The sequence below is a fragment of the Benincasa hispida genome, chromosome 11 (genome assembly GCF_009727055.1).
Source record: "Benincasa hispida cultivar B227 chromosome 11, ASM972705v1, whole genome shotgun sequence".
Taxonomy (NCBI): Eukaryota; Viridiplantae; Streptophyta; class Magnoliopsida; order Cucurbitales; family Cucurbitaceae; genus Benincasa; species Benincasa hispida.
The window spans coordinates 79,924,053-79,996,141 of NC_052359.1; the positions used below are offsets into that span (position 1 = coordinate 79,924,053).

At 32.9% G+C, this 72,089-nt stretch overlaps 4 protein-coding genes and 2 non-coding genes across 10 annotated transcripts; 2 read left to right on the top strand and 4 right to left on the bottom strand.

The window, feature by feature from the left end:
* The first annotated feature begins 6,863 nt into the window (after positions 1–6,863).
* TRNAA-UGC lies at positions 6,864–6,936 on the top strand. The gene has a single exon. It is a non-coding gene; the product is annotated as a tRNA-Ala (tRNA).
* A 67-nt stretch (positions 6,937–7,003) lies between these two features.
* TRNAA-UGC lies at positions 7,004–7,077 on the top strand. Its single transcript has one exon. It is a non-coding gene; the product is annotated as a tRNA-Ala (tRNA).
* A 543-nt stretch (positions 7,078–7,620) lies between these two features.
* LOC120091541 (disease resistance protein RPV1-like) lies at positions 7,621–13,645 on the bottom strand. Of its 3 annotated transcripts, none has more exons than XM_039049621.1 (5): positions 13,012–13,642; positions 11,326–12,427; positions 10,962–11,240; positions 9,374–10,288; positions 7,621–8,429 (listed from the first exon to the last, which is right to left on the bottom strand). In XM_039049621.1, exons 1-5 carry the CDS (start codon positions 13,500–13,502, stop codon positions 7,821–7,823), a joined length of 3,396 nt encoding a protein of 1,131 aa, XP_038905549.1. In that variant the 5' UTR covers positions 13,503–13,642; the 3' UTR covers positions 7,621–7,820. The 3 variants fall into 3 exon arrangements, with proteins under 3 accessions (XP_038905549.1, XP_038905550.1, XP_038905551.1); XM_039049622.1 differs by having other exon boundaries at positions 7,906–8,155; positions 13,012–13,644; XM_039049623.1 differs by having other exon boundaries at positions 8,092–8,227; positions 13,012–13,645.
* A 1,937-nt stretch (positions 13,646–15,582) lies between these two features.
* On the bottom strand, positions 15,583–18,456 carry LOC120091542 (vesicle transport v-SNARE 13-like). 2 transcript variants are annotated; one of them, XM_039049625.1, is made up of 6 exons: positions 18,289–18,453; positions 18,047–18,173; positions 17,856–17,914; positions 17,581–17,769; positions 16,346–16,516; positions 15,583–16,004 (listed from the first exon to the last, which is right to left on the bottom strand). In XM_039049625.1, exons 2-6 carry the CDS (start codon positions 18,138–18,140, stop codon positions 15,855–15,857), a joined length of 663 nt encoding a protein of 220 aa, XP_038905553.1. In that variant the 5' UTR covers positions 18,141–18,173; positions 18,289–18,453; the 3' UTR covers positions 15,583–15,854. The 2 variants fall into 2 exon arrangements, with proteins under 2 accessions (XP_038905553.1, XP_038905554.1); XM_039049626.1 differs by lacking the exon at positions 15,583–16,004 and adding an exon at positions 16,055–16,235 and having other exon boundaries at positions 18,289–18,456.
* A 1,571-nt stretch (positions 18,457–20,027) lies between these two features.
* On the bottom strand, positions 20,028–29,815 carry LOC120090311 (rhodanese-like domain-containing protein 8, chloroplastic). 2 transcript variants are annotated; one of them, XM_039047886.1, is made up of 9 exons: positions 29,376–29,815; positions 29,183–29,236; positions 28,660–28,700; positions 28,223–28,367; positions 27,131–27,272; positions 22,352–22,443; positions 21,823–21,926; positions 20,474–20,743; positions 20,028–20,367 (listed from the first exon to the last, which is right to left on the bottom strand). In XM_039047886.1, exons 1-9 carry the CDS (start codon positions 29,706–29,708, stop codon positions 20,220–20,222), a joined length of 1,329 nt encoding a protein of 442 aa, XP_038903814.1. In that variant the 5' UTR covers positions 29,709–29,815; the 3' UTR covers positions 20,028–20,219. The 2 variants fall into 2 exon arrangements, with proteins under 2 accessions (XP_038903814.1, XP_038903815.1); XM_039047887.1 differs by lacking the exon at positions 28,660–28,700 and having other exon boundaries at positions 28,223–28,372; positions 29,376–29,814.
* A 32,809-nt stretch (positions 29,816–62,624) lies between these two features.
* Positions 62,625–66,170, bottom strand: LOC120090102 (dihydroorotase, mitochondrial-like). The gene is made up of 8 exons (XM_039047609.1): positions 65,730–66,170; positions 65,087–65,232; positions 64,540–64,721; positions 64,269–64,405; positions 64,004–64,169; positions 63,758–63,874; positions 63,109–63,269; positions 62,625–63,001 (listed from the first exon to the last, which is right to left on the bottom strand). Exons 2-8 carry the CDS (start codon positions 65,167–65,169, stop codon positions 62,807–62,809), a joined length of 1,041 nt encoding a protein of 346 aa, XP_038903537.1. The 5' UTR covers positions 65,170–65,232; positions 65,730–66,170; the 3' UTR covers positions 62,625–62,806.
* Between the last annotated feature and the right edge of the window lie 5,919 nt (positions 66,171–72,089).

A 72,089-nucleotide genomic window follows, 5' to 3' on the forward strand; every position in this document is an offset into this window, starting at 1 on the left:
ATTAATAAAATATATAAAAAAAAAATAATATTATCGGGTGGTATTTATCTTGACGCTCCAATGCATCCCTTATTTCTGCTTTTCTTTTCTCAAAATAGTTCACGCATTTAAAGAATGATTACTGAGCAAGAGCATTTATAGGCAACATTCGAGCTCCTTTGAGGACTCCATTTATGCACTCTTATATATTTGTCGTCATCCACCCATATCTGAATCCTCCATCATGTATTTGAGTCCATTTCTCTAAACTAATGTTGTCAAAAAAAACTTAGATAGCTCCGATTAATTCCTTTGATATCTTCAATTGCTTTGTTGAACTTTGAATTTGAAACTGACATCCAGAATGAAAACATAATTTTAATGAATTAAATTTATACTTTTATTGAAGTTGCTAATGAAATGTCGTAAGTAAGAAACGATGGTGACATTTCAGTCCCGTCCAACCATTGTGGTGTTTTCACTGCTACATGATTATACAGCATGTTGATGTGAAAATTAAATAACACCCTCGTGTGTTTACAATTTCTCTCAGGTGTTTCATACTTAGTGATCTCGAATCAAGCCATCAACCGAGCGGTACTGTCATGTAACAAGTGGAAAGCATACGGCATTCCCATGCGAGCATTTTATTGCCGTTTGCTCACATTTTAACATGAACTACGAAGATTTTATTGAGGACTACTACATATTGTCAACGTATTTGAATGTTACTCTCCTCAATTTCAACCGTACCGCATGAAGATTACTGGATCACGCACCTTAATATGCCCGTCTTACATCCTGATCCATCGTTGTTGAGAAGACTTGGTAGACCGAAAAGTTCACGTTATCATAATGAGAGGATTGGACAGAACCAGCACTCGACAATGATGTGTGATTTGTTAACCAGTTAGGACATAATCGAAGGAAGTGTCCTTCGTACTAAGACGGGCTCCAGATAGTTTAGGGATTGAATATAAATAATTTTTTTATATTATATATTCATTTTATTGTATATTCAATTTTTTTTATTATAATTTATTGTATATTCAATTTTTTTTATAATAATCGACTGTATATTCAATTTTTTTTTTTTTTTGTAATCAATAAAGTTTTACATTATAATAATCTAATATATTCAATTTATTGTCTAATGATTATTCAATTATAGTAAATAATCTAATATATTCAATTTGTTGTCTAATGATTATTTAATAGTATAATAATCTAATATATTCAATTTGTTGTCTAATGATTATTCAATTATAGTATAATAATCTAATATATTCAATTTATTGTCTAATGATATTCAATTATAGTATAAGTAATTAAATATATCCAATTATAGTCTAATGATTATTCAATTATAGTATAATAATCTAATATATTCAATTTTTTGTCTAATGATTATTTAATAGTATAATAATCTAATATATTCAATTTTTTTGTCTAATGATTATTCAATTATAGTATAATAATCTAATATATTCAATTTATTGTCTAATGATTATTCAATTATAGTATAAATAATCTAATATATTCAATTATAGTCTAATGATTATTCAATTATAGTATAATAATCTAATATATTCAATTATTGTCTAATGATTATTCAATTATAAGTATAATAATCTAATATATTCAATTATAGTCTAATGATTATTCAATTATAGTATAATTATTAGCTTTTTTCCTCTTTTTTTTTTATAATATTCTATGGAAATTCAAATAAAGTGAAGACTCTCGCTCTCTTCTAAGATCTCGCTCTCTCCTAATTCTCGCTCTCTCAGTACGCTCTCTCCTAAGATCTCGCTCTCGCTCTCTCCTAAGATTTCGCTCTCTCACTCCCGCTCTCTCACAATATCTCGTCTCTCTATTATTGTTGTTATTTTTCCATTAATGATTACTAACTTTCATTTCTTCTGGAACAATCACAAACACTTTTTTTATTATGGATCTACTACCAGAAACTCAATGTGTAATCTTAGCATTCAATGTGTATTCTTGAATAATCTCATTTTTCAATTATTCAGCCATTTCATTTTACCAAGTTCAAGTCAGATTAGTCAATATAAACTAAATCTCGCTCTCTCCAACATTCTCACTTTGAATCTCGCTTTCTCCTAAAATCTCGCTTTGAATCTCGTTCTCTCTTAAAATCTCGTTCAACATCTCACTCTCTCCTACTATCTCGCTTTGAATCTCGCTTTCTCCTTAATCTGCTTCAGCCCACTTATCTTCTTAATCGCTTTGAAGTTTCGACATGTGTGTAACCTTCGACAACCTAATATACAAAATTTTATTCGTAGACAAAGCTAATTCGGAATTGTCTTTCATTCCAAGGCATAACTTGTATCTATGCACTTCATATTTGCCTGGAGTTCGCTCCTAGAAATATACTCATCCCCACCCCCTCATGTCAATCCACAAGCCTCCGTCTAATTCGAAATGATAACAAAATGCATAGGTTGTTAGAAGCAGCTCGAGTACACAGATAAATATAGTATACCATCTCATTACTTTATTTCCTCTATGAGGGAAAAAGAAAAGTAATAAACCTGCAATCTCGATGGTGGATGTGTGTCGAAACTTCAACCTTCGACAACCTAAGCGAGATTCACGAAATTTTCCTTATCGAGGGTTGAAGTTTCGGCCTATGTATTGTTTTCAAGTTTTTCTTTGTTCGTCAAGTTCTCAACGTTCGACCTTCACATTAATCGAGTTCTCAACATTCGACCTCTAGCCTCGAACTCCCAAAACAACAATATTTCTCTAATAAGTTTCAAAACAACAATATTTCTCTAATAAATTTTGAAAACAACAATATTAATATTAAAGATCCCAAATATATGTGTTGTAATGTAACAAAGATAATTCTTGGATCATACAAAATTTGAATAATTTATTTGATATCGATAAGTAATCACTAACCATTCAAAAAAATAAAAAACACTAACCATTCAAAAAAAATAAAAAGCACTAACCATTCAAAAAAAAAAATAAAAAGAAAAGAAAAGAAAAGAAAATAAGTAGTCACTAAATTAAGCTATATCAACTAAAAATATATCAAATTAAATTTGTATTAGATTAATGTAAATCAATTTTATTTGAATTTTTTATCTAAAAATATTTAGTTTTCCAAAAATATAAACAAATAATTATTAATTGAAATTAAATATACATTTTTTAATTTTATAAAAAAAGACGTTAAATGTAATAAAATGATAAAGCAATGTGATACTTTTGTTAGAAGAAAAATATTTTTAAAAAATGTAAATAACAGAGAGAAAAATTGTAAAACAATTAATACAAGTTATGCCTAACTTATTAGCCTAATCCATTTAATCATTATGTTTAAGTAATAAATAAAAAATTTAATTATAAATCATTGGCATGTTACCTCCGTGGTTCATTGGTTAAAGTGCTGACTTAACCAACTCATCGCTTCGCATTATCTGGATCTAAAAAATCAACCAATCAAGATATGTACATAATGTTTTGATCTAAGATTTCAATTCTTCTATTTGTTTAATTTTAAGTTAAATCAAAATAGGTCTTGCATGCAGTGAGTTTGTTCTGCCATTTGAAATAAAAATTGAAAGTTTTTTTAATTCTAAATATGAAATTAAAATATAAAATAGGTTTTAACTTTTTAATTGCAATTGCAATTTAGTCTCTCTAGTTACAAAAGAATTAGAATTTTTTTATTCAATATTTAAAGATTCTCCTGCGTGTTATATAAATATATATTAGTTTTAGAGTAAAAGTTATCAGATAATTTCTTTGTTACTCGTCAGACTATATGTATCATATCATTAACATATAAGTTTGAAATTTTTCTTAGATCATTTAGTTCTTATATTTTTAAATCTATGTAATAGTTTTAAATATTTTTATTGTGAATATTTTTGTAGAGTTAGTTCTAAGTCAATGTGGAGAGATATTTTTGTTGTGCAGTTAATTTTTTGTTCTTAATGTTTATATTCACATTATGCTCTATATATTTTCGTTTGTATCCATGTTATTTTTATATTCATAGTATTCGTATAGCTTTTTTAAATTAATTTCAGAGTTCAAACTAGAAGATTATTTATTATCACTTGTTTGGATATACGAACTCGGCAAATAAGTTTTAAATTTTTCTTAGACTTTAAGTTTTGATACTTATTAATCTATATAATAGGATGAAATATTCTTATTATTATTACTTTTGTAGAGTTGATTCAAAATTAATATAAAGAGATATTACTATAAAAGAAAAACAACAATAGAGACGGGTGCTCTCTCTATATGAATTTTTTTATATTCATTTATAGATATTTTCTTTGTTAGACTTATATATATAGTATCCTCTATATAAAATTCATGGCTCTACCATGGTTCGCACGATAGCAATAACAATAACTAGAATGAGATTTTATTAAACCATCTATCTTCTTCATTTTTTAGATTTTAAAATCTCATTCTACTTTGATTCAAGCATGAGCAATAAACAACTTAAACTAATTTATTTTTTAAAATTGACTTGTAATTGAATCTTTAAAATCGAAAGAAAAAAAAAAAGTAGCATCTTGAATTTTTAAGTGCTAGGTTAAAGTCTGAATCTCATTTTGGTTTTGGTTTACGTGATAGGAGTGATAGAATTAAAGAATATTATTATAATAGTTAGATTTTGTTTTTCAACAAGAATACAATCTCAAAGAAAAATCTCTTTTAAAAGCATTTATATCAACATTATATATATATAAATGAGTCTCATTCTGACTTTGATTTATGTGATAGCAAGTGCTAGAATCATTTTTCTTTTTAAAACTAATGTATAGATTTTGAAATAAATCAAAGAATATTATTTAATTAAATGTTATTGTAATAGTAGATTTTGTTTTTCGACAAGAACATAACCTCAAGAATATATATATATATATCAAGAACTTTTGGGAGGTAGGTTATTAAAAAATGACTTTTAACAAATTTACAAAAAAATCTTCAAAATATATAGTATGAAAAAGTATATATTTGTAATTTATACGATCACTTTTAAATATAGTGAAACCTAAACAAGTTTTTCAAAAGCATTTTAAATAAAGGTAAGATATAAAAAAATATTTTTATTTGTTAAAATGAACATAATTCAATTTGACTTCAAGAATGTACAATAACCTCGAGGTCAGAGGTTTATCTTCTTACCCCCACCCCCACCCCCCATATATAAAAGATATTTTTATTCCCAACAAATAAATAGTAGTAATTATACTTTCATTTGGAAAAATAGCAAAATGCGGAGTAGTTTTGAATTATAGCAAAACGTATCGAGATCACGTGAGTCAAACTCTTGGAAATCCTAAAATGCTCTTATCGTCTCTTTTAATTGCAGTGTAATTAGTTCGATATTTGTATTAATGAGATTGTAATTAATTCAACTATATATTCCAGCAGACTGTAGTTTTGAATTAAATCAACGCTAACTAACTTGATTATTTCAAACAAATAATCATCCTTAAATCTCGCGATTTTAGCCTTTTTTATGAATTTATATATCAAATTTAATACTTATTTTGAATTTTCAAATCTTCTACAACATCTAATTTTAAAATCTTCCTTTGAAATTTAAATTATCATATTATATTAATTATCCCAACTGAAATTTATTTATTATACTTTCTATTAAATTTAATCAAGATTCACAGTTTTAAAATACTTTTGAAAATTATATTTATTACACATTTGTTTCAAACATAAAATATTAGAATACAACATGTGGCCCTAGACATTTTCTTCTTATGACTGTTAAATGTTTAAGAATTTTGTTCAATGGTAAGTGAGATAAAAATAACTACTATCATGACTTCCGATTTATTGAAGTTTTTGTTGCTTCGAACACATCTTTTAAACATCTTATTGATCTAATCCAATCTAAGGTTTTTTCAATTTCTAAATATATTATTTCTCGGTTAACAGTGTATCAAGATGGTTGCAGAAATCCTTTAGAATCGTGGAAGACAATTAATGACAAGTCTACTTTGCAAGATGAAAGACTCGGCTTAATTGGCCACGACCAATAGTTCAAGTCTCTCTTCTTTCCAAAGTGATTGCGAGATATTGTGAAAAGGTATGCAAAGCATATAGATGGTGTTGGTATTAACCTATTTTCCTTGGGTTCTTATACCCACCTTGACCGATTCGATCAAGAAAGGATGTACCATCATCAAATATTGTTTGTTTCTCTTCTATTCACCAAATCTTCACACTTGACATCAACACCACATCATAATTGGTTAGTAATTTCAATATACAATTTTTAATTTGGATTTTTTCACACTCTAATCTAAATCGGTTTCTGAATGCAATTATTTAGATAAAGTTTTTATTAGTCCAACCCTCACTTTCTAAACTGTTTGGTCGAGTGATTTTCAAACTTTCAAAAGATCTTTAATGAATACAAAATCCTATTTTTCGAAAATTATGGTTTCGATGATATATTCTGAGACAATGATTCTATTCACGACCACGCCATTGCTGGTTGAGGAGCCAGTTTCAAAGAGGAAAATGTCGACAATTTGGTTATTAATTAAAATGTAATTATGAATATTTCTGAATAAGTCAATTGCAATCTCATTTGTATGGCTAGGGGTAGTTTAGAATTTTATAAATTCATTTATTTTTTATTTTCAATTCATTTTTCTATTTTTATGAATGAAATGATGATTTGCTATTTTTACAAATGAAAAAGTTAAAATCCGTTATTCTTCTCGCTAACCTAAGTTTTTTAGCAAAGCTGGAATCTAATCATACCCAAAATATCAAATCGTTTTGGATTGGTGTAATCTAGAAATATTTTAAAATTACTTTAATTTTAGTTTCAGAAGTTTCGTAAGCCCAATGACGGGGATGTAGCTCAAATGGTAGAGCGCTCGCTTTGCATGCGAGAGGTACGGGGTTCGATCCCCCGCATCTCCAATTAAATTATTTTGAACTTTTATATATTTTTATTTATTATAAATTGAAAGCCTGTATATAACATTAAGGGGATGTAGCTCAAATGGTTAGAGCGCTCGCTTTGCATGCGAGAGGCACGGGGTTCGATGCCCCGCATCTCCAATATCTTTTAAAATTATTTTGAATTTATTATAATTAAAAGTCCTCCCGAATCTGTTGCTCTCGTATGCAAGGGATGTAGGGTTCGATCACCTGCATTGCTTCTTTGGTAAACCCAAAGTTCAAGTGGCTAAAAAAATAATTTGTAAAATATAGTTTTTAAAATAGCTTATTTGTTTCAGAAGGAAAAAAAAAAAAAAAAAAAAAAAAAAAAAAAAAAAAAAAAAAAAAAAAAAAAAAAAAACCTATTTTACATCATTTTCATTTTGAATTTGAGACACAAGGTTAAATAATAGCCCACAAAACTAATAAACAAGAAATTTAAAAGCTAGAGATTTATTTGAAGCTTTATAAAAAATAAACAAAATGAAATTTAAAAATAAGTTGAATAGTTATGTAGATTCTTTTTTAATTTTCAAATTAGTGTGATTATTAATTTTTTTCCGAAAATTGACGAGTTGTTTACGAAGGAAAATCTTAAAAAGTAAATGTAAAAAGTGGGTTTGGAGAGGCCTAGAAGATAGAATTACTAGTGAGCTAATGGTATTGATACTATGTCAATTATATATATATATATATATAAAGAACATAAAGTTGAGGGGGAATCGGTCCTATACTAAATTCATCGGTGGATAGCAATAAAAGCAAATGTTAATTATCATGAAAAAAAAGTTAACCTAAAGTAATTCCCATATGATTGACATAATAATATGATTCCCATATGAAAGCCTTACTTCTACTTGTCATCAATTTTCATCTGAGTTATCCTCATACTTCAACCTCTTGGGCATTTGGTATAAATTCCTCGATCCTTCATCGTCATTGTCAAAGTCTCTCTTACTCCCAACTCCACCTTCATTTTCAATTACATTTTTGCCTTGGTTATCCACGACGACAATATCGTCATTAGAGGTCGACCCAAACTCTAACATTGTTCGTCGATCGATATACTCGTTGAACACGAGCGAGATGCCAATCTTCTTCACGGTGATTTCAGCTCCAAAATCAACGATGATCTCGACTTCATCGCCAGCTTCCATCTTGAAGGCTTTGTTTGATAAATGGCCTTGCCACAAATGATCTTGAGTTGACATTATTACATCATTGGTAAGAGGCTTGTTGGTTGTAACGACACATTTTGTGTAATTTATGACTGATAAACTTGGAAGATCAGTTGAGATTGTGTTGTCAAAACAAGAAGAGTAAACAGTGCACACAATGAAGCCTTCTAAATTGCAATCACTAAATTGAGGCAATTCTAAAAATATTGAGTGACCTTCATCCTTGTATACAAACCAATCTGGGATTTCCTTGCCTGGAAGACAAACTCCTCCAAATCCACTAACCGTCCATCTCTTTCAATTCAAAAATCAAAAAGGAAGTATTTATTTTATTAGTCCAATTTTTGTGTTTGTTTCCTATAGCTTTCAAATACTTTGTTCTAGTCCTACTTTACAAGCTTCGACGAGTGAAAATCAATATTAATTTTGAAAGAAAATGACATTATAAAAATTTAAAAATAAAATCTTTTGTCTTCATACCATGTTAAATTATCAATGAATAATCCAACATCTCTTATAAATTGAAGGATAGTTATGGCAAATTTAATTACTATTATTTCGTCATTTACTTCATTCATTAATGTCTGCACACATATTTAGAACATTTATTACATGCTACAAATAGTTAATAGTAGAATTTGTTGTTGGTTATCCAATAACATTTGCATTGTTGTTAAAAGAAAATAACTAGTCTTATTTGATCATCATTTTATTTGTTGTTATTTGTTTTTTAAAATTAAATTTATTTTCTCTTCATTTTTTACAATAATTTGCATATTTTTCTTAAGTAAAAGAGTTGAATTTTTAACAAGATTTCAAAAACAAAAACTACTTTTCCTTTTTAGTTTCAAAACTTGGCTTGGTTTTTGAAAACATTGGTAGAATTAGATAACAAAGCAAGAAATCTAGAGGTGTAATTGGTGTTTATAAGCTTAATTTTCAAGAACCAAATAATTACCAAATGAGACCTAAAGAAGTTAGGTCCTATAAAAGGTGTAAGGACTAAAATAGAGGATAAACAAGCTTTACCTCCTTTTAATTTTCAAAACTTAACTTGAATTATAACTATAACTTTTCAGAAGTAGATTAAAATAATAAAAAAAAAAAAACATAATTCATAGGTGGGCGTAACATTTAGAATCTTGATTTTTAAAAACTCAAAACCAAATGATTAATCAAAACGACGCATAAATAATATGAAGTTTAAGTGTTAGGCAAGATAAAGGTAGAGAGAGAACCTGTAGAATGGTTTCCTTGAAGGAGTTGGCCATGTTGCTACAACCTTCCATGTGAATAACTCTAATAGAATCCAGCAATTTGTCCAACCCAGGAACATCCACAAGTTTTGGGCAATTACTCATAGACAAAGATGTCATTTGCTTCACATTTGACAAATCTGATGTCTTTTCCAATGAAGTACAATTTGATGCATACAGTGAATTCAAATGTGGTGGTAAATTTGGTATACGTTGAAGCTGTGTGCAATGATCCAACAAAAGAGTCTCAAGTTTCAAAAGCCCACTAATGCTTGAAGGCAAACTATGGAATAAATTCTCGCTCAAATCCAATTCTCTCAAAGAAACCAAACTCCCAATATCTTTTGGAATTGTGTTATTTGACAAGTTGCAATTTTTAAGGCATAAAGTTCTTAAGGAGTTTAAGCCTTGTAATGAAGAAGGGAGAACAATTGAGTTTTGACATTTGGTTGGTGAAATCCAAGACCAAAACATTGAAGGGAATGATTTGGATGGAGGCCCTTTGCACCCACATAAAGATAAATATTTGAGATTTTTTAAGTTTGTAATTGTACTTGGAATTTTTTGGATTGGTGTGTTATCAGCAATTAGAGTTATTAATGATTTCATTTCTCCTAAATCCTCAGGCAAAGTACTAAGGTTTGAACAACCTGAAAGAATGAGAGTTTGAAGAGATTTTAAGTGGGAGAAACTCTTTGGAAGTGAGTTGAGGCATTTGCAATCTTTTAAGTTTAGGGAAATGAGAGCTTTCAATTCTCCAATGGTAGGGTGCAATTCAACCAAACTCTTGCAGTCTTTGAGTTTGAGTTTCTCTAAATTGGGGAGTTTGGAGAAATTTGGAGTGTGGGTCAAGTAATGAGAATGGCTTAGATTAAGAAATTTCAAGTTCTTGAGAAACTGTTCACAAAAGAGAGCAAAGAGAGAGAAAATATGTTAGAGGGAGAAATAATGTCATGTATCAAGTTCTTAACATTTAACATGATAAGTATATTAGTGGGAGGAATACTATTTTGATCCGTGTACGTACTTTAGATTTGTTCCATTTTAGTCTCAGCACTTTTAATGAATCTTGAATGGGACTTTGTCTATAAACTCTCCAAATTTATTTGCATGATGTATTTTCTAGTTGTTTTACCAAATTTGATAGAAAATGAACTTTGAAGCAATTGTTTAATCATTGGTTGACTTAAAAAGCTTAAGTTGATAGGTTATGGTAAATTTAATTATATCAACGCTTTAACACTATCCCTCACTTGTAAGCTTGAAAATTTGTTAAAGACCCAAAATAAGTGAAAATCAATATTAAGTGGGAAGAAAACAACGTTGCAAGGGTTTGAATACAGGGCCTTGTACTATGTTACCATGTTAAATCGCCATTTGATCGAAAAACTTAAGTTGATAGGTTATAGTAAATTTAATTATATAAACACTGTAAGAGTACTAATAAAAATTGGTTTTTAAGATTTATTGAAAGTGCATAGACTAAAATAGAAGGAATCCTATAATGTAGAGACCAAAATAAGTATCTGAATTCCCAAAAAAAAAAAAAAATTAAAAGAAAAATGTGTACCTTATTAGAACCCTTCCAAAAGAATCTGATTTGGCTGTATCTCAAGTCCATAGCAACCAATTTGTCCATATGAAAGTCTTTAGGTATGAACTTCAAAGGAAATCCATGCCAACAAAGCCATCTTATCTCTTGAGAAATATGCTTGAAATCTCCAGTTATGTTAACAAAATTAAGTTGAAGTAACCTCAAATTCTGCATTTCATTAAAAGCTTTCGTGCTCAACTCTTGCTTGCTAAATCTTGGCAACTTCAAACTTAGGCCTTCGGTTGCATCAGTTCCCTAATATAATGAAAAAAAGAATACTAAACATAAAAAAGCAACCACAAAAAGAAAATTCAATCAAAATTAGGACTTTCTTTTTCACCTTTTGTCTTGTAAGTACTGAAAGCACTTCCTCATGAATAAAAAGTCTAGTATGTCTTTCAGGGTATTTTGGGAAATTTTCATGAACAATTTCTCTCCCCATATCTCTTAGCAAATCATGCATCATTAATCTGTTTTTGTCACCAATTGTTAAAAGACATCTCTGAAGAAGAACACTAATTCCAATTTTTGGAAAGAATCCACACCCATCTAATATTTGTTCAACATAGTTCTTGTCCATTCCAATAAAGAAACAGGACACATCAAGAAATATATCTTTATAAGTGTGATCATTAAGCCCATCAAAGCTTATTCTAAGCTTTCTTTGAATTTGATCATCTGGAATTTTCTTCAATTTCTTCAATGTATCTTCCCATTCTTCTCTACTTCTACCAAAAAGGAAGGAACCCAATACTTCAAGGGCTAATGGTAATCCTCCACAATAATCGACAACGCATTTCGAGAGTTGATGAAAGGTTTCCAATGGATAACTGTTGCGAAAAGCATGCCAACTAAAGAGTTCGAGTGCTTCAACATCATCCATTTCATCAATGGAACAAACTCCGTCTACTTCAAGCTGATTTAACAAATGTCGATCTCGAGTTGTTATGACAATTCTACTACCTGAAGCAAACCATTCACGACTTCTTGCTATTGCATTTAACTGGCTTATTTCGTCTACGTCGTCTAATATCAAAAGAAGTTTTTTGTGACGAAGTCTTTCTTGCAACACGGCGATTCCTCGGTCGACATTTTCGAGAGTAATGTTGGTGGATTTTGTGATTGAAGAGAGGAGTTGTTGTTGTAAGTGAATTAGAGCATTGGGTTCTTTGGAGGTTTGTTTGATATTAGAAAGGAAACATTTGGCTTCAAAGTTGTGATAAAGTTGATTGTAAAGTGCCTTTGCAATAGTGGTTTTGCCCAATCCTCCCATCCCCAAAATTCCTACAAACCTAACATCATTTGAACCAATATGAAGATGTGATAAAAGAATTTGAATTCTAGATTCAATTCCCACTGGATACACAGCTACGAATAAGTATTTGCTGTTCACCTCCTTCGATATCTTTTCAACGATCAACCTTATGAATTTTGCCTCATGTCTGCCATACAAGATTCAGAGTTGCTCATCAAAACCATCAACCAATTTAAACACTTGCTCACAGTGAGATGAGATCAAACATATATGTAACAAAGAAATTTACGACTATTTAAATTACAAATTTTATCTCTATAATTGGAAAAAGTTATAATTTAGTTCTTATAGTTTATAATTAGAATGTAGTCTCTATGATTTGGTAAAAGTTTTATAAATAATAATCCTTACGATAGCTACGGATTATTTACGAAGATTTTATCAAATCATATGGAGGGATGTTCAAAAAATCCAATGAGTCAAAGAACCCTAACAATTGGGTTGGGTCTAAAAAGTGGTTCAACCTAATCCTAACCCACGAACGCCCTTAATTATATGGACTATTTATGAGATTTTATCAAACCAGAGAGATTAAAGACAAAATTCTAACTTTCTTCCAACTATTAGGACCAATTTATAATTTAACCCAATGTTTATCAATTTAATTTCAAAAACAAAAAACCAAATAGATCAACGAACCTAAAAACATTGAAACATAAGCGAGTAAATTGAAAGTTTTAAAATAAAAGAAGGAAGGAAGGAAATAGATACCCATCTGCAATGTTTCTCAGATCCCAACCAGATAAATTAGCAGCTTCAGTGAGAGCCATTCTCCATCTAAGAACTCTATCAATATCCCTAAAATAGCGCTCTTCATGTTTAACAAAAGCCTCTTCAAATCCATCTTTTTGCTTCCTCACAATAGAAGGATCCACGTTATAAAATATAGGCAAAACCAATTGCCTCAAAGTTCTTCTACACTCCATAATCTTTGCTAGCTCCTCCAAACACCATCCCGACTCCGCGTACTTTTCCGAGAACACAATAACAGCTACCTTCGACCCTTCGATCGCTCGCTCGAGCTCCGAACTTATATCTTCCCCTCGTTCGAGCTCTGGATCGTCTCGAAAGACGTTGATGCCAGCATCTTTCAATGCATAGTACAGATGATCTGTAAAGTTTTTGCGAGTATCTTCCCCTCTAAAACTTAAGAAAACGTCGTACATCCAATTGCCGTGTTGAGCTCGAAGCTCGTCGGCCATGGCCGCCGGATGCAACCAAAGTCAACTGAAAGAAGGTTTGAGTTGCCTTGAAGTTGAGATGGGGAACCCACAGCTCTAACAATTGGAATGACTGTCCTCTTCCATCTTCATTTTTATTATTTTATTTTCAAGTTGTTGAATTTTTTTTTAATCTAATATTCTAAAGTTTAAAAAATAATGTATAAAGATAGTCAACTCATTTTAATTAGATTCCATTTACTTTTACGATTTTTTTTGAGAAATGAAATCAAATACAGTGATACTCCTTTGATATAGTTTACAAAGCATATTTTGAAATCAAAATAAAAAATTCATTCATGTTGTTCACCATAATTGTCGGAGATCGAAATATAAATCATATGTATCATAGTTAATATAATATTTGCTCCTATATTATTAACTAATTAAAATGAATTTGAAAAAATATATGATTATAATCAATAATAATAATTAATAGACTAACTGCAGTGGGTTCTATCCTTAAGTGTACTTATATTGTTCATGACTTAGCTACCCACATTCGACGTTTTGGAAACTTAGCCGTGTGGCTCAAAGACCATCATGTACAGGCAGAATTCTGCCCTTCCTTTTGATTTGCTCTATCTTTAATGTTCTTTTGTTGTACTCAGAACAGAAAAAAAAAACCAATAATAATGAATTTGAAAGGAATTAATATATATATATATATATATGTGTGTGTGTGTGTGAGGGGTAAATGCAAGTCTGTGGGTGTTAAATGAAGAGAGAGATATGTTGGATCGTATTCACATGGGAATAGGTTGGGATGAGATAAGACATTATTTACCGGTGGAAATTAAATGGTGTATGAGGAGATGAAAGGAAGTATATTTAAAATGGAACCAATATTTGGAATGGGTACCCACATGTGACAAAGAAGAAAGATACTTATTTGGCATTTTAAGTGGTCTACTTAATATAGTTATTTACTTTAAGATAATTACTGCAGAAAGAGGTATGAATCTTCAAATATTTTGTCGATCAACCAAATCAAAAGCACTAACCATTCAATCAAGATTTTTAAGGAGGTAGATTACTCCAAGGGAGTTCGATTCAATGATCAAACTCCAACTTGAAACTGCAAGGTGAGTGTCTTTTTAATAGCTTCAACTTCTAAAACTTTGATATTATGATATGAGAAGATACCTTCGCTTACTCAAAGCACTCATAATTGTTAATTCATAGGGTCGTGGTAAAATATTACAAGAGTTGAAATCCTACCTTTAAAAGTAGGAGGATGTAATGCTCTCCAAATATTATAAGAGACTCATTTTGTTTGGAATTATCACAATTAAAAATTTAATCTTTAAATATTGATATACTAACTCTAATTAAATTCTCTATTGTAGTGTAGGAAAAGAGTGTGAGTGCTACATAACTTCAGAGAGCGGTAATTGAAATCTCAAAGATAATTCTGTGTGATTGTGATAATTTTTCATTCAAAGTGATTGATATATTTGAAATTAGCTACATTAATTAGTCATATCAACAACTACAATACTGATATATTATCAGTGACACAGTATATCGGGCATTGATAACTGATGATAAATTATTTTATTTAAATATGTAATTACAAATATATTAACTAATTTTCTGAGTTGAAAATATAGCTAAACAGAAAATCTCTTTAAAAAAAATGAAATTTTAGCGTAAGATAATGTGAAAAAGTCAAATATACCCACAAATAGAAAATGTTGTCATATCATTGATATACTTGGAAACTATACCTAAACAAACGTATATCACTAATGCATTTCATATATCAATATCAAATGCATCACTTATATATATCATATTAGATATATCAATGTTTTTCCCCCAACGGAGACCCACATCGTCTCCCAAACGGGGAGGGAAAAGGGTGGGAAAGGAAAAAAATCCGCCATAAGCTAAACAAGAATAGGAACAGAGAATGTATATATGTAATTTTAGAAGTAACAAAACAAAAACGAAAGTTCATTTTTCTTTTGGAAAATCTGTCCTATCTCATACTCTGAATTTTCAGATAAGAACTCAGAACCCAAAGACCCACCATCCATGAGAGTAATAAGAATCCATGTTTAGAGGAACTTTTTATCTTAGGTGTTAGGACAATTAATATCCATGTTTTGAAAAATCAAAACCCACCTCCCACCTAACAAACAAGGATAAAAACTATCCATAACAAAACCCATCTCAGAGTGTAAAAAAAGGGAACATTCTTTATACATTCCACAGAATAGTAACAGTCAGAGAAACAAGAAGTTGAAAATGATCAACTACCTTCCCCCTCCCCCCACAAAAAAAGAAAAGAAAAACAAAGAGTCAACTTTGTACCAGGAATGTCTTTACCTATTTAAGTTTGAAGTATAATATCAGAATGATAGCAAAAACGAGGGCAGTAACTATGCAGGAAATTGTCCACTTATTTTTGTTCATCCTCCTTGTCATATTGGTTAAAATTCTTTTGCTTCTCCCTATGTTATCATCCACACCATGAAGCTGCAAACAGAGGAAGATAAGAATAAAAGCAACAATTTTACATGATTATGTTGAACTCATTTTGGTGCTGATGAAAAGGCGAATGAAGGTTTTTTTTTTTTTTTCTTTCCGTAATTTCAATAAGAAAAACAAACTACAGATTTGCAACTGGGGTATAGGATACCCACTTGATATTGCTGTCACAATGTGGCATATCTTTCAGTGGAAAAAGAGTTCAAGGCTAATGAAATGCTGAAAGCATTCGATGTATTTTAGGATGAGAAAGAGTAACTACAAAAGGAAAGACAAAGAGACTAACTAAAGTATTTATCGACAGTTTTCAACATAATCAGAAGGATTACCGTGTCATGGGCATGCAAAAGCGACTGTCTCTGAGAATGCAAGTCTTCTAGGATTGAGACACCAAGGTCTTCAGTTTCGAGCATAGTTCTTTGACTATCCTTAATCCTGTTACTCATATTGCCTAATCTCTCTGTAGTGGTCATTAGTCTAGTTCTTTGATCAGCTGAGACCTAAAAAATATGTTTCATCCTCAGTATTAGAAGATTGCTCCATTAACTCCAAAAATTTCAGAGAGGAAGGGAAGATAAAGCAAATAGATTTGAAAACTTAAACATCAGCGCAGAAATCCACATTTTAGCAAACTCTCCCCAAAACATTAGTTATCAAATCAGTACATGCTAACATGGAATTTTTATTTTTCCTAAACTGGCTATATTTGAGAATGCTTTGAACCATGGCATAGATACTTTTGGATGGTTAGAATAACTTCCTATTAATCTACCATTCACTACAATTTAGAAGCATTTTTCAAAAGCAAAAGAATTAAGAAGTGTTTTTAAAGAAACAATTGATAGGCGATTTATCAAATGCAATTGATTTAAACACTTTATACTCAACCAGTCAACCTCTCAAAACACATTTTCTTTCTTTAATTACACTCCACATGCTTTCTCCCACTAACTGTTCTCTCTAACTTTTTCTACACACACCTTGTCCTCATTAATCTCTCTTACACGGTTTCTCTCAATAATTTCTAATTACTCAGACTTTCACACATACCTACAAGCAACAGTCAACCAATATATAGCTTGACCATGTTCTCAATTCTTGGTGGATTGCCAGAACTAGAACTAACAAGTAATGGTTAGTACTGTTATTGGTTTTTTTTAATATCCGTAAGTTTTTTGGTCGGCTTACGCGCACCTCGACTAATCTCCCAGGACAATCTGCCTAACCTTACAAAATGCTTAGGACACTTGTAAAATATTAAATCTTGGGTAGGTGACCATCATGGATTGAACCCATGATCTTTTAGCCCTTTATCAAAGTCATGCCCTTTATTTACCACTAGGCCAACCTATACTATTAAAGGTTTCTTGAACTCCGCTGCTTTAACAACAAATGGCTTAAACTTTTTTATACACAAACAAGTAAACAACTTCCAATATTTTAAGAATCATCCATAGAAGAAAAAAAAGAAGAGTAAATATGCATTCTCCAGGATGTAGGGTTAATCACGTCTCTGCATATGACAACAATTTGCAAGAGGTCAAGCAACTAAATATATCCATACATTGAGGGTATCAGCCAATCCAGATTCCAGCAACTCATCGCGTGCAGCTGCATTTAAGTTGCCAAAATTAATTCGTTGTACTTCACTTTTCAGATTGTTCAAATCTGATTTATATTCCCTTAGCTTAGCAAGAAGAACAGCCTTTACACTGGGCTGCAAACTCCTGGCGTCGAGATTCATTTTCCGAATCTAAAGAATTGCAATAAGCTTTAGGTCAATCCAATAATTTAGTGTAGAAGTCCAATTTAATTAGTGCCAAAAGTTTGTACAAGTACCAGAGATTCGGCTTCATCTATACCACTTTTTATCTCAGAAAGCTTTTGCTTCTTCTGCTCTGCAGAATTACGAAGGAAAGAAAAAAAAAATCAAACTCCAAAAGTCGGTCCAAGAAAATCGCAGAATTCAACATACTTGAGAGACCAAAACGAACATGGATACTCAGAAAAGAAGAAATGGATGGTGATACCTCCGTCTAGGGCACTGGCGGAGCTGCACTTTCTGGAAAGATTGGCAGAAAGCTCGCAATATTGACGCTCGTAACCTTCGAATACCTCGCTCATGGTGTCCGGAGTTTTAAAAAGCCCTCAGTACAACTGTTGAGGCCAGTAATTCTCTTAGAATTCAACCGGTAGACGATAAAGAGAATCTAAATTTGATAAAGCTGAAAAAGCCTTTTCTTTTGCTCTGGACATAGTCAAGAGAACAAACCTGATATCGATGGAGGTCGGAAAGGTCGGAAAAAGTGACAGAGATCGCCGGAGAAGCAGGTCGGTGGCGGAATCGGAAAGAGGAAAAGAGGAAGCAAGCGTGTGTTGAACTTGACTTTGGGAAAAGAGATAATTAAATCAACTTTAATAATACTTTGTTGGAATTTTGAAGAAAAGATCTAATTTGCATAGGAATAAAGGTTTCCCCGTAGAAGCGAAAACCTATATTTCATAAATATTTGACATATAAACCAATATATGAAATACATCATAATATATAAATTTTCATCAATTTCATTTATATCTTAATACATAAAGTCTAAATAAAAAAATACTCTCATTTATATCAAATAAACAAATACATATAACAAAGTATCTATATATATATATATATATCACAGTATATATAAACAAATAGGAAAAAAAAATAAAACTAAAAGTTGAATTGGGTCCTCCGTTTGTCTATTCTTAATTCGTCGTCACCGTTCATTTACTCCATATCCGCCATCGTCATCCATTTGTTTCGAATCCATCATTGTCGTTCGTCTATTTTTAGTCCACCATCAATGTTCTTGTCTCATCCCGTCGACGGATCGTCTCACGCCATCCGTCTCTCACTTGTAACTCACACCGCCGGAAGGAGAAAAAAGAGGAGAAAAGAGAGGGAGGAAGAAGAAATGGCTTTGAAGAGAAAGTAGTATATATATATATAGATATATAACATAAGTGAGGGCTAAATTGTAAATAGCCACGGATATTAATGAAAATAAGGAGATCAATAGTTTTTTTTTTTTTTTTTTTTTTTGTGTGTGTGTAAAAAATGAAATGTTCAAGAATATGGGCCTATTTTTAATAGAAATCCCAAAATAATTGTCATGTGTTTACTCATAAAAATAATAAAATAAGATATATAAAAGCTTGTATCATGAAAGGACCGATACAACTTAAAGTTGATAGTACAAATTCAAGTTAGTTAAAAAAATTTCATGTTAATGAGGTTAGATTTTTAACTCATTTCAAAAGCTAGTGATTTTCAAATAAATTTTATGATTTATTTTTTTTATAGAAAATAAAATAATTTTGAATTCAATAAATCGAGCCTAAGTCAACTAGCTAGCATAATACATATAACCAATATGTTAGGAATTTGAATCTCCCACCTTGCATATGTTGAATTAAAAAATGATTTTGAATTTATGTGATCCAAATTAGGCATAAACAATCCCAAGCCTTGATCAAGTTCCCTTCCCCCAATTCTCAATTTTCTTTTCAAGGAACAACTATGTCACAAAATTCTAGGCTTTCTAATTTTTATTCATTGAAGATCTCACGTTGAAAAAAATCTAAGAATCTCATTACTCTTTCTAAGATAGGTAAGCTAGTCATATCAATAGGTTTCAATAAACATTTCTAAAGATAATGACAAATTTGAGAAACTACAATAACAAAATTTGTTTGTGTTTTTTTTCTTTGAGAAACAAACTTCTTAATCACTCCAAACCCAAACTCCATAAACCTAATCCTCTAAACACAAGTTTTAAGGATATTTATCTAGACATATTTTTCAGTGATTCGATAAGATTCCTTTCCTAAGAGAATTTTGATTTAGATGAATATTTAAATATTCCGTCTAATAAAATTCTAAACTTTTTAGTTTCTATCTATTGAGGATCTCACATTAGAAATATCTAAGACCTTTATAATCTTCATAAGATAGATGAGCTAATTATTGCCAATTGGTTTTGAGATGAAATCCTATGATATCTAGTATTATACCAAAAATCATCCCTTTCACGAAGACATGACCGATTAAACTCGATAAAAACATCCTGGATTCTTCGGAATCCCATTCTTTTTATTTAAAACAAAAGGTTACAAAGCTGGAGAAGATTACAATTGTAGCACAGTGAAGTGCAATTTTTGATGCAGAAATTAGGTTGGTTGTTCTTGTCGAAAGTCGCGGTAGATGTGCCATTTCTGATATCTTTGAGGCCCTGGTAAAACAGGTCTAAGTCGAGGTGCACTTGTGCATTCTGAACAACAACATCCTCTCAACTCGTTCACACACTCTCTACAGCATCTGAAACCAAATCCCATAAACTCATTCCCATATCAAAGCCATTTTGCTTTGGATTTATACCAAAGAGACAAGCACCGATGATCCAAGAGAAGGAATGAAAACTTACAGAAATAGTAGATTGCAGTCAAGATTCGCACAATTACGATGCCTTAATTGAGAAACCTGGGAAGTACAGATATAGCATCTGGCAAAAGCATTATTTGCAGAAAATTGAGGGGTTCTGCATGATTCAGCTTCAGGGTTGTAGGCAGATGGAGGGAGTGAGAGCCGCGAGTCAAACACGAACAAATTTCCAACCCATTGCTCGCTACCTTCATCTTTAAGATAATTAGAGACTCCACCTTTTAAGGTGTAGAGGTTTTGAAACCCTCTTTCCCTGCCACAATGTTAAGAAAGAAATAATCATATCTTTGTGCCACAGGCCACAACACCACCACATCAACACTGTGCCTATGATGTCTATCATATTCATAGTGAATAGGTTGATGGTACAGATTACTCACAGTTTTTTCTTTTTTTGGAAAGAAAAGATAATTTTTTATTGATTAAATGAAAAGAGACTTTACTCAAAATACAAGGATACAAAGCGAAGAGCCCGAAAATTGGAACAATTGAGAGGACCAAGCACTAGAACAAAGAATAGGCAGAAAAATAAAAGTCCCCAATTAAGCAAATATTTTGCAGAGAAAAAATCCACATAAATCTTAGAACGAGAACCTAAATAAGAATTGAATCATCTTGAAGCTTCAAAACGATTGAGCCAATGGAGGGATTATCGTGGAAATCCCATTGAATCCTCTCGAACCAAAAAACTCAATCGTTAGATGAAAGCTTTCTTCCCAGGCATAACACTGAAGTTACATCAATAATATATTACTGGCTGAAGTTACATGAATATATGAAGGCTTCTCACTTTTTGGCAAGACGACAACTACACAGAAATATGTCAAGTACTAGTTTGAAAAGAGTGGGACTGGGAATGTTCTCAAGGAATATTAACAGTTGCATGATTCTAATTACTGAAGTGACTATAGATCTAGTTAGGGAGTTGGAGATCAGGCATAATTTTGTGAGTGAGTAATCTTGGGGCAGAGATAACCCTTTCAAAAGGCTACTATCCATGCAAGTTCTCTTCATATCACAATAGAATTTCGAGTCATTTCCTTATAAACCGGAATCCTATCACAATATCAATCAACGTGTGTAAACATTATGAGGATTTGGCCATGGCCAATGAAAGCTGTATTTTTGTAGAATAAGAAAGTAAAACAGAAATGAATCATATAACCTACATGTTCCACTTGAACACCGATTAAAATAGGAGAATGATCCTAACTTCAACAACAATTAAAGTTGTTTGTCAATTATCAAGCAAAAACTAATGAATGCAAGTGTGCACTGTATCAACTATCCATGTTTGATCTGAAGAAGGTAGAGATATGCAAATTGAGTTACCTTAGAATTGTCGAATATACATCACAACGGATACCGCCCGTGCAATACATCAATACCTCTGTCTTTTCTTTGTCAACATTTGCCAATGGATCAGAAGCAGCATCCTAAATAAACATAGATAGGGCAAGGCAGTAAAATTAACAAACAGAAATCACCACGGTTCCTAATTAAAGCTCCTCAAGTTATCTTTCTTTCTTTCTTTATTTATCCCAATCACAGAGAACACAGAGAACAAATACAAAAGAAGACAGTTATCCCCTCAAAAAGTAGGGGGGAAAAGGCTGTCTTTTACTAAAAGGATGTCAAAAGATGTACTCAACATCAATAGATTGAAATAATGACATCAACTGAAATCCAAATACAACAAAATTTATTCTGAAAATTGTTATAAATGAAATCAGTGACGAGGAAGAAAAGATAGATATGAGCTTAAGGAATTATGCTAGGATTTAATTTTGCAGGAGCTGTTGCTTTTGGTGACTGACTGACTTAACGTCAACTCTTACAACATGTTGCCCAGTTGACTTACCTCAGTTTGGGATAAACCAAAGGATGTGTACCTAAAGCTGTCCATGGTAGGCCGCTGAGCACCTTGGAAATGACCGATATCCCACTCATATCCTGAATATATGCAATTAAAAAGCAATCAAAAGTTATAACAAAGTGAAGTGAAATCAACACTGCAACCAAAATGACGTGCACCTAAAGCTGTCCCACAACCCTCATGGTCTGCCTCCTAGGAAACCAGTTGTGGGTAAGGTCCAAAAACATCTTACTTCCATGTCTCTAAAGGGGGCAAGCATACTCTTATTCAGTCTGAGTAAGCGACATTTTGACCTTCTTTCATTCTTACAAGCAAATATTTTTTTTATATAACAATTGCTTTTCTATACGAGGATCCAAAAGAAAAAAAACCCACAAAAACCCCACTAAAGAGAAGATTTCCAGCTGGGTAAAATAAAGCCTAGAGAATAATTACAAAAGACCTTCAAAACCGAAGCCCAAAGAGAAACATGAAACCTCACCAAAGACCTTACCTCGTATAGTCCCTCTCCACACCCCTAAACACACGATTATTCATTTCCCTCAAAGATCTCAAAATAAAGCGCACACACCCCACAAATCACAGAAAACTACCTTTCTCTTTGAAAGGCGAACAAAGGAGGAACTCCTCGATCCTCAACCACACATCCTTTTGGCAAGCAAGCGAAAAATTAAACTCCTGCAAGAAATTGTTCCAAACGGATCTCAAAAACCCGCACTCTCAAAGAAGATGATCCAGGTTTTCCTCCCCCTTCCGACAAAGGATGCAACAAAAAGGACCCATTAACGAATGCATCTTTCTCAAAATCCTATTCATCGTATTCACACGACCAAGCAAAACTTGCCAGGAGAAGAACTTAACTTTCTTAGGAATCTGAATCCTCCATAAATCATCAAAGACCGTCTTAACAAGACTCATTTTGTGGCTGGTTGGATCTAAATATATTGAAATATAATTGTGAAGAAATACAAGATAACCCAAGTATTAAGGAACTTGGAACCTCCTCTTGTGTGACACACTCAAGCCCTAGACCACTCCGCAGAATTCTCTAACTTCCTCACTTGCCCTCCTATTTATAACTGTTAAAAGAGAGAGAGAGAAAGAGAAGACACAAGGTTTACGTGGTAAAGAGTCTCCGTTTTATTAATTTTTTACCTAATGTGAGAGGTACAAGATGATTCTTATTTATAGGCTCCAACAAGCCTAAATACAGAAAAGGAAAGAAAAATTGGGTAAAGTAAATAACTATAATACCCCTAGGACTATAATACCCTTAGGACTATAAATAACTACAATACCTCTAGGACTATAAACAATCAACTAAGTCCCTTATTTCTAACACTCCCTCTCAAGTTGGGGCATAGATATCAATCAGACCCAACTTGCTAATGCAAGAGTCATAATTTTGCCTGAGTAACCCTTTAGTGAGAACATCTACAACTTGTTGATTTGATAGAATATGTGGAATACAGATACTGTCATTGTCCAGTTTCTCTTTTATAAAGTGTCTGTCAATCTCCACATGTTTCATTCGATCATGTTGTACTGGATTATTAGCGATGCTTATAGCAGCTTTATTATCACAATAGAGATTCATAGGTTCACACCATCTTAATGAAGATCAGATAGTACTTTCTTCAACCAGATTTCTTCACAAATTCCTAAACTCATAGCTCTATATTCAACCTATGCACTACTTCTAGTAACTACAATTTGCTTCTTACTTCTTCAAGTAACCAGGTTACACCACATAAAGGTACAGTATCCTCAGGTAGACTTTCTGTCAGTCATTGATCTGCCCAGTCAGAGTCAATATAGGCCTCAATACATTTCCTGTCAGTTTTTATGAACATTAGACCTTTACCAAAAGTGCTTTTCAAATATCTCAGAATTCGATTCACAACTTCCATATGCTTTTCATAAAGTGCCTGCATAAATTAACTGACAAGACCGACAACATAGGAAATGTCTGGTCTGGTATGTGATAAGTAAATTAACTTACCCACTAGACGCTGATACCTTTCTTTATCAATTGGAACTTTATTAACAAAATCTCCCAGTTTAGCATTGAATTCTATAGGAGTGTCAGCAAGTCTACATCCAGTCATACCTGTTTCTTTTAACAAGTCAAGTATACTTCCATTGTGAGACAGAGATTCCTTCTCTTGATATGGCCACTTCTATTCCAAGGAAATACTTTAAATTCCCAAGGTCTTTGATTTCAAACTCGTATGCCATCTTCTTTTTCAGTTTGGTGATCTCATCAATATCATCTCCTGACAAGACAATATCATTCACATACACGATTAGGACAGCAATTTTCCTAGACACTAACCTTTTTGTGAACAATGTATGGTCAGAGTGTCATTGAGTGAACCCTTAGGACTTAACAAAGGTAGTAAACCTTTCAAACCAAGCTCTCGAGGACTACAAGGACTTCCTAAGTTTACACACCTAATGATCAAACTGAGCTTCAAAACTTGGAGGAAGGCTCATATACACCTCTTCTTCTAAATCACCATTTAGAAAGGCATCTTTCACATCAAGTTGGTGGAGAGGACAATCTTTATTTACTACAACAGAGAGAAGAATCCAAATCGTGTTTAACTTCGCTACAGGAGAGAGTTTTTGAATAGTCTACCCCAAGTAAACCCTTTTGCTACAAGTCTGACCTTGTACCTATCTAAAGTACCATCAGATTTATACTTTAGAGTGAACACCCACTTGCACCCAACTATTTTATGTCCTTTTGGGAGAGTAACAAATCCCACGTATTATTCTTTTCAAGAGCTCTCATTTCTTCCATAACGGCAATCTTCCACTCTGGAATCTCCATAGCCACATGTATGTTTTTTTGTATTGTTGCTATGTCAAGACTGGCAGTGAAAGCCCTGAACTTAGAAGACAAATTACTGTAAGATAGAATGCTATACATAGGATACTTAGTGCAAGACCTGGTGCCCTTTCTCAAGGTAATTGCCATGTCAAGAGAGCATCATAATCCCCAAGTTTGTCTGACTTCTCATCTGCTTTCCCACCTGTAGTAGGATTCTGATTACACGTTTCAGGTCGAGGTAGAATTTCACTCTCTTGTGTTTCTGTTGTATAGTCGCATCACTGTCTGCCACCCTGTTATTTTCTAGAACTAACACATCAGTCCTGTCATTCTCAGTTACATCCATAATATCATCCTCAACACACAAATCGTTATTATCAGGAACACACTCAGTAGTACCTTGAGCTTGTTTTGGTTCAGATTCATGAACCGAAGCCGACAGAACAATCGGGGACTCAATTTCCTTTTGAAGATTCTTCCTGTAGTATGTTAGCGAAGGGACCTGTTTAGTAGGTAGAACAATGTCATGGGAACTCAAAATGAGCTCATGAAGATTAATAGGGACTGAGGATGTTGACCAGTTAGTCTCTTCACTAGTACTCTCCTCCTAAAGATGACTAACATGGAAGAAGGGTTTATCCTCAAGGAATGTGACATCTATGGAGATAAAGTTTTTTCGGAAAGATGGATGGAAGCATTTATAACCTCGCTGGTGAAGAGGATATCCAAGGAAGATACATTTCTGAGCATGAGGGGTAAACTTAGTTTGATTAGGGCCATGACTATGGACAAAGACAGAACACCCAAAAACTTAGAGAGGAACATCAAGAATGAGTCATGTGGTCGGGTACGACTCCTTGAGGCATTCAAGAGGGATTTAGAGTTGGAGAACATGAGAAGGGATTCAATTAATAAAATGAGCTGCAGTAAGAACTGCATCTCCCCACAAATAAGATGGAAGAGAGGTAGATAGCATGAGAGATTGGGCAACCTCGAGGAGTTGACGATTTTTCCTTTTAGCCACTCCATTCTATTGAGGTGTACAGGCACACAAACTTTGGTGAACAATGCCTTTGGAAGACAGAAATTCACGAAGAGTATTATTGAGAAATTGAAGACCATTATCACTTCGAAGAATAGCAATTTTAGTATTGAATTGAGTCTCGATAGTGGTGTAAAATTGTTGAAATATCGACAAAACCTCTAACTTGTCAGTGAGAAGAAAGACTCACGTAAGACGGGTATGATCATCGATAAATGCCACAAACCTGATTTTCCTGAAGAGGGTGGTAACACTAGAGGGACGGAGAGAAATGAGATATATGGTTAGAGAGAAACAACATACTATTTAGAGGGATGGAGAGAAATGAGGAGGATTTTTTTTTACAAGAATCAACAACTTTCAAAGGAGGATGTTTGAGAATTGGTCAAGCTTCACGTTTCTCTTTCGGCATTGATTATTAAGGTTTTTAGTAATTACCCTTTAGGTCTCATTTTGCTCGATTGGAGCCCATTTTTGTTTTAGTTTGACTCGTTTTGATTGCATTTTTTTAATATTCTCCTTATATTCTTTCATTTTTCTTTTCAATTAAAGTCTAGTATTTCATCAAAAATATAACAAAAATGCAACTAAAATGCCCAAACACCAAAGTTATTGGAACAAAGCATCTTTGTCTTAGTTCCTCAAAATCCATCAAAGAGTTGTTTCAATTTAATTTCCAAGGAAAGAACTGAAAGTAAAAGAACTCTAGTCAAGGAATGGTAGCCCAGGACTCTACCAGGCCTAAAGTAACTTTGATGAGTATATTAATTTCATATTGTTACTTCCGTATTGAAGGGAACATGGAGAAAAATATTACTTTCAGGGAATATTTAAATATATAATCACTTTTACAAGAAAATTGAGTGACAAAAGATTTTACACGTACCATTTCTAATATCCAATAAAATATAATTTGTATCGCTATTGTTGTTCATTGTTTCCAACCTTTCTCTCCACTCAGATGGAGTTAGAGGAGTTGCTCGCTTTGATGGGTCAAGTAAGGGAAGATGTGAAAATTCTCCTTCCAACTGAGAAAAAGAAAGCTTACAAGTTAGCAAATTTTCTCCTCACTCCCCACGGATCAACAAATTAGAGCTAAGTCATTCAAATAGTTGTCTTGTACAGTAATTTTAGTAGTAATAGAGCAACTACAGAAGAAAAGCAAAAAAAAATCTACAAAGCGTAGACAAAGTCAAAAGAGAAAGGAAAGAAGAAACAAGAAACAACAAAAAACAGAACCTAACCGAAGAACAAGGCAGAAGAAAACAGCAGAATAAAGAAAAAATAGCCCAATAAGCTACAAGAAAGCCCCCCAATTGCTACAAATAGCTTAAAAAGGGTCTAAAAATGAGTATTGAAAATGAGCACCTACAAGGAGCTTTAATCTTGATAATTTTCAAACGGTTTAACCATGAAGAGGAACTATCTTAAAAAATGGTCAGGTTTCTTTCCAACCAAAGCTACAAAAGGATGGCTCACATAATTGCTATCCGTAGGATATTGAAAACAAACAGTTTGGGTACTCTAGAAAGAGGAGGAGGGGGGGGGAGGAACTAGAACTGAAGCTCAACAAAGGAAAAAGGTAGGTGAGATAACAAGACTAAAGGATAGAAGGGGTGCAACAAACAATCCAGCGGTAAACTTAAACAATGAAATCCATTTTGAAGAAAGTGATTTTACTTACTTGTACAAGTGAGGGCTTATAACGCAACCTCAACAAAGGAAAAAAGTAGGTGAGATAACAAGACTAAAGGATAGAAGGGGTGCAACAAACAATCCGGCGGTAAACTTAAACAATGAAATCCATTTTGAAGAAAGTGATTTTACTTACTTGTACAAGTGAGGGCTTATAACGCAACCTCAACAAAGGAAAAAAGTAGGTGAGATAACAAGACTAAAGGATAGAAGGGGTGCAACAAACAATCCAGCGGTAAACTTAAACAATGAAATCCATTTTGAAGAAAGTGATTTTACTTACTTGTACAAGTGAGGGCTTATAACGCAACTTCAACTTTGGAAATGCATGGCCATTTATTGCTGGAGAAACTTGAACTAGGATATCGGAAAATCTGGGATCTTCTCTTAACCAGTTAGCATAAGCAAGAGCATGTTTTGATGGCCCACTGTACTGAACCAACAATTATATGATTAGCATCCAAAGAAAAACAACAATAAATAGAAAATAAATAAGAGATGATTAATGATTAGAATGGATTGAAAAAGTAAAACTAGTGCCATTAGGTATTTGATCTTGGTGTTTAAGGTTCAAAGATTGACATAAAATTATTTAGCCAGGATTACAGAATAATATTTCACCTGTTTATGCATATTACTGTTAACAAGCATCTGAAAATATGGAGAATTCAAAATGAAAAAACAGATACGAAGCAAAAAGATAATAAAGAAGCTGCGAGCCTGCAAGTTGAAATGCCCACAAATATCAATTTCCAGCCCTTCTGCAACACTCAAACAAACGAGAAATGCTGCTACGGTAAATAATATTAGAATATAACCTTGAGAGACAAATCAACTTTCTTTGCACTTTAAGTAATGATATATAACTTAACTATGACATGTGACCATGAGAAAATACATATATGATTCGAAAATGAACACTTTGGTAAATTGTTACTGCAATTCAATCCAAAACTGATTTTTACATTTGCAAGATGGGGAATTGGCCCATTACTCTTTTAGGAATGCCCTTGGGATGAAACTCAATGAGATGCTCATCGCGGTTGTATAAGATTCATGCAAGAATAGAAAAGTGAAAATCAACTCTTATCAACTAGATTCTCCATGGTTTGCCTTTGCCATCCTATAATTGACCATGTTCAAGCTCCCTCGAGGAGTTTCTATAGATAGGCATGTGAATGACTCTCATTCAGAGAATCAGGAAAACATGGAAACAATGAAAATACCATTCGGAACACAATACCTGTGCGTTAATTCCTTGTTCATTAAGGTAGACTCGTCCATGTATATCCAAGTCCTAAACAAACCAGATCGTACATAAGTACATTACAAGTTTCGCTCATAACTAATTACCCAAATCACCATTTCTAAATTTTGTGAAGAGAAAATGCGGATTAAATATACTTGGAGGAAAGAAGAATAAAACTAGAAATTACCCTCATGAAGTAGAGATGCTTAGAGACCTCAGCTTCGGGATCTTCAATGAACACAAAATGGTAGAAATTAACAACTACAAAATCTTCGTCCGAAGTATCGGGAAGAAGCTGACGATGTTCCTCGTTTGGGCCTAAGTTTGATAGAGAGACCGAAAGAAAGGTGTTGGGTTGAGTTAAAGGGGCCGAGGAAACTGCAATTTGCCTTGGCTTCCATTTCCGGCGATGAAACGGAACCTTGATGGCGCTAATAGTGAAACCGATAGTACAAAAAAAGGTTGGTCTGTGGATAAGATTAATTGTAGCCATGGCCGCCGCTTGAGTACTGTTCCACATCGTCAGTTACAGTGGCAACGGCAGCTGCAGAGTAATTGGAAGCTACAGAGCATTCCCATAGGAATGGTGGTCGTTTCACTTTGCTCAATCTCCAAAAAAAAAAAATTAAAATATTGGTCATTGAATTTTTTGGAATTTTCAAAATAATAATAATCAAGAAAACATATTAGTCTTCGAAATTGCTTCTAATTAATTCATTTTAATTGAGACGTGGAGGTTCAAATTATTCGAGGGTGGAGCTTTAAACCTTTAAGAGGTATTTGGGGGTAAAGACTATAATAATCATTTCTTGCTACAGTAAATATTATTTTAAAATACGTAATTAGCTACAGTCAACACTATTTTAAAAACCCCCATTTGCTACAATATTTACTATTTGCTACAGTTTTTACTATTTTGCATTTTTCATTTTTTTTATAATGTTTACTATTTCTTTCTCAAACTAAAATAGTTTACACTTCAAACACATACTACTATAACTCAAACTAAAATAATCTACTATCACACCCCTTCTCGAATTACCCTCCTAATCCGAGAAGAAGTGTGAATACAACAATTGTCAACCCTCTTATGATAGTTACTGCCAACATACTTCCATGAACCAACGCCTTTGGTACCTAATAAACATATTATATCTTATAGCGAAATATTACCCCATAGTCAACGCAACTTAACATACAAATTTTCATACAACAAAACACTTATTCACATATATCATAGTTTAAGGGTCCAAAAGTCTATTTACAACAACCATAAAACTCTACCCTGGCTTCCCATAGTATGAACTTAAGACTCAAGCTTAATTAAGACATGATGAGCCACCTGTTGGGTTTTATATCCTGAAACTCATGGTTTGTAAACAATAAAAGTTATTTTGAAAATTCAATAAGTTATTATTGAATATATGAATTGCTTATTTCGTTTTATAAATAAATCCAATAAACTAAAAGATCCATGACTATTACATGAGTACTTGAACTTTTTGTGGAGACATAAAAGTGAATCAAGTTTGAGTAAATAGTCAAAATGATCTATAGTATATGAATAAGGTTGGGTGTCTTTTTCTGGTAACACTATTGGATGCGGTCCGTTCTATAGTTGTTACAAGGAGTTGTAAAGTGCCACAGACGATGTGATCCTAATTCGTACATGTTATGACATAAGGAGTGGGAGCGTCCTATGCAATGGATTTGTACAAGATTGGACCACGAAATCATACACTCTTACTTTATAACGCTATTTACTGTTTAAGACAGACTATTTCAAAGTGATGATCTAGGTAACTTGACCTTAATCCTGAGCTAACTATGAACTCCTGTATGGATTATCCTTAGATTTGCATAGGTGAGGGTTGGTTCAACAGCGCCGGCTCAATAAACCTCCATTTTAGGGGTAAGAACGGGTAGATAGCTGGGGACATAGGGTGCAAAATGGAATTCTCTCCTACCCGCTTTCAGGGATAGTAAAGAGGTTGTTCCCTTAAGTGCTGGCTCCGGGTCTTGAACAAAGAGCCCCACCCTCTCATTGGCCCAAGAGGAACTCGGTTTGTTGATTAGATCATAAACCAATTATTCATTAGAGGATCGGTGAGATTTAAGGAATAAGAGGTAATCTCGGGGGTAAACAGACATTTGACCCAATCGTTATTACGAACAACCTATGAAGGGTTAACTTACTGATCATGGTTATATCAAGTGGACATAATATATCTATAATGAGGGGAATGCAACTATGGGCTTTAGAGGAGTGACTCATTAGTCAACAAATGAGGGTTAATTTGATGTAAAGAGTTTAGCCAATCAATCTTGGATCGTTGGAGCCCATGATCTATAGGTCCACGAGGTCCCCCTACTTGCTCGTAAATGGATTAGCCTTAGAGTAGCATGATAAGTTAATTTGAAACGTTCAAATTAGAATTAAGGGAATTAGTAATTATATAAGATATAATTACACGTTTAATTTTGGAATTAAACAGAATTAGAGAATCAATTAATATTTAAATATGATTTAAATATTAAATTCATGAATAGGGATTCATGAGGTGGAATTTGTGTTGATATTAAATAATTAGAATTAATTACATTATTTAATTATTTATTTTAATTTTATTAGAAAATTAATTTTGTAAAATTAATAAAGTTTTCAATTTTTTAAATCAAATTGATTTTAGAAATCGTTTTGAAATTAGAAAAAATTGGAAAAACACAAATTTGGAAAAGTTGGTTTTCACACTAATCCTACTTGATTTTTTATTCAAATCTCCAAGCATGAGCTGCTCCTCATGCAATCTTCTCCATTGCATGATTGTCCTGCAATAAATAGAGAAGATTGAAGTGGAAATCGGGGATGCATCAGTTGAGTTTTTGCTAAACTTGAGTTGAAGAAGGTGTTCTTCAAGAGGGTGCAACAGTGAGCTTCTTCTCTAAATTCCCTTCATTCAAGCTTATTTTGAGTCTCATAACTCAATCTAAGACTCCAATAGAATAGTAGAGAAGACCTTGAGGTGGTTCACAAGAATATTTGGAGAAGATTTGCAACTAAATTTGAGACTCAAAAGGTTCTACAGATGTATGACTTGAAACCCTCTTATTATTGTATAAGCATGCTTTATTTATAGCCAAAATTAATGAATTAGAATACTTATTGGTCCTTGTTTCTTCCGCTGCATGCTGTTATACTCCTGCACCATCTAATCTTCCAGTTCTCTGAGGTTCTTGAGAAATGACTGACTGAAAGAACTACTAGGTCTCGGGACGTCAACTGCTACTTGGGGGGAAAACATTAAAAAAGGGTAAGTTGAAACTGCCTAATGAGTGACTTCTTTAAAATAAGCATACTTTCATAAACTCATGATATAAACATGTTTATAATAAAACATTTTCATTATCATCCCAGGGTTCGGAAATAAAAACTAGAAAGTATAAAATCATAGCATGTAACACCCTGGAATAAAACTCATCATCATTCCCTGTAAAAAACTTGTACTCCTTTATCTGAACATGCGGGAGAGCCTTTTTGCTTAATCCCTAGTAACCTTAGCTGAGAGAGAGCCCTTTTGCTCGATCTCATCCATAAATCTTACGTGTACGTAGAACTATGTAGAATCCAGCTTACCTTACCATACCTTCAATAGCAAGGATCATTGTATAGTTAGGTACCTTACCATACCTTCGATACCAATACTTAGGAGTAGATTTCATATCAAACATACATGCTAACATAAAAAATGTTGGGTTGTATGTCCTAAAACTCACAGTTTGTAGAGTTAAACATTTTCTATTATCAATAAAGATGTTATTCAACATTTCTTCAATAAAGTTATTATTGAATTTGTAAATTGCACTCGTAAAAACTAAATCCAATAAACTAAGATCCATGGCTATTACATGAGTACTTGAACTTTATGTGGAGACATAAGAGTGGAACATGTTCGAGTAAATAGTCAAAATGATCTATAGTATACGAATAAGGTTGGGTGCCTTATTATAGTAACACTATCGGATGCGACCCACTCTATAGTTGTTACAAGGAGTTGTAAAGTGCTACAAATGAAGTGATCCTAATTCGTTCATGTGGTGACATGAGGAGTGGAGGCATCTTGTGCAATGAGTTTGCGTAAGATCGGATCAAGAAATAAGCCACTTTTACTTTATAATGTTGTTTACTATTTAAGACTATGCTTTATTAGCCAGAATATACTTAAATAAACATTTACCCAAAACCGTATACAATACTTCAGTGGGAGATTAATAACATATACGATATATTGTTCTTAGCTCTCACGTCCCTAAGAGTTCACACCGTGAGATCCATGCAGCGCTTCGTGTCACTTTGGAAGTAACCTCCATTCGGAAAGTGTTTGCATGGGTCAATATCAAGGTGAATAGGGGAAGTAGTTCATAGTAAGTGGGTGAAGGATGTGTGTCAACGTGTCCTGTGGTCTCTTCCATTAGTTTGGACCGTGACAGTCCTATATTGTGCTTGCTTGTTGACTTTATACGATCTATGCTAGTCGTTTTTATGGTGACTATCCCCTCGGAGGTTTGTAACTTAGGATTCGAAACAACTCAAACTCTAGAAATGGATAGAGTCTCTTAGGTTGATTCCCAACTATGGCTCCCCAATTCGGTAGCATCGTTGGGGCCACTAACCTCTGAGATCTAAAATGACGAGTCACACTTATGAGAATTACTAAGTGTTAGTATATTTTAGACCAAAGAAACAATAGCTAAAAGATTTTATTAGAGTATGAGTTACTCTGGTAATAGTGATTAGCTGAGATTGTCTCAATTCAAAGGATGAATAACAGACTGTCCCTTGGTAGATGTTGCTCTAAACCTCTAAAGTATCGTTGCAATAAGAATAATGATAGGTACATTATTATTTTTACTAAACCTGATTGGATAATAGCAATTCACTAATAAAATTTGTTTATATTTTCAGCATGACTAGTTTTTAGTATAATTACTTGCTTCGAGAAGCTTAATGGGGACAATTATGTTATGTGGAAATCAAACTTGAACACAATACTGGTAGTCGATGATCTTAGGTTTGTTTTAACTGAGAATTGTCCTCAAAACCCTGACTCAAACACAAATCGAACAATTTGGGATGCATATGACAAGTGGACGAAGGCAAATGAAAAATCCAGAGTCTATATTCTTGCCAGCATATTTGATGTTTTGGCTAGGAAACACGATGGTATGCGTACTTCTAAAGAGATTATGGAATCTCTGCAAGGGATATTTGGACAACCGTCCTTCTCTCACAGACATGATGCCATCAAGTACGTTTATAACTGTCATATGAAATAAAGGACCTCTGTTAGAGAACATGTCCTGGAGATGATGGTCCATTTCAACGTGGCAGAAGTAAACATAACTGTCATTGATGAGAAAAGTCAAGTCAACTTTATTCTAGAGTCTCTTTCGAAGAGCTTCTTACAGTTCCACACAAATGAGATGATGATTAAAATAGAATATAACTTGACTACTCTTTTCAATGAGCTTCAGACTTATCGATCCCTCTTGAAATTTAAGGGACATGAAACGGAGGTAAATGTTGCCACCACAAATAAGGTCAATAGAGGATTGTTCTCTAGGACAAAGTCTGGCTCTTCTTCTTCTAAGAACAATAATGTTCTGCTGAAAAAGGGTAAGAGGAAAGGGAAAACTCATACTAACCATAAAGGATGGGCTAAAGTTGTAGATAAAGGAAAATGTTTCTACTACAATGAGGATGGGCACTGGAAAAGAAACTGCCCAAAGTACCTTGCAAAGAAAAAAGCCAAACAAGCAAAACAAGGAAACTAGTTTATGAAGAATGCATACAGAAGGTGAGATAATTCTCAGGGTTTTGAACATGAAAGGTTATCTCAGCAAATTAGTGGGAGTTTTTGAAGCTATTATCCGGAGATAAATTCATTATATTAGATAATGTACTTTTTGTTTTTGAAATGAAAAGAAATCTTATATCTATCTCTGGTTAGAACAATTGTACAAAATATCTTTTGACGTAAATGAAGTGTTCATTAGCAAAAGAAGTATTTTTATTTGTTCTACTAGAAAATAACTTATATGTTAAAACCAAAAGGCCAATATTGAGATATTTAAAATGACTGAAATACAAAACAAAAGGCAAAATGGTTTCTTCAAGTGCATATCTTTGGAACTTAAGCCTTGACCACATTAATCTCAATGAGATTGAGAGATTGGTTAAAAGTAGTCATCTAAACTAGTTAGAAGACAAATTCTTACCTCTATGTGAGTCTTGTCTTGAGGTTAAAATAAATTAAAAGATTTTGTTACAAGAAAAGGACTTAGTGCCAAATAACCTTTGAAACTTGTGCATTCAGATCTCTGTAGTTTGATGAATGTCAAAGTATGAGGAGAGTATGAATATTTCATTAGATGATTATTCAAGGTATGATTATGTTTACTTAAATTAATCATAAGTCTGGAGCACTTGAAGTGTTTAAGGTATATAAGACTGAAGTGGAGAACTTGTTAGGTAAAACATTTAAAACACTTTGATCAGATCGAGGTGGAGAGTATATAGACCTTAGATTTCAGAACTATGTGATAGAACATGGAATCCAATCACAACTCTCTGCACATGGAGCCTTAGTAGAATAGTGTATCGGGAAGAATAAATAAAACCTTATTAAACATGGTTCAGTTGATATATGAGCTACGCTCAGTTGCCTAATTAGTTTTGGAGATACTTAATAGAGACTGCTATATACTTTTGAACATAGTTTCCATTAAGAGGATTTCTGAAACTCCATATGAGTTATGGAGATGTCGTAAAAGTTGTTTATGACATGTTAAAAGTTGTTTATGTTATTTTAAAATTTGGGGACGACCAACACATGTGTTGGTGCAAAACCCTGAGTAAATGGACGCCGTTCAAAAGTATGCCTATCCGCAGGCTACCCAAAAAATGAATACTTCTTCAAAGAAAATAAAGTATTTGTATATACAAATGTTGCTTTTCTTGAAGAAGATCACAAGAGAGATCATCAATCTTATGATAAGCTAGTATTGTGTTAAAGTTTCCATAGAAGTTACCGAAAATCAATAAGTGTTGTTGATTTAGCTGTTCTTATAGTAAGAGTTGTTAGAACTAGTCAGATGCATCTTTCTCAAGAGTTGAGAGTGCCTCAATGTAATGGGAGGGTTGTGTGACAGTCTGACCATAACATGGTTTTACTAGAAACTCATGTCATCAATATTTGATAATGGCATCGAGAATCATCTCAAAGAGTTGAGGATATAAGATGCATTCTATATATATTTGAAGTTAGAAATCTGTTATATTCTAAGAAGTTTACAAGGTCCTCACGGCTAAAGTGTTTGAGGGTCACCTAGTGAGGTCTAGGACTACAAGTTTTATAATCTAGGGCCAATGGGAGAAAAACCCATGGGTATATGATGCCTAGTGAAGATAAACCATGGGTATGTGATGCTCTAGTTTATTGAATTTCTCTCCAAAACTCAAACAACTCAACATTATGTAAATACATGTGTTACCACTGGAGTTTTAGTCCAAGTGGAAGTTTGTTGAGTTTTATGTCCTAGAGCTCATGGTTTGTAAACAATAAGCTTATTATGATATCAATCAAGATGTTATTGAGGTTTTATTCAATAAAGTTGTTATTGAATGTATGAATTACTCATTTTGTTTTAGAAAGAACCTAAATCAAATAAACAAAGATCCATAGCTATTACATAAATACTTGGTCTTTATGTAGTGACATAAAAGTGGATCACGTTCGAGTAGATAGCCAAAATGGTCTATAGCATACTGATAAGGCTGGGTACCTTATCCTAGGGATAATATCAAATATGGCCCACTTTGTATTTAGTACAAACGATGTGATCCTGAATCGTTCATGTAGAGACATGCGAGTGAGGGCGTCTTATACAAAGAGTTTGTATAAGACTGGACCAAGAAATAAGTCACTCTTACTTTATAACGTTGTTTACTATTTAAGGCTGACTATTTCACAGCAATGACCTAGGTAACTTGCCTTTAATCCTGAACTAACTATGAACTTCTGTTTATTCGAGATTATCCTTAGATTTGCATAGATAAGAGTTGGCTCAACAATGCTAGCTCAATAAGCTTCCCATTTCAGGGGTAAGATTGGGTAGATAGTTGAAGATATAGGGTGCAAGACGAAATTCACTCATATCCGCTTTTAGGAATAGTAGAGAGGTGGTTCCCTTAAGTGCTGACTTCAGGTCTTGAACAAGGAACCTCACCATCTCATTGGCCTGAGAGGGACTCAGTTTAGTGATTGGATCACAAACCAATTGTTCATTAGAGGATCAATGAGACTTAAGAAGCAAGATGTAATGTCGGGGGTAAAACAGTTTTTGACCCAACAGTTATTACGAACAATCTATGAAGAGTTGACTTACTAATTATGGTTATCGAGCGGATAGAAATATATCTACATTGAGAGGAATGCAACTACTGGGCTTTAGTGGAGTGACCCAGTTGTTAACAAATGTTGGTTAATTGGGTTAAAGAGTTTAGCCAGTTAATCTCGGATTGTTGGAGCCCATGATCTGTAAGTCCATGAGGTTCCCCTACTAGCTCATATCGAACTAAACCTTAGAACAGTGTGACGAACGAATTTGAAGTGTTCAAATTCGACTTTTGAAGCAAAGCGTTAACTATATATGATATATTTAACCTAATGTTTAATTGTGAATTAAACATAAAGAGAGAGAAAATAGGAGATATTTAAATAAGATTTAAATATTAAGATTATTAATAAGGATTCATATTGATTGGGATTAGTGTTGGATTTAATAATAATTTAAATTAATTAAATTTTTTTAATTAATTATTTAATATTAATTTAGCTTTAAAATTAATTATTAGAATTAATTTTTGAAATTAAATGAAAATTTGTCAAAATTGCAATAAAAGTCAAAATAGTTGACTAGTGTAAATTTGCATTAAAAGTCAAAATTGTTAACTTGGTAAAAAAAGTGCAATGAAAGTCAAAGATGTTGACTTTTGACTTTGAAAGTCAAAAAGTCAAAATTGTTGACTTTGGACTTTGAGAGTCAAACTTGACCTTTGACCAAGTTAGTTGAAAAAAAGTCAAAATTGTTGACTTTGGACTTTGAGAGTCAAACTTTGACCTTTGACCAAGTTAGTTGAAAGATCCAACAATTTTGAGTGGGAAATTCCAACATTTGCATTGTTAAGTTTTGTTTTCAATAAGACTCTTGCCCCACTAATCCCAATTTGAGTTAGTGGATTTTTCAGTGTCAAATTCTCATCAAACTCAAAGTTGCATGTTTTGTATGATATGGCCTTTAGAAGGAAGAGTTTTATGATTTCTAGCTCTCTTAGCCAAGTGGATTTTTATAAGATTATTTGATAATCTCAAACTTATTTCCTCTCAAATTCTTAATTTTTTCTTCTCCAAATTAGTCACTCACTGGATCCCACTATCTCGTTCTAAGGCTAGAGAATAGTCGGAAAGATTCTCGTAGTGATCTATGAACTGTTCATGAAGAGATTGGAGCTGATTTGGAGAAGATTTGAAACTACAAAGGTTATATATCTTCTTTCCCTTTATTCTCAATTTAATTGCATACTTATTCTTTGAAATTAAACTAATTAGAGTTCTTTAGATATGTTATTTCTTCCGCTGTGCATGTGTTCGTTCCATCATAAGTGTTATTATATGCAAATTCTACCAATTATAAATGTGTACCCTAGCTATCCTTAAACTGTAATGCACAGGCTCTCAACATATCTTCCAAGGTCTGGATCATTCGTTCTAACTGTTCATCCATTTGTGGATGAAATGTTGTACTAAAATGTAACTTAGTACCAAGTGCCTTTTGCAAACTAGGCTAGAACTTCGAGGTAAACCCCGAATCCCTGTCTGATACAATGGATACTGGAGCCCCAAACTAGCTCACAACTCGATCGACATACATCTTAGCTAGCTGATTAAGGGTAGATGTGGCTTTAACTGGCAAAAACTTTGTCATCTTAGTCATTCAGTCTACAACACAAATACCATCATAACCACTGGGTGTCCTAGGTAGGCTAAAAAGAAAATCCATGGCCACATGTTCTCATTTCCACTCTAGTACTGGTAGTGGGTTAAGTAATCCTGCAGGTCTCTGACACTCGAGCTTAACTTGATGATAGATTATGCATCTATCTACATAAGTGAAGGAAATCAGAACGATGATTTCCGTGAGCAGCGGAAGCAAGATTATTCCAAATTACAATCATGAATCAATAATACATTTACAGTCGACTTCAATACAAGCGGTTATGCAAATATACAGAGAAATTACAGCATGAACATCAAATGTACAGAGGGAACTTTACGAACATATGCAAAAACGTCTCCACGCTCCGATATGCGACTCTGATCGAACAACCGCAACCACGAATGCTCGATCTAAACGACTGCAACACCGCATGAACACAACACGAACTCTTCCACTCGTCCTCAATGATCTCATCGATCACGAACTCCTCCGCAACAACAAACGGCCTCCGGAAAACCTCGACAGTGTCGAGTTGAGTCTAACACCACCAACGCAACCTTGGTATTCTTGGTATGAGAATCTAGAGGGTGGGCTCTGTTCGGACTTGGTGTGAGGCAGATGAACGGAGGAAATACAGATCGTGTACACGATTGGGCAAGTGGGAGAAATCAGAGACCTATCGTATAGGTCGATGCCCAATCGTTTAGATAAAGCTATGCGATCGTCTAGCAAAAGTTATGCAATCGTTTAGCTCGACAGACTCTACATGATTGTGTACCTTGGGCCAATGATCGTCTAGCAAAGCTATGTGATCATTTAGTAAACACTGCATGATCGTTTAGCTAACACTTGCACGATTGTTTACCTAGCCTAGCTGTCGTTTAGTAAATCTGTATTTACTTGACGACTTCCGTGAGTTTCTTTTTGCCGGAGAGAAAACTCAAAAACTTTTCAAACTTTGTAAAAAACCTCTTTTTTCAAAATAGGAAACCGATTTCCTTTTAAAACCTCACGGTTACCATGATCAATAACTACTCACTACATTTGGTTATTTAAAAGAAAAAGTATTAATTATCTAATAATTAATATTATTATAAACATAAATGATAACCAACTTATCATACTATATTTATAACCTATAGTTTTAATATTTCATCTCATGAAACATATAAACCATAGTTCTTTTCCTATTCCTTGGTACTTAATATAAATCTCATTTACATCAATCCTCCACTAGATGTATCTCATACATCATACTGATTATATCACATATAATCAAAATATCTCTTGTCAATTTGAACATTTCAAATCAACACCAAGAACTTGATCCTTCAACATGAATCCAAGCTACCAAGGGGAGCTCATGGACTTGTAGATCCGAAGCTCCAACGGTACGTGAATAATTGACTAAACTCTTTAGTCGCGGGATCCACCATCTGTTAACTACCAGGCACTTCACTAAAGACCGACAACTGAACTCTTCTCACTACATTTATATTATGTGTCCATTTTAACCAATGAGCAGTGCGACAACCCTTCACAGATAGCTCGTAAGTACAACTGAGCCAATAACCGTTATGTCCATGTAGTTACATCTGTCTCCTTAAGTACCACTGATCCCTCTAATGAACATAAATCATAGTCCTACTATGACTGAGTCTTCTCTTCCAAAGAGAAGCTGTGGCCACTATGTCCAAGCCCCGAAATCAACTCTTAAGGAAGCAATCTCTCTACTTATCCCTACTTCGGGAAATGAGTGAATTCCATATTGTGGATTGAGTTCCCAGCTCCCAGATCAGATAAGTCCCCAAAAAGGTAGACATGTTGAGTTGGCAATTTGGCCACTCTCACCCATACTAATCAAAGAACCGCCCTCAAAGGTAGGAGTCCACAAAACACTCAGGATTGAGGTTGTGTCACCTATGGTCGTTTAGGTGAGATGAAAGTCTCTAATATCAACGACGTTATATACAGAGTCTAGTGATCTCGTGGTCCAGGTCTTATACAAACTCTTTGTATAGGACACCCCCTGCTCCACGTCTGCACACGAATGGTCAGGATCAACCATCTATAGTAGTTTACAACACTTGCAAACTTCTACAAAGCGGGCCGTATCCGTAGTGTCACTAGGATCAGGTTTCCCACCTTAATTCTTCTACTACAGACCGATTTAGGTTATCACTTAAGGCATGATCCACTTGTATATCACATATACATGCTTAAGTTCACATAAGATAACCAAAGAGTTTTGTTTATTGGATATGAGTAAATGCCAAAATTAAATAACACTTATTTTATTCATTGAACAATGTGCTTCTTTACAAAAAAATGAGACTCCGGGAGAATTAGGACACCAATCCCAACAATAACTAGCTATGTCCTTCTTAATTCTCGGCCACCAATAAGACCTCTTTAATGTCTTGTACATCTTAGTACTACTTGGGTGCATAGCATATGCTGAACTATAGGCCTCTTCTAGCACTGCATTCTTCAATGCTTCATAATCGGGAACATATAACCTGTCTCCCTTCACCAATGCTCCATCCTGTCTCAAAACATATTCTGATCTCTGTTGTTGTTTAACCTCTTCAATCAACTTACTGAAATTAGAGTCTGCTATTTGAGCTCTGATGATATCATCTACTAATGTGGGCTTTACCTAAAAATGAGCTATCATTTTCCCAAATGGCCTACTGTTAATGTTGTATTAGCTTCCTTAAACTCCTGCAATAATCTTCCCCTTAGAGAACTCAACATATCTCTAAGATAGCTAGATTTCTTGCTTAAAGCATCTCCTACGACATTAGCTTTACCTGGGCGATAGTCAATGGTGTAATCATAATCTTTAATCAACTCGAACCATCGCCTTTGTCTCAGATTTAATTCTTTCTAATCAAAGATATATTTTAAACTCTTATGATCTATAAAGATGTGAAATTTCTCACCATATAAATAATGTCTCCAAATTTTCAATGCTAGCATAATAGCTGCTAGTTCTAGATCATGGGTAGGGTAATTACCCTCATGCTTCTTCAGTTGCCTGGATGCATAAGCTATGACTTTACCATCCTACATCAATACACATCCTAATCCCTGTCTGGATGCATCACAATAGGTCTCAAACTCCTTCCCTAGAACTGGAAGGGTTAGAATTGACGCAGTTACAAATCTTTGCTTCAAGTCTTGAAAACTCCATCAACAACTATCTGTCCATTCAAACTTTGCATCCTTCCTGGTTAGACTGGTTAATGGGAGAGCTATCTTTGAAAAGCCCTCAACAAATCTCCTGTAGTAACCTGCCAACCCAAGAAAGTTACGTACCTCTGTCACTGAGGTAGGCCGCTCCTACTTAACTATAACCTTAATCTTATGAGGATCAACGTTGATGTTGTTTTACAGAAACATGCAACAAAAGAAAATAGGATCATTAAGCATTCTAATTCTTTAATTTTGACATCAAAATAAGCATGTTCATAGGGTATTAAGAGGGTTTCATTACATACCTTTGAAGATCCTCTTCAAACACGAAATTCAACTGCAATCTTCTCAAATTCTTTTTGTGGACCATACTAGAGCTTTTCTACTATTATTTAGGAGCCTTGAATTGAGTTATGGGACTAAAAAAAAGCTTGAACTTAGGGAATTGAAGGAGAGGTTTTCCAGTGTTTCAGCTTGTTGAAGAACAACTTCTTCAACCTTAAAAAACTCATCAATTCAACAATTGCATCACCTTTTCCACTCAATCAAGAGTAGTTTTATTACATGACTCTCATGCAAACTCATTACTTGAAGTGATTCCAACTACTCCTTGAATTTGGTGGTGGAATTATGTGTAAGAAGGTGACTAACCTTCTTGCTTGAAAGTGGGAAAATCCCACATTTGAATTTTTCTCCATTTTCAATTTCCCTTTTTTATTTTCAAAATCAAAACTTTTTCCAATTTTAATTCTTTAATTAAAATTAAAATTTTATTAATTTTACAAAAATTAATTCAATAATCAATTTTTCTAATAAAATTAATAATTAATAATTAATTAAATAATTAAATAATTTAATTAATTCTATTAATTTAATATAAAATATTAAATTAATTTGTCACCAATTCCATTACCATGAATCCATATTCATAAAATTAATATCTAAATCAAAATTAAACGTGTAATTATATCACATATAATTACTAATTTCCTTAATTCGAATTTGAACTTTCAAATCAAATTATCATACTATTATGCTAATCCGTTTGTATTCTAGTAGGGGGACCTCATGGACCTACAGATCTTGGGCTCCAACGATCCGAGATTAATTGGTTAAACTCTTTATGCCGAATTAACACCCATTCGTTAACTACCAGATCACTTCACTAAAGCCCAGTAGTTGCACTCTCATCACTGTAGATATATTGTGTCCACTCGATATAACCATAATTAGTAAGTTAGTCCTTCACAGGTTGTTCGTAATAACGACTGAGTCAAAAGATTATTTAACCCCCAAGATTACCTCTTGTTCCTTAAGTCCCACTGTTCCACTAATGAACAATTCGTTTGTGATCTGGTCATCAAACAGAATCCCTCTCGGACCAATAAGAGGGTGAGGCCTCTTGTTCAAGACCCGAAGTCAGCACTTAAGGGAACAACCTCTCTGTTATTCTTAAAAGCGAGTAGAAGTGAATTCCATCTTGTACCTTATGTCCCTAGCTATTTATTCGATCTTACCCCTGAAATGGGAGGCTTAATGAGCCGGTTGTTGAACCAACCCTTACCTATGCAAATCTAAGAATAATCCTAAATAAACAGGAATTTATAGTTAACTCAGGATTAAGGTTAAGTTACCTAGGTCATCGCTATGAAATAGTTAGTTTTAAACAGTAAACAACGTTATAAAGTAAGAATGACTTATTTCTTTCGATCTTATGCAAACTCATTGCACAGGACGCCCCCACTCCTCATGTCACAACATGAATGAATCAGGATCACTTCGTTTGTAGTACTTGACAACTTCTTGTAATAACTATAGAGTGGGCCGCATCCAATAGTGTTACCAGAATAAGGCACCCAAACTTATTCGTATACTATAGATCATTTTGACTATTTACTCGAACCTGATCTACTCTTATGTCTCCACATAAAGTTCAAGTATTCATGTAATAGTCATGGATCTTTTAGTTTATTGGATTTATTTCTAAAATGAAATAAGCAATTCATATATTCAATAACAACTTTATTGATTTACATAATGAATTTATTGTTTACAAACCAGAGTTTTAGGACATAAAACCCAATAGTTGACATCTATTGTAGACACCACGTGACCTAAATATACCACTTGGTCTAAACTACTAATCTCAGATGCTCAACATGTTCTTCTTTACTACTTGAATAAACCAGGATATCATTTATAAAAACAATTACAAACTAATCTAAATATGGATGAAATATCCTGTTCATCAAATCCATAAACACTGTTTAGTTAAGCCAAATGTCATAACCAGAAACTAATAATGCTTATATCTAGTTCGAAAGGCTATTTTGGGAATATTCGCCTCTCTAACCTTCAACTAATGGCAACCTGATCTCAGATCAATTTTAGAAACCTTTCAGTTGATCAAACAGGTTGTCAGTACGAGGTAATAGATACTTATTCTGTATAGTTACCTTGTTCAACTGCCTGTAGTCAATACATAACCTGAGTGTACCATCCTTCTTTTTCACAAATAAAATTGGTGCTCTACAAGGTGACACATTAGGCCTGATATAGCCCTTATCTACTAATTCCTGCAATCGAGTTTCCAATTCCTTCGGCTGAACTAGTGCCATCCTGTAAGGTGTTCGAGAGATGGGTGCTTTCCTTGGAATCAAATCTATAGTAAACTTCACCTCTCTATTAGGTGGTAATCTTGATATCTCCTCAGGAAATATGTTTTGTTGAGTTTGTAAAATTAAACATATTCTATTTGCAATAAAATGTTATTGAATATGTAAATTGCACTGAAAAAAGCCTAAATCTAATAAACTAAGATCCATGGCTATTACATGAATACTTGGACTTTATGTGGAGACATAAAAAGGGATCAAGTTCAAGTAGATAGCCAAAACGGTCTATAGTATATGAATGAGGCTAGGTATCTTATTCTGGTAATACTATTGGATGCGATCCACTTTGTATTTAGTATAAATGATGTGATCGTGAATCGTTCATGTAGAGACATGTGAGTGAGGGTATCTTATGCAATGAGTTTGTGTAAGACTAGACCAAGAAACAAGTCATTCTTACTTTATAACGTTGTTTATTATTTAAGACTGATTGTTTCAAATCGATGACCTAGGTAACTCGACCTTAATCCTGAACTAACTATGAACTCTTGTTTATTCGGGATTATCCTTAGATTTGCATAGGTGAAGGTTGGCTCAATAGCACCAGCTCATAAGCCTCCCATTTCAGGGATAAGATCGGGCAGATAGTTGGGGATATAAGGTGTAAGACGGAATTCAACCCTACCCACTTTTAGGGATAGTAGAAAGGTTGTTTTGTTCTCTTAAGTACTAATTCCAAGCCTTGAACAAGGGGCCCACCCTCTCACTGGCCCGAGATGGACTCGGTTTGCTGATTGGATCACAAACCAATTGTTCATTAGAGGATCAGTGGTACTTATGGAGCAAAATGTTATTTATGGGGTAAAATAGCATTTGACCCAACCGTTATTACGAACAACCTATGATGGGTCGACTTACTGATTATGATTAAATCAAGTGGACAAAAATACATCTACAGTGAGGGGAGTGCAACCACTTGGCTTTAGTGGAGTGACCCGATAGTTAACGAATGTTAATTAATTCGGTTTCAAGAGTTTAGCTAATTAATCTTGCATCGTTGGAGGCCATGATATTTAGGTCCATTAGGTCCCCCTACTAGCTCACAAATGAATTAAACCTTCTAATAGCGTGATGAGATTAAATTTGAAATGTTCAAATTCAAATTAAGGGAATTAGTAATTATATACGATATAATTACAAAATTGGAGAATTAGATAATATTTAAATTTTATTTAAATATTAAATACATGAATAGAGATTCATGATTAAAGAATTGATGTTTAATTAATTTAATATTTGATACTAAATTAATATAATTAATTATTAAAGAATTAATTTTGTTTGATATTAATTGTTGAATTAATTTTTTTATTTAATATATAGAATTAATACTTTATGAATTGAATTTTTTGATTAATTCTGGAAATTAGTTTCAAAATTAAAAAGTAAAATTCGAATTTAATTGTAAGTTCAATTTAAATTAGAAAATTGAAAATTAGTTGGTTTATCCTACTTTAGACAACATCAAATCCCACTAATTCGTCCAAATAGGTGTTGTCATCTTGGAATGTAATTGATTGCATGTGAAAATGGAACAAAAACTCAGTTTTTGGGTTGAGATTTCAGACCATTTAAAGTGATTTTCTGAGTTTTCAAAGTTGAAGAAGTGTTCTTCAAACTTTGAAGAAGAACCAGTCTTCTCCTCTCAATATTCCTCAAATTCAGCTCATTTTGAATCCCACAATTCAACTAAGGTTCAAGAGAATAGTAGGAAAGATCAAGTGGTGCTCTACAACACTCTTGGAGCGAAAGTTCAAGCTGAATTCGTGGATTGAAGAAGTTCTTCAAAGGTATATTTCAGAAATCCTCTTTTATTTGATGAACATGCTTATTTAGATGTTAAAATGATGAATTAGAGTGCTTAATGATCCTGAATTCTTCCGCCAATTGCATGCTAACTCCATCATTAATGAAGTCATACACCACAGGAACATCTACTGGTCCTAACTTCTTCGATTGTGAAACTGTTACATGGGCCAAGTACGTTGCATAACCTTTACTCAACAACTTCTTGACCTATATTGCTGAAATCAGACAAGTAGGGAACGTTTTCCTTTCTTCTGCAAACACCACTTCTGCTTGACCTGGTAATCTGAATACCACTTCTTTCTTATGATAGTCAATGGTTGCATGGTACTTAGACAAGAAATCCATTCCTAGAATAACATCAAACTCTAGTAGTTCTAAAGGAATCAAATCAATCACAATACTTTGTTATCTATTACAATTGCATAGTGTCTATAACAATTATTAACTATCAGCACATCACCAACAGGGGTAGAAACAACTAACTCCTCAGGCATAGTTTTTAGCATCCTATCAATACTCAATGCAAACATGCTAGAAATAAATGAATAGGTCGCCCTGGATCAAATAATACATGAGCAGATCTATCATGAATAAAAACCATACCAATCACAACATCCGGTGCATCCTCAGCCTACTACTGGATTATAGTGTAAACCTTGCCCTGCTGACGTGGTTATCCTGTTGCACCCTTCTACTTGGAATTACTAGTGCCCTTATCACCTGTTGTGCATACCTTAGGTTGCATAACTATTTAGGATGCTGCCTTCTACTCAGTCTGTACCCCTAAAACTAACTGGGGACATTCTCTTCTGTGATGCCCAAGCTATCTACACCGATAGCAGACATTCTATCCCTCATAACACTGACCTGAATGATATTTTCTAATCTGGTACATCGGGGCTTCCTACCTGTACTAGCCACTAACTCTCCTGTACGTCCTGACCTAGATCCTCCAGCTATTTGGCTGAATCTCTACCTACTTCTTCTCTGTTGATTGCCTGCTGTATTGCCCTAAGAGATTGCTGGCCCACTGAAACGAGGCTTAAAATCTCTCATGTCAAATTCTCCTAAAGTAAACTTCCTCTTTTCCCCTTTAGAGACTCCTTTGTCTTGCTCATCCTCTGTCAGACTCTCCTTTACTCGCATTGTATTCTTCACTAACTGGGAGAAATTGGTCCAGATAACTGTAGCAGTAACAAGAGTTTGTATCTCTCTTCTTAGTCCACTCTTAAAACGTCTGCATCTGTCTTTTTCTTCAGCTATGATCGTAGAAGCATACCTGGATAACTCCGTATACTTCTATTCATATTCAACAACTATCATATTACCTTGAATGAGTTTCAGAAACTCATTCCTTTTGACCTCATGATATGAAGTAGGATAATACTTGTTTTCAAAGGTCCTCTTAAACTCATTCCATGTCATCTCCTCTGATCTGTTCCTTCTGGAGTCTATTACTCTCCACCACTACTCTGCCCTTTTTTGTAGTAAAAAACACCGCTAACTTGAACCTTCGATCCTCAGGACATCCTGTTATTAGAAAACATTTCTCTTTCTGAATCAACCATGCCTCAGCATCTGCAGGGTCAGTAGTACCCTCAAATGCAGTGGCATCCAGTGCCTTCATCCTTTCAATGCCATACTTCTTCTTAGGATCCGCCTATACAGATCCTAATCTAGCTACCAGCATTTGAGTAATCCTATCAAAAACTCTGTCCTCCATCTGAGGATTTGCTCTAACCTGATGAATACTAGACTCTCCCTCAAATGTAGCTTCCTATACTACTAGTTATCTAATTGAATTTGGATCTCTTCTAGCTATGGGATCTCCAGTAGGGTCACGATCCCTTTCAACCATCTGTCAAGTCAGTCTGTCACCTTTCGAGGCTTGGTTCCTATAACATATACATTATTAGGCTCATAACATCATTCATATGCTACTAGTAAAATGCATGACTCTCTTTCCCAAAATCTTATGCTCTGATACCAACTTATCACACCCCTTCCTGAATTACCCTCCTAATTTGAGAAGTGTGAAAACAATAATTGCCAACCCTCTTATGATAGTTAATGCCAACATACTTCCATGAGCCAATGACCTTGGTACCTAATAAACATTTTATATCTTATAACAAACTATTACCACATAGTCAACACAACTTAACATACATATTTTCATATAGCAAAACACTTATTCAAATATATCATAATTAAGGGGTCCAGAAAGTCTATTTACAACAACCATAAAACTCTACCCTTACTCCCACAGTATGAACTTAAGACTCAAACTTAATTAAGACATGATGAACTACCTAATCTTCTAGTTCTCTGAAGTTCTTAAGAAGTGACTGACTAGCAAAACTACTAGGCATTGAGATGTCGGCCGCTACTTAGAGAGGAAAACATTAAAAAGGGTGAGCTGAAACCGCCTAGTGAATGACTTCTTTAAAAAAAAAAAACATACTTTCGTAAACTCATGATACAAAAATATTTATAAGAAAACGTTTACATTCTCATCCCAAGGTTCGGAAATAAAAACTAGAAAATATGAAATCATAGCATGTAACACCCTGGAATAAAGCTTATTATCATTTCTTGTAAAAATCATCTACTCCTTTGTCTGAACATGCAGAAGAGTCCTTTTGCTCAATCCTTAGTAACCTTAGTTGAGAGAGATCCCTTTTGCTCAATCTCATCAACGTCAATAATATAAATCTTACGTGTATGTAAAATTATGTAGGATTTTGCTTACCTTACCATACCTTCGGTAGCAAAGATCATCATATAGTTGGGTACCTTACTATACCTTCGGTACCAATACTTAGGAGTAGGTTTACATATCAAAGATACATGCTAACATCATAAAACTACATATTATCAAGCTTATGGGAATTGGTAAATAGCTCATTTTAATGTTAAGTCATGGCATAAAACTTAAGTGGAATGCATGGAAATTACAAGTAAAAATCATCTTTAAATCATCAACATGCGTTCATATTCGACTCACATTACTAAAAGCATGCATTGGAACATTAAGACAAAAGTAACTATGCATTGGAAATTCATAAGTAAAACACTCAACAAATATTTTGAAAACTAGTCACTCATTGTCTTTGGGTTACTTCCTTAAAGGATTGTAAGCCCCCCTTATATGCGTCTGCCCTATAAGAATAATAAGAGCCCTTGGTTAATGCCTTAGCTCCCTCTCGAGCTTAACTTACTATTCAAGCTAATATATGCTAAGCATCAAATCTAGTTCGATGAATCACCTTAATCCCTTTCTACTTGACGCATCCTTAGTACATTGGTACTTAACGCATTACCACACTTAAACCAAAATTTTACCTTGCGACCAACTTGGTAGGTGGCAGCTTGCACACAAGAGGCTCCTAAGCGTTAGAACGTGTCTGCCTCACCTATGCGATGGATGCTTGTCCACATTTAGCCTCTACTAGTCAGCTGCTTGCTTATGTGTGGGTTGCAGCTGCCTGCTTGTTCATCCAACCAAAATTCCAGATTTCACTTTCAGCTTGAATAACTTAAATTTCATACATAATCTCATGAAATTTCCTTCTAAATGTCTTAACTAGCTTACCATAGAACCCCAACCTTTAATTCTTTTTTCCTGAGCTTGGAATTCACCAATCTTTACAACTCGTCTGCGTAGCCTAAGATTCTTGAACACTTAAAGAAATTCTTCAATCTTTAGCTCAAGTCCATAGGAATTTTCCTTCGGCAGCCTTGGATTAACTCTTTCACTGTTCAAGCTTCAAGTTGGTAGCCACTCTTCCTCCTTAGCACTAGTGAAATGCCCAAACTGAGCTTCCTATTCTTAACTTCCTTTTTATACTAAGGCTGCATGCTCATAATACTTTCTTGAAATGAAAATTGGTGCACTAACCTTTACTTATGGTCTCTAAGCACACCATTTAGCCCATTAATTGGGTAATTAAGCTGAATTCTTAAATCCTTCATCAACGCTAGGTTGCATCCCAATTTATCTTTCTTCTCGGCCAATGCATACCCTGATTAACATCGTATTCCCTTGCTCATGCATCACTAACCAACATATATGTTGACTTTACCCTTAGACACTCATGGTTAGGCCTGCTACTCATGAACGCCTTCTTTAACTTCTAATATACCTTAGCACTCCTTGTCTACTATGTGTTTCACTTATGCAACCTCAATTTCCTGCACACTATCCACCTTAAGCCTTTACTAACCTCCATATAGCCCTTGACGCATACCTTCTGTTAGACTTAGCCAATTTCCACTTTTAGGCTCTTAATCCTACAGTCGCTCATGCGTTCCTCACTTCTATATTCCTGATTCCCATATAAGCGCTAGCTCTCTTATCTTACCTAAGAGCACAACTTCCAACACTTAGGCAAATTCCTACCTCCTTTTCAACAGGCAAATTCCTACCTCCCTTTCAACTTGGCGTTGCTTTTTGCCTCCCTTTCAACCTGGCGTGGCCCCTACCTTCATCTGTCTTAACTTCTCCCAAATTTTATCCAAGTGTTGGTTGTTCTTTACTACCCGAGAACACCCCATTTCAAGACTTAGAAATTTGTCCTCATCTCTACCTCACACACATACTCATTATAACCTCCATATGATTTTCACTACTACAAACATTATAACCACATGCTTACAAGAATTTAAACACATAATTAAGATAATTAACATGTAATTAAGGGGACTTAAACATAATTAACTAGTAAAATAGGTTTAAGGGTTTACATCTACACCTCAAACACTAACTATTGTCATCCAACTATAATAACCTAGGACTATAACAACCAATTCCTTACCCCAAACGTTCCATTAATTTGAACGTCTTGATTGATAGTATTATGTTTACTTGACTGGGCTATGTTTAGATCAGTGAAATTGCATCTATGTAGTGAATGCTTATATCTTGGTGATAAAAAAAATTAATAACTTTTTGCATTTTATTATAAATATGTTAAATTAGGTGTAATGTAGATGTCCATTATTAGTGTCTATTAACCATTTGTCACTTATCCATTACTGCATGTATTCTCCATGTGTCTCAAGATTACATACTATATTGTTCATGCAATGCACCTCCTACTTGTCAAATTACCTATAAATAGTGGCATTTGGTGGGTTTTGGAAGACAAACATATTGGTGATCAATCTAAAAAGATTGGAGAAAATGGAGAAATTCATCTTATGGAGAAATTCATCTTTTGTTATTTTATTTATTTTGATATTATTTTTTATTATTATATTTTATTATATTTATTTTAATATTATATTTGATATCTGTGTTCCCATTGTGCTCCTCAAGTTCACAACACGTTATCAACACGAGCTTCTATCATTTTTCCCACTAAAGGTAGATCATAAAGATATGTTGATTTTTTTTCCTCTTTGTTATAATCAATAAATTTAATGTTATTTTGCATATTTAATATATATTAAATTTCTAATATAAATACAATATTTTATGATAGTGCTGCCATGACAAATCTCACAAAATTAGAATTTTCGCACTTGATACTAACGACAATAATTATTTGTCATGGGTGCTTGATGCCGAAATCCACCTAGATGCTATGAATCTTGGAGAGACTATTAAAGAAGAAAATATGACATCCAGTCAGGATAAAGCAAAAGCTATTATTTTCCTTCATAATCATCCCCACGAGGGATTGAAAATTGAGTATCTTACAATAAAAGAACCCCGTATATTGTGAAAAATTTGAAAGAGAGATATGATTATAAAAAAAATAAATTATTCTTCTAAAGCTCATTATGGGTGGATGCGCTTGAGGCTACAGGATTTCAAATTAGTAAGTGATTATAACTCTGCATTATGTAAAATCAGTCCGAAATTATTGTTATGCGGAGAGAAAACTACTGATGCTAGTATGTTAGAGAAGATATTTCCTACATTCAATGTCTCGAATATGCTCATATAGTAGCAATATCGAGAGAAAGGTTTTAAAATATATTCTAAACTAATTTCATGTCTTCTCTTTGTCGAATAAAATAACGAGTTATTGACCAACCAGAATGACACCATTCCCTGAAGTGAATGCTGTGAATTTTAGGCGGGGATCTCCTCCCCATCTCCGCCCCATCCCTAGCTCGGGGACCCTAAAAAGATCCCCGATTTGACCCCATCCCCCGGCCCGATCGGGAGGGACAAGGGGACTTGATCCTTTAGAGAATTTTGTCAACCCTAGTTGGGTTAAATATGTCATTCTCCTAGTATGCAAAATTTGCTTCTACATTTTTCTTTTTTTTTTTTTCCTTTAGGGATGCTTGATAAAGACCAACTAAGTGTTTTGTAGTACAATAGGTACATGAACAATGCTCAGTCATTCTGCATCAGAAGCATTTATTTTCAACACTTTTTGAACTCTTATTTTATGGAGCTTTTCCTTTGTGATCATCATTGTGTGTGGTTCTTTTAAAATTTGAATGATTAGAACGACCACCAAAAAAATAATAATTATTTCTTCCTCTGCGATGGTCACAACCTCGACCACGACCACGACCTCGACCACGATTATTATTTCCCATCCCCATCCCCATCTCGACCCTGCCCCGATTATTTAATATTATATATATATATATATATATATGTATGTATGTATGTATGTATGTATGTATGTATGTATGTATGTATGTATGTATGTATGTATGTATGTATTAGGTATTTTAACTTTTTATATTTAGCCTAGTTATTCATTTAATCCAATTTAAGCCCAACTAAAGTGTCCAAGCCTAAATCAAAGAGAATTTTAGGATTTTTTTTTTAAATCCCCTTGGAGAAACAAAATGGAAACAATGGCGGGGATGGGGAACCCCTCTCCAGCCTGCCCTGGCCCCATTGCCAACCCTAAATTCATCCCATATGATAAATTTGGATGTGGCGGACTTCTTTGAATCTCCTGAAGAGAAAATCGGCATAACTGATGAAACATCAAGTGTTTCCTTTAACTTTGAAAATATCTAGATTTAATGTTTTTTTCCTCTTAGTAGATGTTAACCTTTATATGTTCCAAATATTGTTTTTCTTATTGTAACTATTTTCTTTTAATGAAGAAATCTGGATCATTTTCATATGTTAGGTGACTAAAAAATGAGTAAAGAAGATCTGTATCTAGTAGACAGTGCAACTACACATACAATACTTACAAGTAAAAAATATTTTTCCAAACTGATAATGCTGGAAGCAAAAATCAATACAATATCAGGTTCTGCAAACCTAATTGAAGGATTTGGAAAAACAAATATTATTTTGCCTAGATGAACAAAATTTACAATTGAAAATGCATTGTTCTCTAGTCAACCAAAGAGAAATCTACTTAGTTTTAAAGATATACGTGAATTAATCTCAAGTGAATTAATTTTAATTAATTAATTAATTAATTAATTAATATTTTGATGATAACAAATCTGAATTAATTTACTAACAGTTTGAGTGTTTTGAAGTATTCATTGTGTAGTGCATGAAACAGCGGTTCCAAAGCAATTTGAATCACCTAAATCGGACCTCAAACGAAGTAGATATGACTGAAGCAAGCTTAATGAAAAAAATCTCAAGCTAATGACGTGGAAAAAATTTTCTCATCGAAGCAGACCAATTTAATATTATTTTATGTTTGTGTCTAACGACTAGTTTTAGAAAAATGATTGCCATTTGCTTTTTGTTGGTTTTAAAAAAAAAAACGATTTTAAAAGATATATATTATTATATTATTTTTTGTTTGTGTTTAACGGCTAGCTGAGTTTAAAATCTCTACCATTGATTTTTCTTTTCCAAAATCTAATTTCCCAAATTAAATATGATTTTCAACAATTTTTCTTTTCTATTTAAACTCATCCTCTTCCCCATATCACAATAAAAATTTTACATTATTTTTCAATTCTCCATAACTCAAAGCCACCATTATTATTCTCTCTCTAAATTTCAATTTTCTTCTTTTCATCTAATTCTTGAAAGAGATATCTTATGTATTGTGAGGATTGATTTGTTGTGAGCAAAAGCCTGTAAATCTACTATTCAAGAAAGAGGGATTGTAACAGTTCGATCCTTAACTGTGGAAATGATCAGGTTCGTTTTTGCTCCCGAAAAAAAGAACATTGTAACGGTTCAACTCTAAGTCGTGGAAAGAGTTAAGTTCGTAGGACATACCCAAGAGGAGCTTGGGAAGTGGATGTAGATCGGTTGTGCCGAACCACTATAAAATTCTCCGGGTTAATTTCTCTATCATTCTCTTACTTTAATTTTGCAATTAATTTGTTGTTATATTTTATTGCATGAAATTAATTGTAATATTTGTTCCTTAAATTAATTACTTAATGTTTATTTAGGTTGGTTGAATTGATCTTTATATATCTCATACCAATTTTGTTATTAGAATCAAATTGAGTGCTTTAAAGTATTATTATTAACTTCTTGATTATTTTGAATTGAATTTATTTGCATGAATTTATTGTTTAAAATAATTATTGCAAAAATTTTATTAATTTGTTTAATTGGGCACATACTTAGTAAAAAAATATTAATTAGTTTTATTAAACCCTATTCACCCCTTTAGGGTTGATTGGATTCAGAGATGGGTGCTCTCTTGTTTGTGATAAACATTTTCATAAATTATTTTAGATTGATACCCATTATTTGAGTTTCTCACTCCTACAATTGGTATTAGAGCGGGTAGCAGAGTACGTAAATTATTTTTTGATATTTTGAAAAATTATTTGAAAGCTTAATTGCTAGAGTTTTATGGCAACTTTAGAAAATCATTGTGTTGATAGACCCTCATTCTTTGATGAAAATAGAAATTATGATATATTAATGAAAATATTTATGCTTGCTATGGATCTCAATGTTTTGTATGTTTGTGAGCACGATTAACTAAATTAGAATTGAATAATGAATTGCTTAGATTTATTGCTAAGGCTGTAAATATCATATATTGTGCATTAGATAGACAAATATGTGATAAAATTTCCATTTTAAAAATGCATATGATATTTGGAACTATCTTGATAATATATAGTGTAGAAAATTTTCCTTGTACTACTAATATTTTATATGATCTGAAAGAGAATTATAATTCTAATAATCAAGAAAAGTTTCGTGAGAAACGAAAAATGGGACAAATCCTCTTTGTGCTTGATGGTCAATTCGAAAAATGACTCCGGTGATGAGATCGATGAAGATGAGTAAGTCATAAATCTCTATCTTATGGTGAGTTATATGATGCTTTTGAAAGTATGCGATGTGACCTTGAAAAGGTTAGCTCTATATATTTAAAATTATCAAAGAAGTATAAGATATTGTCTATTGAGAATGAATCTATGATAGATGAAAATGATTGTTTGAAAAATAGAGCTACTAATGATGTTTTGCATGATAATAAATTTTGTGATAATGAGAAATGTGCTTTGATAGATAACATTAAATTTCTTGAAGTTGAAAATGAAGAATTTAGATCTTTGTCATGTAAAATGAAAATTAATTTGAATGACTTGAAGGATAAAAATGAGGAAATTGAATCTTTCTCTTTAGAATTAAAAGAAAAAATTGTTAGTTTGAATGAGAGAATTATTGAGTTGGAAACTAGCAATACTTGTCTAGAAAAAAATAAAATTTCTCTTATTGATAAAATTAAATTTCTTGAACATGATGTCTTTGGTAGAAATGAATTTATTGAAGCTCTAAAAGAAGAAGAGTCAAATCTTGTGAATGAGCTTGAATGTGCTAAAGAAGCTAATAAAAAATTGTTTGTAGGTGCTCAAAAATTAGATAAAGATAAATCTTATAATGACAAAAAAGGATTTGGCTATCTTAATAAAATTCCTTCATCTAAGTCTAAAAGTATTTTCGTTAAAGCCACCCATTGCAAGTTTCAAGATGCTTTACCTAATGTGCCTAATCTTGATAAATTGAAATTTGTGTTAAAGCATGAAAAGATTAGACATATTCATGGAAATTCAAAATTTGCACAAAAACATATTATGCTGGAACAAAATATGCTCATAATATGAATTTTGTGAATAAGCATACAAATGCTAGAAATGTGCATAAAAAATAAAAATTTGTGCCTATATTTCATTATTGTGGAGTTAAATGTTATATTAGACCACATTGTTTCAAAATGAAAAATGCTCTTAGAAAGAATCTCTTGAATAGGAATATTATCGAAAATCAATTTGTTAAAAAGAAATTCTTGCCCAATGTTGTATGTTATTTTTGTGATAAATTTGGTCATAAATTTAATACTTGCTATTTGCCAAAAGTCAAAGTTAGTAATGTTGGAGCTAATCTTAAATGGATTCCAAAATCTTTGCTCATTAACAATAAAAAACCCAAAAAATGGGTACCAAAGTCTTTTGGATAAGCTTTCTTCGTAGGCGTGTTTCAAGAAGCAATTGTTGCTTGGACTTCAAATGAGAAATTAATTCAAATTGGAGCAATTAAAAGGCTTGCAATCTAACAAAGGAAATAGCTTATTTGGTAACCTTTATTTTTTTCTTGAGATAATTATGCTTTTGGTATCTTTATGAAAATTATATATCTGGAATGGTTTTGGATTGTTTGAATTTAATTTCTTGAATTACTTTGATTTTTGGTTTCATATCATGAGAAATTATTGTATATTTGTCTATCTGATATTTGTCTTTATTGCTTATATTTTGGCATTTTGGTCAATTAATTACTTGATCTATCTTTATGTTATTCTTAGAAAGTATTTAAACGAAAGTATATTGAGTTGTGCAAGAGATTTCCATTGTTTTGATGATTAAAATATGTTGTTTAATTTTTTTTTTTGTTGAAATTGATTAGAGTTTTTATTAATGCCTTTTGAGCATGAAGTTATGCATATTCTATAATTTATATTGTTGAATGAAAATCATTTTGAGTTAAAAAGAATAGATCATTGATTTTTTTTTTTTTAAGAGCTGTTAAATTCTTTTCCATATGGGGAGTATTTATAAAATTACTACATTCTTGAATCCCCAGTAGCATATTGTTCAAATTGGTATAAATAATTAGTGTTGCTTCCATGCCAATATGACTTTGCTATTATTTGGTATAATTTGTTTTACAACAATTGGTATTTATGTTATAATATTTGATATTTTTGTATCTCAATTGCTTGAATTTTTACTTGAGTGATTTTATCTCTTTGGTATATATTGGATTTTTCTTAATAGAAGGAGATTGCTTGATTTTAGAGGTTTGAATGAAATTGATTTCCTTATTCATTTGTTGTTGTGTACCCCTACATATTATTTAGTTTATCCTTTTAGGGGAATAATTATTTTTGATAAAATATAATTTGATTTTTTTTGTTTAATATTTCTACAATCAAGTTGAATTATGTGCTAAATGTCTTTTTACCCTTATTAAGGGGAGCATTCAATTTATTTTAAAAGGGGGAAAAATTTGTAAAGTTGGTCTTAAATTAAATTAACTTGAGCTTGATTGATTCCTTGTGATGCCTCTAGAATCTACAATATTGTTGCTTATTTTTGGAAGGTATGTTAATAGGAGAAGAAGTGAAAAATTATGTGTTCGTGATTTTAGGAAAAGCTTTCATGTTTTTATGATGTTTTTCTTAATTATCCTTTTTTGATTGATTCCAAAAGGGGGAGAGGTAATAAGAAAAACGAAAATATTATTAATGAAATATTCATTGTTATCAAGTGAAATGAAATTATGTATGTGTGTTGATTGCTATTCAAGTACATATTTCTTATCACACATCTCTTTGGATTTCATTTTTCTTATGTTGTTTGAATCATCAAAAAGGGAAAGATTGTTGGTTTTTTAGCTCTTAATCTCAAATGAATTAATTTTAATTAATTAATTAATATTTTGATGATAACAAACCTAATTAATTTACTAATATTTGAGTATTTTGAAGTGCTAATTGCGTAGAGCTCGAAACAACGATTGCAACGTAAATTGAATCACTTAAATTGGACCTCAAACGAAGAAGATATGAACGAAACAAGTTTAATAAAAAAATCTTGAGCTGATGGCAGAATTTTTTTCATCAAGATAGATCAATTGAAATATGCCACATGGAGCAATGAAGAAATGACATATGGTGGACTTTTGAATTTTTGATTGGTTTTAAAAAAAAGACGAATTTAGTATTATTTTATGTTTGTGTCTACGATGCATGATGGGCATTTGTATTTTGTTGGGTTTTAAATGAAATGATTTAAAAATATATATATTAATATATTTATTTTTTTGTTTGTATCTAACAGCTAGTCGAGTTTAAAATATCTATTATTGATTTTTCTTTTCTAAGATCCAATGACCTAAATTAAATGTGGTTTTCAACCATTTTTCTTCTCTATTTAAACTTATCTTCTTCTCGAAATCACAATAACAATTTTACATTATTTTTCAATCCTCTATAACTCAAAGGCACCATTATTACTCTCTCCCTAAATTTCAATTTTTTTCTTTTCATCTAATTCTTGAAAGAGATATCTTATGTATGGTAAGGATTGATTTATTGTGAGCAAAAACTTGTAAATCTACTCTTCAAGAGAGTTTTTTTTTTTTTTTTTTTTTTAAAAAGAACATGAGTTATAGAATGTTCAACACGTATCCAATTGACATACAATAATGGAATGGACGAATGTGGTACAATCGCCTGAGTGAATATTTGTTGAAAGAATAATATCAAAATAATTTAATATGTCCGTATGTTTTTATAAATAAATCATAGTCAAGATTTGCTATTATAACTATAGTTGATAATTTATATATAATTGAAACTCCTGAAGAGCTTTCAAAGGTAATAGAATATATTAAGAAAGAATTTGAGATGAAAGATCTCAGAAACACAAAATTTTGCCTTGGCTTACAAATTGAGCATTTAGCAGATGAGATATTTGTTCATCAGTCAATTTATATAGGAAAAAATTTGAAAAGTTCTATATAGACAAAGCACATTCATTGAACATTCTAATGGAAGTTGATTCACTAGATGTGAAGAAAAATATATCTCGACCTCGAGATGATAATGAAGAACTTCTTGGTCCCAAAGTACCATATCTCAGTGCAATTGGTGCACTTATGTATCTTGCAAATACTACATGACCAGATATTGCATTTTCAACAAATTATTAGCAAGATGTATTTCTTTTCTAACAAAAAGACATTAGAACAGAATTAAGCATATACTCCGTTATTTTCGAGGAACGATCGACATGGGTTTGTTTTATTCAAATAAATCAAAATTTGATATAGTTGGCTCTGCAGGTTCTGGATATTTATCTGATCCACACAAAGTTAGATCTCAAATAGATTATCTATTCACATGTGGAGAAATTGCTATATCATGGTGATCGGTGAAACATACCATGATAGCCACTTCCTTAAATCATGTTGAATCCTTACCATTCACGAGGCTAGTCGAGAATGTGTATGGCTAAGATCAATGACTCAGCACATTCGTAGAACATGTGGTTTGTTTTCTAGTAAAAATCTTCCAACGATATTATACGAAGACAATACAACATGCATATCCCAAATCAAATGAGGATATATTAAAGGAGATAGAACAAAGCATATTTCATCAAAGGTTTTCTATACTCATAATCTTGAAGAAAATGGTGACATCATTGTACAACAAATTTGTCCGAAAGATAACTTGACAGACTTATTTACAAATTCATTACCAACCCCAACCTTTGAAAAATTGGTACATAACATTGGAATGCGATAACTCAGAGATCTCAAATGATGTTTCTATGAGGGGAGTAAATATACTGTATTCTTTTAAGAGTATTAGATTATATAAAATATTTACTTTTTTTCTTTCGCTAAGGATTTTTTTTCTAGTGAGTTTTTTCCTAGTAAAGTTTTAACTAGGCATATAAGGGGGAGTATTATAAATATGTTAAATTAGGTATAATGTAGATGCCAATTATTAGTGTACATTGGCCATGTGTCACTTATCCATTACCCTATGTATTATCCATGTGTCTCAAGATTACACACTATTAGTGTTCATATAATCCACCCCCTATTTACCAAATTGTCTATAAATAGTGATATTTGATGGATTTTAGAAGACATACATAGATTGGTGATCAATCCAAAAAGATTGGAGAAAGTGAAGAAATTCATCTTTTGTTGTTTTATTTATTTTAATATTCATTTATTTTATTATTATATTATATTATATTTATTTTAATATTATATTTTACTGATAACTGTGTTTCCGTTGTGCTCCTCAAGTTCACAACATGTTTTTAATTTTGTGTTTAGTTCTTCAATATACGAGTTTTTGTTTTTGGATTTAAAAATTGTGTAAGTTTTCTCAATGATCTACATATTTAATTATAGTTAAATTTTAAAATAAAAAACAATGTTTAAAAAAATAATCCTTTTGTTTTCAAAACATAGTATGAATTTTGAAAACATGGTTAAAAAGTCGGTAATAAATGAAAAGAAAAAAAAAACTATTAGTGAAAGAAGTGGTTATCAAAGGGAGCTTAAGTTATTGTCATCTTTTCTTTCATTTTCAACAACTATTAAAGTGGGAGATTCGAACCTCGTTAATATACATCTTAATTAGTTGAACTATACGCAAATACAAGCTATAAACTAATGGAATTGATTATAATAACATAATAAATTCAAAATTGAAATTTGGGAGACCCACTTCAAACATTTTAGAGTAGAATAACATATATATTTCTAATAAGGAGAAATGTGAGTAGAACCATTTTTTTTAACAAAAATTTAGAAAAGAAGGATTTGAATCCTTAACTTCTTGATAATAGTATATGTTTTATGTCATATAGACAACACTCATATGAGCGAGTAGAAACATCTATCTAAACCAATTCTACCACTACAATCATTACCAGCAGCAAACTACTACTCCTATTACTTCATTTGCAGGTAAGATTCTCTCAATTTAGTGGTGACACTTGCGATATAAGCAAGTGTACAAGCATCATATAGGTGCAGTAGAAATGTGTATGAACATTTGAACATTTACAGTACAACAATTGGATTGTGAAGTAGGGATTGAATCTCCAATCTCTAGAGAAAAAAACCAGGTCAATTGTCATTGAGTTAAACTCATTTGACTCTAAAAATAAGGTTGAAATAATGATTCAAAAGAAAAAAAAAATAAACATCTCATATAATGATCATACACAACTTCATCCATTCTTGTAAATTGTGAACTTTAAGAATCCAACATATTAAATGGCAAAGCAAACAGTAATTTTATATTAATGCATTTGATATATTCTAGAAAAAAGAAAAAGTATATCTTTTGTTAATATGTTTGTAATAATAAATTATTTGTTTATAAAATTGATTATGATGCAAATATTTAAAATATATTAAAAAGATAAAAATTAGACATTCGGATAGAACTCAAACCATGCCTTTATAATTTCTGGATAGGATCTTTTGGATAAATACTATCCTACATTAATATAAAGCAAACTTAACCTAAACATAACTCAATTGGTTAAGATATATTGATTTCCTCAATGCCACTTGTTTGAACTCAAAAAACATCCATACAAACCAAACTTTAAACAAAGTAAACCCTACAACATTCTAAGACTTATTAAAGTTGCTAAAAACAAAATTTGGGAATTTTATTAGTATTATTAAACGAACAATATCGAAGATCAACTTCTTGCGAATCTCATTCAAATCAAAAGTTCTTCGTGATTTTATTTCAAAAAGATGGGAGGGATCATACATAAATAATCCAACAGTAAAACGTTTTAATTGTGGGAAATCAACATCGGTCTAGCTAATCAGAGAATGGAGGATATGCCTAAAATGTGGTGTTATTGTGTATGTAAGCAACATTGGAACTTGTTAGTCTCAGTTGAAACATGGCTGCCACTCAAGTGTCTCACCTGCAAACATAGGAACAATATCTCCAAAGGGAAATGAAAAAGACTTTGGAACCTGCCATGGGGCCTTTTGCAGTGTAATTTTTGAGGTGTTTCTGGGGAGCCCATAGAAGTCTGGTCCGTTGAAACTTGTAAATGCTTCTAATTTATCAAGAGCACCCGCCTGGGCAGAGGAAAAGGAACCAAAAAACGAAAAAGAAAAGAAAAGTGATGATTTAATGAAAATGAAGTTCAAATTATTAACATAATAGAAAACAAGAATGTATATACCTCTTCAAACACCTTTGCATATAATGATAAGGCAATAGGGGCACTGTATATACCAGCACAACCACAAGGACATTCTTTCCTTTGTCTCTCGTGTGGAGCGCTATCGGTTCCAAGGAAAAACATTTTACTTCCATTGGTCACAGCAGATACAATTGCCTGCCCTAGATGAGAGGAAGCAAGTGAGCACAAATGAAGAAATACTCATCTCTCCTAGGGAGATTCTCAATTTTCATGAAGAAAAGGCCACGATCCCTTGATAGATAATATCATTCCTAATTTATGTTTGTGAGTGGCTGGGCCAACTTATACACATCTCGAATAACCTCATCACAAGATAAAAAGAAAACTCATAAAATCTAGGTAGGTGGCTCCATGGATTGAACACATTCACTCAAAGCGCTTTATTGTTAACATTGGCACTTATTAACCACTAAGCCGACTGTAGTGATTCTAAGATAAATTACAAATATAAAAGCCAGCTCCTGCTGAGATTAATCCATTCCTACCTCCAAAAGACTTCACTTCTAAAAGAATAATTGATAATTGTTAGGAGAAATTATAATTCATGAAGGCTATTGACACAGATACAAAAAGACCAAGTGTGAGGACAATATAAAGAAAATCAGCACAAAAAGTAGTTGGAACATACTGTGCGTCTCTCTCTTGAGTACTGGAAGACAGTAATTATGTGGCTGCAATCCTCCTTGAAATAAAGAATTCCTGTTGAGAAGAAGATGTTGTGGAGTGACAGTTGCTGCTAGAAGTCCTGTAAAGTATTTTAAAAGTCATATACTAGTAAGCATATTTTATAATAAAAAGTGATACTCATGGACGACAAAATGAAAGAGGAATAACTAACAAAACCACTTCAATGAAAATAATGAAGTATATATACCATGTTCGGAAGACTGAACAAACTTAGCAGCATCTGCAGTGGTAATATGCTCCATCACCACCTTCAGTTTTGGAAGCCTCTCAATCAGGGGTTTCAACACAGTTTCAATGAAGACCTTTTCACGATCAAACATGTCGACATCAGGATTTGTTACCTCGCCATGAACCTACAAAGAGATTTCTCTTTTTAAGTTAATAAAGAAAACAGAATGCACTGCTTCTCTACATATTGGACAAATAAACAAAGTGTTCTATCAGCAAACTACCAGCAGAGGCATATCCTGTTCAACCATCTCCTCAAGGACAGGTAGACACTTCCCAAAAAGATCTGTAACGCCATCTTGGGAATTGGTTGTAGCACCAGCAGGATACAATTTTACAGCGTAAATGGCCCCACTTCTTCCTATCAGTCCATCATGTTAAAAAAATAGAATACAACCTCAGAGAATCACAAAATCGGAAGTTTGATACAAGGAGAACAAATGAAAGTCAATAGCAAATCTCTTCCAAGAATTCATGTTGGAAGCTAAGACTTACTTGCAAGCTTGATCTCATTGGGGCTCATTGTATCTGTCAAATAAAGGGTCATAAGAGGAACGAAGTTGCTATTGGATGGTAATGCTTTCAAGATAGAATCTCGATAAGCCACAGCAGCAGCTGTTGTAGTGATGGGTGGCTTCAAATTTGGCATCACAATAGCCCTTCCAAAGGTACTTGCACTGCATAATAATAGTACAGGACAAGGATGGACTACTGAAAACACAGCTAAGCCATCTATGATATACATGTTAATATAGAATGTATTGAGTGGTTGCTTGACATATCATCTATGACGTGTTTGTGAGTGATTCTAAAACTATTGGCAGTTGCCATGTTCGAATCACCCCATAATATATCTCAATCAATGAAAATCAATTTTAATGTTAGGTTTTACACTTTTAAACATGATTTTCACACAATTAAAATTGTTATGAATGATTAAAAACATGTTTTACAAGTTAGAGTGACTTTAAACCTGACAAAAGTGATTTTAATCATTTCAAAACTACTTCCAACATGTACTAAGAATAGACGCTAAATTTACCTATGAGGGAGAACCGCTTTCAAGAGATCGCCATCACGAAGATGAAGATGCCAATCATCAGGCTGAGTGAGTGTGAGCTGCATTTTTGGCCCTTGACGCCTTATGAACTTGAGCCCTTCAAACTTTTGCACAGGTGATTTCAGTGGCTGCCATCAACATGTATCAATCAGTGAAGGAAAGCAGAGATCCGAATTTAATCAAGTTTAGTTCATTGTCATTGATATTGTTCTCAACAGATTAAGGGAACTATGAAAATATCACACTGCATGATGATGCTCAAAGTACATCCTATAATGCTTGAACAAGAAAATGCCATTAATTTTGCTCGAAGAAAATTTGATGATAACAAAATGGAGTACCAAGTAAAACCTATAATGCTTGAACAAGACGCCATTGATGTTGCTTGAAGAAAATTTGATGATACAAAATGAAGTACCAAGTACGATTTGAATATAAATAGATTGGATTCTATTAAAAGCATATGTACTTGGAACGGAAGGACCAAAGTCTTTGCCATAGTAAAATCCAGAGACAACCTTGAGCCTCCGTTAAAACGAATTTTCTTCTGTTCAAATGAAAATATAAAAGTAGAGATAACAGATGCATAACCAGCACCGCCATCGTTGATCTATTTGTAGGTTACCTAGCGCCGCTGCAGCTCGTTGGCTGGAGAAGAAGAACTGGGGGACGTCGCACGAACTGTTCGTGGGTTACTTGCCACTTGTAAATCTGCTGCCGCGAGGAGTTGAATCCACCAGAGTAGGACGAGCCACCACCGTCCGGCTGCACGTGGCTGAGTCGGGTCGCCTGAGAGTCGCCGGAAACTGATGAATGCGGAGTTGGGTGCTGGCCGGAGAATAACCAGAGAGGGCTCAGGGGTGCTGGCCGGTAAGCTGCTACAGAGGGCTGACCGGTGCTTAGAGGTTCTTTTTCCAAAATTGGGATGAGTATTATTCTTTTCCCAAAATTGCAAAAACAACCCTAAAATACAATCAAGAACTATTTGGGATGCTGGAATCTAACCAAGAATACTAAAAATCAGAGTAGTATTGATATGCGTGAGATAACGAGAGCGGAACAGAGATGTGGTCGTGAAGCCTAAAAAGGTGGGAAAGAATATTGGGTTGAAAATGAAAGGAATGAAATGAGTTTGGTATTACAAATCAGGTCTAAAAGACTCAATCCAAACAAGGGTTTTGGATTAAATTCCATTTCAACAAAACAAATTGGTATATCACCGAGAGAACTATGCTAAAAAAATGAATAATGCTTCAAAAGATGTCATTAATGAAAGAGGAATTCGGTTTAAATATTGAATCCTTTGATAGCCTAGTAAAAACTAGTTACCAACGGTAACACTCTACAATTTTCTAAATAAAGATTACAATATCAAGAACTTAAAAATTTTGGTAACTATAAACTTAAAACTTAAAAAATTGATTACAAGACTGTTTAAACATAAAAAAGAAGTCGATGATTCTCCTAAATTATATTTGTTGAAATGCCTTAAATTTGTTAGCTGGTGCTTCGAACAACCAAGTACAGGGTCAAAACCTATTCAGAATTCGTATTTAGCATATTTATTTACGATTATGACTCTAGGGTTTAGAGTAGTGCGCTATATAAACTCTTTAACCCTAGAGACATCGTTTGTGTATTCAGAAAATATTCTCTCTAATAATATTGTTCTCCCTCTGCCCCGTGGACATAGCTAACACACTATTAATGAACCACGTATATTTATGTGTTGATTCTTTTTACGTTTTTTTGTATTCTCTAATTGTCGATTTCGTAACTACAAAAAAATCACTTATAATAGCATTAAAAAAACGCTATCGTATACTTTCCACAACATTTTTGAAATGTTGTCATAGTCCATGTTATTGAAAATCCATGAATTTCAAAAATGATTTTTCTACGCTATGAAAAGTCCATTTTGATAGCTCATATATAATGCTATAAAAACTTTTCATAACGTATAAAAAAATGCTATTAAAACGTTTTGATTGCATTTTTTATAGCATTAATAAAATGCTATCAAAGAATTTTAATAGAGTTTGTCTAATGCTTGGAAAAAAAAACGTTATTGAAACGTTTTGATAGTGCTTTTCAAACGCTATCAAAATGGTTCAATAACGTTTTAAGTAACATTGTAAAAATGCTATAACAAAGTTTTCATAACTTTTATTAATGCTAGAGTAGCTGATGTTCTTAAAAGTCCTCCACTTTCCATAATGTTTTTGTACAGATATTAATATTACTATAGAAAGTTGACGTATGATAGCTTTAATTCAATGTTATAGAAACGTTTTATTATATTGGAAAAAATACCATAAAAAATTTTCAAATGTTATAAAAGATGTTTTATAGCGATTTTAGACACGCTGTTGAAAGTCCCTTATTTTTATTAGCATTTTTTTTACCGTAATAGAACAAACTATAAATACCCCATATTCAAGTATGATTTTTAATGTTAATTAAGTTTCTATAACATTTTTTGTAGTAGTAAAAACAATGTTGTAATTGATCTTTAATAGCACTTGTTAATAACATTTTTTTTTTAGATTTTACAATTTGTTTTGTAAATATTACTGTAGAATTAATTATAAACATATATTTATAGAAGTTGTTTGCCCATATTATTGTCTAGACAAAGAAAGATGTAATTCTCATTTCATCCAAATCTACAAACCAAAATCTTCAAATTCATAGCATACAAAAGAAATAAAACACTATATATATTCATCCAAAATGTTTGATATAGTCATCAAAAGTATGTTCCAATAAAGTTCTTCATTAAAAATATGTTCCAATAAAGTTCTTACCTAATAGAACAAGTTGTAAATTCTTAATCCAAATAAAATGACTACATATATAATTCCAAAATGTTGATACAATCAAAAGAGATGTTTAGATTATAGCGATACCAAAATTCTCCCACACAAAATATGTAGTTTCGATGTTTGTCATCATATCAATCACATAATAAAAAATAAAATAAAATAGCTTTCATAAATCATCATGATCTAATTCTAATAATAAATTAGTTAATGAACTAAATAAATACCTAATTCACAAAGTAGTAAATAAATTTTCTTACATAGTTTGACTTTATCCATTGGCCATGCAACAGTGGTGTCCACAACATCATCAATAACAATAATGTCAGATGTCGGCCTCCATAAGAAGGAATTTGGTATTCGAACATTTGAGCCAAAAAGTATGTGATGGACGAGGATTGATGGATCATTGGAAGACCATCTACCTTCAGCAACAACTTCTCAATACTTGTGGGGAATGTTGATAGTAACACTATTTTTCACGAATAATATGGTTAGAAAATTTTCAAAGAATAATAATTTCAAATACTAAATGGATAGAAAGTTTATAAATGAATTTATCGATGGAGAATTTAGGATTGGAGCTCGAATATCTACCAATGTTGATACTCTAACAGGATTATTAGAATTTTGTTTGCTCATGTTTCCTATAGAAACAACATATTGAAAATATTATATAAAACATAATTTAAATAGATAAATAGAGTTAGGACAAATTTACTTTGTCCTTTACTAAGGAAGCTACCATACTTTTTAGTTCATTTACATCTGACGTTAGGTTGTTGCATTTTCTTTCAAGAGATGCAATAGTTTTATCTTTCTAAGTTAATGTAGAAACCTTCGATCTAGTCACACCAAATCTTAATCCTCGTACATGGCCATAATCGGGACCGAAAACTCTACTAATTGCATTGTCAATTATACTACCTGAAGGAGACGTTCCCACATGATTTTCTTCAATACGCCCCTAACAAAAAATCATATTAAAAAAATTCAAATGCCAAGAAGCCAATAAGCCATTTGGAAGGGAGGGGGTGCCTTATAACCAACACAAATTCACAACATTTAGAAATTCCTATTTCAATTAAATCACTACTCAAATGCCAACAAGAGATCACAAAATATAAGAACTTACATTTGATGACTAAGAGGTGCTCTGTTTTGAGGCCTCTAGTACTTCAACGGAAGAAAACTACAACCCTTAAAACCTTCCAACAAAAATAATAGACTCAGATCCTTGCACCCAAATAATCAATAAGCAAAGCAAAAACACAACCCAAAAACACAACCATTTGTATCCACCTTATCACCCGGATAATATTCATGGACAAAACAACTTTCCAACTCTATAATAATATCCATTATAGCTTTAGAAAATAGACTTAAATGACACTTGCACACATTATAGACTCAAAATAACAATTTAATGACACAAAGACGTATGAATCAAACTTTAATCAAACACAATAGACTCAAAATTAAACTTTAATCACGTATAGGCCAAATTACAATCTTAAAAAATATAAATGTGAGGCTCTACTATTCTTTAAGAATGTCAAGATAAAGGCTTTTGTCACTATTGATATTTGGGTGAAATACTTCGCTTTTAAAAGCAACTTGGAACAACAAACAATACACAATATTGCATTGGTTCACATTAAAACCACATAAAAAGTTCCTTAAAGGTGCCTTTAAGATTTTTAATCCAATTTGTTCCTAAGATTTTCTCTATATCTTAGTCAACATTTTTGTTGATAGAATGAGAAGACGACACTGAAATTTTAGTGAACATGTGGAGGAGTAGGCAAATGAAATGTGAGAAGAAAAGTTTACTTTGAATTTTTTTTTATTTCACCGCTAAACTTTATTCGAACTTATTTTGATCTCTTTAATTAGCCAATTGTATAAAATAAAACCAAATCCTTAGGAATGTGTATTGAAAGTTTGAGGAGTGGCACATGAAGAAGGAACTAGTTTCCACACAAATAAAAATCAATAATGTGATACTTCTATTATAGGAAATAGCATATAAAAGAAGAAAATCAATTCCCTTTATTATGGAATATGAACCAGAAAAGGTGTGGACATTTGAAGCAACTTCATGAACTTCTTTATGTCTATGGAGAAAGTTTTGATCTATGATGATGTCAAATGGCAAGTACTTATAAATTAGAGGCCATTTGGATTAGGATTTTCTAATTAAGGATACCTGGCAATTATATATCTAGGAATAAAATTATTGAGAATCAAGGATGACTATGTTTGGTTATGCATGAGAAAACAATGCCTAGAATAGTATGTGTGGGAAAATGGTGGTAGAAAGGGGAAGAAGAAGTGAAAATCCACATTTCTCAATGGCTATGTAATTCTTTCACTTATGTGGCTAAAAGATGTATGGAAATTATCTTTTCGAAGATAAATAAACAAAGCCCACCAACCAAATATGGACTTTCTAAACTCATTCCCATTCCTATTCCCATTCCCACCCTCTTTTCCCTCCAACCAAATAGTTCAGAGAATACGACCATTTATAATATATTATACTTTGAAAAACGTTTATAGTATACTAACAAAACACAAAAACTAAGCTGACTATCAGTTGAAATTCATAACAAAAGAAAGAAATCCACAACTCTAGACTCCTAGAATTCATGATAGAGTACCATCAAATTGCTTATAGATCAAAAAATTTTAATAGCTACGACCTCTTTTTCTCACAATCCAAGCATTCTAAAACTTGCCCAGATGTTCCTGAAGCAAAAATAAAAACAGGTTATCGAGCTTTGTGAACTAGACAAAAGTAGAAAAAATTCATTACAACTCCAACTTCAACTAAACACCAGCATTCAACATGACAAACACAAAACTTGCCCAAAAAATTTTAGTTCAAAGGTAAATGAATGGTACAGCAAATCCCAACTTCAAATAAAAGAAGAAAAAAACTATAACACAATCAAGAAAATTCCTCTTGCAAGAAGAACTTACACAATATCTTAAATTTGCAAGCATAAACCAAAGTTAACAAAACTCATTCACTAAACATTTAAAGTAGATCTAAAAGGTTCTATTTTATAGTGATTTTGGAAATAATAAGAATCTCTACTGTATAGGATGACCACAATGGAAAGTTTTGTACAAGAAAAGGCAGCAGCACAAATTAGCCCTAACCATCACCAAGATGCCTGCTCACATAGATTTTTCATTATGCTTGCTCACAAGGGTTAATATAGCCCTAACCATCAACAACACAAATTAGCCCTAAACATAATGCTTAAACATAATACTTCTAAGAGTAGAAGAATGTCTTCTTTCCACCCCTTAAATGTATTATTGTAGCAAATTGCGGGAATAGAAAGGTTGAGTGCACAAGATTAGATTCTAGGAGTATTCATCATCTAAAAACATGAAAACGGCGATCAACATAAATCATTAGAAGGCTAGTTGCTTGCAATGTCAAAAGAGAATGAGTTACATTTTAACAAAAATCTTGATAGTTTGAAGTAAAATTAATCCAGACCTAAAAGACCTTTTGAAGAATTTTAAGGCACCTAAAATAAAACCACTATTAATGGCTAGAAGAATTACATTTGAAAGAAAGAAAGTTTGATTATGCCAGCACAAACCTCAATTTTTTTCTGACTTTAAATATCATATCATAAAGAATTTGGACCACACATATGATTAGATTATTACAAAGATATTAGATATTGTTATTCCCCATGGCTTTTCACCTTTCAAAAGATGAAAAGTGGGAGAAATTATAAACCAAACACAAAGCCAGAAAAATAAGTAGAAGTATTGAGGAGAAAGAAGACCGTCATCTGATACTCTTGAATGGAATCATACTCGAGAGCAATACCCTCCAAATTTCCTGAAAAAAAAAAAAAGAAAGAAAAACTCCCATAAGAGAAAAGGAGAAACAAATTAACAAACACAATAACATAAACCTTGAAACTCCCCACAAAAAAAAAAAAAAAAAAAAGAACCAAAGAAATGAAAGGGTTGTAAGTTGATTTTGTGAGAGAGAATTGAAATTTGAGAAAAAGCAAGAATGAAGCTCCATAACCCTTGTAGGTAACATTGGCGGGATTTTTCTTTTGTAATTTCAATTTTATTTGATTGATATTAGGTTTGCTTGTTTGTATGTGTAATGAATATAAAAC

Coding starts and splice junctions, on each gene's coding strand:
- LOC120090102 (XM_039047609.1), bottom strand. CDS start 65,169: ATGCAGCTCACACTCACTCAGCCTGATGATTGGCATCTTCATCTTCGT. Junction 64,406..64,539: donor CAATGAGATCAAGCTTGCAA/GTAAGTCTTAGC, acceptor ATGGACTGATAG/GAAGAAGTGGGGCCATTTAC. Junction 63,270..63,757: donor ACTCAAGAGAGAGACGCACA/GTATGTTCCAAC, acceptor CCTCTCATCTAG/GGCAGGCAATTGTATCTGCT.
- LOC120091542 (XM_039049625.1), bottom strand. CDS start 18,140: ATGAGCGAGGTATTCGAAGGTTACGAGCGTCAATATTGCGAGCTTTCT. Junction 17,915..18,046: donor CGCCAGTGCCCTAGACGGAG/GTATCACCATCC, acceptor GTAATTCTGCAG/AGCAGAAGAAGCAAAAGCTT. Junction 16,005..16,345: donor TTTTGCATGCCCATGACACG/GTAATCCTTCTG, acceptor CTCTGTTTGCAG/CTTCATGGTGTGGATGATAA.
- LOC120091541 (XM_039049621.1), bottom strand. CDS start 13,502: ATGGCCGACGAGCTTCGAGCTCAACACGGCAATTGGATGTACGACGTT. Junction 11,241..11,325: donor CAGTACTTACAAGACAAAAG/GTGAAAAAGAAA, acceptor TCATTATATTAG/GGAACTGATGCAACCGAAGG. Junction 8,430..9,373: donor TCAAGGAAACCATTCTACAG/GTTCTCTCTCTA, acceptor TTGAATTGAAAG/AGATGGACGGTTAGTGGATT.
- LOC120090311 (XM_039047886.1), bottom strand. CDS start 29,708: ATGTGGAACAGTACTCAAGCGGCGGCCATGGCTACAATTAATCTTATC. Junction 29,237..29,375: donor AGCATCTCTACTTCATGAGG/GTAATTTCTAGT, acceptor TGGTTTGTTTAG/GACTTGGATATACATGGACG. Junction 20,368..20,473: donor GACTGCAATCTACTATTTCT/GTAAGTTTTCAT, acceptor ATTTGGTTTCAG/ATGCTGTAGAGAGTGTGTGA.